The following is a 72,089-nucleotide window of genomic DNA, read 5'->3' as shown; positions in this document are numbered from 1 at the left end:
AAGGAGCCTCTGGGACAGCTTCAAGCGTACCAACATCCGAATTATAGGGGTGCCAGAAGATGAGAGAGAGCAAGACATTGAAAACCTATTTGAAGAAATAATGACAGAAAACTTCTTCCACCTGGTGAAAGAAATAGACTTACAGGTCCAAGAAGCGCGGAGAACCCCAAACAAAAGGAATCCAAAGAGGACCACACCAAGACACATCATAATTAAAATGCCAAGAGCAAAAGACAAAGAGAGAATCTTAAAAGCAGCAAGAGAAAGAAACTCAGTTACCTACAAGGGAATACCCATACGACTGTCAGCGGATTTCTCAGCAGAAACTTTGCAGGCCAGAAGGGAGTGGCAAGAAATATTCAAAGTGATGAATGCCAAGAACCTACAACCAAGATTACTTTATCCAGCAAAGCTATCATTCAGAATTGAAGGTCAGATAAAGAGCTTCACAGATAAGGAAAAGCTAAAGGAGTTCATCACCACCAAACCAGTATTATATGAAATGCTGAAAGGTATCCTTTAAGAAGAGGAAGAAGAGAAAGGTAAAGATACAAATTATGAACAACAAATATGCATCTATTAACAAGTGAATAAATAATCTGATGAACAGAATAAACTGGTGATTATAATGAAAAAAAAAGAAATTGACTCTTGTGTAAATACAACTGAAGGCAGGCAGAGAAATAAAGTGAGCAGAGAGATCCTGCCTGCTTGAAAACAAGGTTGTGGCTTATGAGACAGAAGAGTGGTGGACCACAGGGAACTTCAACACTGTGCTGACTACCTGACAGGAAACAGACATTCCAGGCAGAAGAGTAGAGGAAGTGAACGTCCTTCACTAGTTCACTTTTGTATTTTTTTTCTTTTATTTAAGAAACTAAAATTTTTTCTCACTTGATTTTACTTTTTTTATTATATTTTTATTTTTAATTATTATTATTACTACTATTATTTTACCTCTTTTTAAAGTTTTTTCCCCCTCTATTTTACTTTATTTTGGGATTAGTGTTCTATATTCTATTTTTTTTTCTTTTGGCATTATTTTACTCTATCTCAATTTTTTCTTTATGCCAACACTCTCTTCCTCATTTTTTCCATTTTTTGTCCTATTTCTCTTACCCTGTTCCTGCTTTAGTTTTTCTCTATCCTTTCTTTTTTTCTTCCTATTAAAAATTGATCTTACTCATACATCTAATTTCCTCTCCCCTCCTCCAAGTCCATGCACACTTCTCTCTTCTCTTTCTTCACTAGCCATTTTTTCCTTTTTCTTTGTTTCTGTCTTGTTGCTATTTGTTTGATTTTTGGTTAGTTTGTTTTTGTTCTTTTTTTTGCTTCAGTTTTTCCTCTCCTCGCTTGTTCTCTTCTTCTACTAATAGCTTAATTAATTCCAACCACCAACTCAGGCCTGTCTACTCTCTACTCTCCTTTTCCAATAATAGATGAATACATACATAGATAGATTAAAGAAACGGAAAAATTATATATATATATATATAATTTCCTCTTTTTAAATTTTTTTTTATTTTAATAAATCTTTATTGTTCAGATTATTACATTTGTTCCTCTTTTTTCCCCCCATAGCTCCCCTTCACCCAGTTCCCACCCCACCCTCTGCCCTTACCCCCCCCCCACTGTCCTCATCCCTAGGTGCACAATTTTTGTCCAGTCTCTTCCCGCATCTCCCACACCCCTTTCCCAATCAAGAATAGTGAGTCCATGCCCTTTCTATGTCCCTGATTCTATTATAATCACCAGTTCATTCTGTTCATCAGATTATTTATTCACTTGATTCTTAGATTCACTTGTTGATAGATGCATATTTGTTGTTCATAATTAGTATCTTTACCTTGTTCTTCTTCTTCCTCTTCTTAAAGGATACCTTTCAGCATTTCATATAATACTGGTTTGGTGGTGATGAACTCCTTTAGCTTTTCCTTATCTGTGAAGCTCTTTATCTGACCTTCAATTCTGAATGATAGCTTTGCTGGATAAAGTAATCTTGGTTGTAGGTTCTTGGTATTCATCACTTTGAATATTTCTTGCCACTCCCTTCTGGCCTGCAAAGTTTCTGCTGAGAAATCCGCTGACAGTCGTATGGGTATTCCCTTGTAGGTAACTGAGTTTCTTTCTCTTGCTGCTTTTAAGATTCTCTCTTTGTCTTTTGCTCTTGGCATTTTAATTATGATGTGTCTTGGTGTGGTCCTCTTTGGATTCCTTTTGTTTGGGGTTCTCTGTGCTTCCTGGACTTGTAAGTCTATTTCTTTCACCAGGTGGAAGAAGTTTTCTGTCATTATTTCTTCAAATAGGTTTTCAATGTCTTGCTCTCTCTCATCTTCTGGCACCCTTATAATTCTGATGTTGGTACACTTGAAGCTGTCCCAGAGGCTCCTTACACTATCTTTGTATTTTCGGATTCTTTTTTCATTTTGCTTTTCCGGTTGGGTGTTTTTTGCTTCTTCGCATTTCAAATCTTTGCCTTGATTCTTGCGCTCTTCTGGTCTGCTGTTGGGAGTCTGTATAATATTCGTTATTTCAGTCCATGCATGCTTAATTTCTATTTGGCTCTTTATCATAGCATGGAGGGTCTCATTAGATTTCTTGCGGATCTCAGTAACTTTATCGGCAGCTTCTAGACAGTTCTTGAGAGACCTTAAAAGTGTGTTTCTGAACTCAATATCCTCCATTGACAGTTTTTTCCTGTTTCTTTGTCTCCGCATTTTTTATGCTTTCTTGGTGCACCCCCTAGTGGTCTTTGTGTGCAGTCTTATTGTAGTTAAGCTTTGATTGTTGTAGCTAATACTAGGGGGATTTGACGTCCAGGCCAAGTGGCTGTGAGAATCAGCTGTGTCTGCAGTGGGAAAACTTCTGTCCTCTAGGGAGGTGCTAATCTAGCGTTTGCCTGAGGCTATCCGGCAAATGGCTCTGCGCTTGGGTGGGGCGGGTTGCACAGGATCAAACAGGGCTGGCGAAGGGAGCAATTATGGCTGCTCTCAGTCCCGTCCCCAGAGGCTCTGCCGCTCAGAGTCCCAGCAACCGCTGCAAACCTCAGAGAGAAAGCTGCCCTCGCGTTCCCACTGATGCTAGACAGTCCCGCTTCTCCCGTTTGAGTCTGGGTCCCTAGAGCCTCACCCAGAACTGAAGCTCAGAGCCTGAGACTCCCTCCCGATTGAAAACAACAACCTCGCCCTCAGCTACCAGCCCGCTCTGCGCATACCTCCGCACCTTTGTATTTTCCACACTGCGCCTCCTCTGAGTCTCATATGCTGTTCTCTTTCCTTCTAGTTGAAGAATTTCCCCTCAGCAGCTTTCCTGTGATTCTGGGTGATGTCCGTTCCGTCTTTTAGTTGTATTTGTGAAGTGGTTGTTTGAGGCAGCTAACTCCGATGTTTACCTAAGCCGCCATCTTGGTTTTCTCCCCTCTCTTATTTTGTATTTTGTTTTTCACTTTTCTTCTTATACAACTCATTCTCTTTCTACCTCCTTTATACTAAATTGTGGCCATTTCCCCATTCATTGAATTCCTTGATCTTACCTTCTGGAAATAAGCTCCACCTCCTAGGATTCATCTGGGTGTTTTTTGTTTGCATTTTTTTGATTAGTTATTTTTTTTTTTTAGTTTTCTCCCCTTATACACATATTTTTTCCCTTTCTGTTTTCTTCTCTTTCTTTTCTCTCTCACATTTTTTCCCCTTTTTAAATATCATTTTTGCACTCTTTTCTCTTCCCTAATTCTCCTTTCTCTGGTGGTCATCTTTATTTGGAGTTATTGGTGTTGTGAATACGTTTGTGTCTTGTGCCCTGTGTGTTGTGTCTTGTTGTGTTGTATTTTATGCCTTTAAGTCAACACAGAAGGGAAAGAGCCACATAACCAGACACTCTGTGAGGAGCAAAAATGGGGAGACGAAGAAACAGCCTCTATCCGAAAGAAAAGAAGGACTCACTGGAAAAGGAAGTAAATGAAACGAAGGCAAGCAATATGTCAGAGAAAGAATTCAGAACAATGGTCTTAAGGATGCTGAAAAGGATGGAAGACAAATTCAACAACGTGTAAGAACCAAGAGGAAATGAAGAAGAACTAAGAAGAAATAAAAAATGACATCACTGCAATAAAGAACACAATAGAAAGCATTGCTGGTTTCTGTAGTGTAGTGGTTATCACATTCACCTAACACAATAGAAAGCATCAACAGTAGACTAAAAGAAGTGGATGACCACATCTGTGAGCTAAAGACAAGGTGGAAAAGAATACCCAAGCAGAGTAGCAACTGGAAAATAAACTTAAAAAAACAGGAGGAGAGCCTAAGGGAACTTTGGGATAACGTGAAATGAAACAACATCAGCATAATAGGGGTGCCAGAAGGAGATGAAACTGAGCAAGGAGTAGAAAACCTGTTTGAAAAAATAATGATAGAAAACATCCCTGATATTGGGAAGAAGAAAAAAACTCACACAAGTCCAAGAAGATGACAGAGTCCCAAACAAGATGAATCCAAAAAGACCGACACCAAGACACATTATAATTAAATTGACAAACACCAATGACAAAGTTAAGAATCTTAAAGTCTGCCAGAGAGAGACAGAAAGTCACCTACAAGGGATCTCTCATCAGACTATCAACTGATTTCTCAACAGAAACACATCAGTCCAGAAGGGAATGGAATGAAATATACAAAGTCATGCAACGCAAGGGTCTGCATGTAAGAATACTGTACCTAGTAAGGCTATCAATCAAAGTTGATGGTGAAATCAGGAGCTTCACAGATAAAAAAAGGACTAAGGGAGTTTATTACCACCAAACCAGCAATGCAAGAGGGGCTAAAGGTTCTGCTACAAAAAGAAGAAATGGGAAAGGATGAAGTAACACAGGCATAAAGAATAAAAATGGTGACAAACACGTACCTATCAATAATAACTTTAAATGTAAATGGATTAAATTCCCCAATAAAAAGACATAGGGTAGCTGAATGGATAAGAAAACATGACCCATATATCTGTGGTCTAGAGGAGACCCATCTCAGAACAAAGGACTAACACAGACTGATGGTGAAGGGATGGAAAAAGGTTTTTCAGGCGAATGGAAATGAAAAAAAAGCTGGGGTAGCAATACTTACATCTGACAAACTAGACCTCAAAGTGGAGGCCATAACAAGAGATAAGGAAGGCCACTTCATAATACTAAAGGGAGCAATTCAACAAGAAGCTATAACTCTGGTAAACATATATGCACCCAATATAGGAGTACCCCAATATATAAAAAAATCTTTGGGAGGATATCAAGGGAGAAATTGAAAGCAATACAGTCATAGTAGGGGACTTTAATACACCACTAACACCAGTGGATAAAATCCTCTGAACAAAAAATCAGCAAAGAAATATCAAGCCTAAATGACTAACCAGATCAGGTAAAATTAATTGACATCTTCAGAACATTTCACCCCAAAGCCAAAGAATATACATTCTTCTCAAGTGCACATGGGTCATTTTCAAAGATAGACCACATATTGGGATACAGGAAAAGTCTTTTTAAATTCAAGAAGATAGAATGATATGTCAAGCATCTTCTCAGATCACAATGGCATAAAATAATAAATAACTACAATAAAAACAATAAAAAAATAAAGCACCTGGAGGTTAAATAGCATGCTATTGAACAATGATTGGGTTACCAAAGAGATCAAAGAAAAAATAAAAAGCATCATGGCAACAAATGACAATGAAATCACAAACTCTATAGGACTCGGTGAAAGCAGTCTTGAGAGGGAAGTTTGTAGCTCTACAGGCCTACCTCAAAAAACAAGAAAAAAAATGGTAATAAATTATCTAACCCTACAACTCAAAGAGTTGGAAAGAGAGCAATAAGAAAAGCTCAGCATAAGCAGAAGGAAGGAAATAATAAAGATCAGAGTGGAGATAAATGACACAGAATACAAGAAAAAAAAATACTAAAGATCAACAAAACCAAGAGCTAGTTCTTTGAAAGGATAAACAAGATTAATGAACCTCTAGCCAGGCTCACCAAGAAGCAAAGAGAGAGGACCCAAATAAAAAAAATCAGAAATGAAAGAGGTGAAGTGACAATTGATCTCACAGAAATACAAAGAATTATGAAAAAATACTATGAACAACTCTATTCCAATGAAATGGACAACTTAGATTAAATGGACATATTCTTAAAAATATATAAGCTCCCAAAACTCAATCAGGAAGAATAAAAAAGCCTAAATAGGCCATTCACTACCAAATAAATTGAAGCAGTGATCAAAAATCTTCCAGCAAACAAAAGCCCTGGTCCTGATGGCTTTACAGGGGATTTCTACCAAGCACTCAAAGAAGAACTAAAACCTGTCCTCCTCAGACTATCCCAAAAAATTCAAGAGGAAGGCACACTTCCAACTCTTTCTATGAAGCCAGCATTACCCTAATCCCAAAACCAGATAAAGACACCACAAAAAAAAAAAAAGAGAACTACAGGCCAATATCCTTGATGAACATAGATGCTAGAATCCTTAACAAAATTCTAGCAAATCAGATGCAGCATTACATTAGAAAGATCATACACCATCATCATGGGATTTATTCCTGGAACGCAAGAATTGTACAATATCTGCAAATCAATAAATGTGATACATCATATAAACAAACTGAAAGATAAAAATCACATAATCATATCAATTGATGCAGAAAAAGCATTTGACAAAATCCAACACCAATTCTTGATAAAAACTCTCAGCAAAGTGAGAATAGAAGGATCCTACCTCAACATAATAAAGCCTTATATGAGAAAACCTACAGCCAACATACTCAATGGTAAAAACTAAATTCATTTCCCCTAGGAACAGGAACAAGATAGCGTTGCCCACTTTCACCACTCCTCTTCGACATAGTACATAGCGATCAGACAAGAAGAAATAAAAGGCATCCAAATTGGAAAAGAAGCAAAACTGTCATTATTCACAGATGACATGATACTGTACATAGAAACCCCAAAGACTATCAAAAACTGCTAGTCTTAATAAATTGAATTCAGCAATATAGCAGGATACAAAATTAACACAAAAAATCTATGGCTTTAAATAAAACATATTTTTATTGATTTCAGATAGGAAGGGAGAGGGAGAGAGACAGAAACATCAATGATGAGAGAGAATCATTGATCGGCTGCCTCTTGCTCATCTCCTACTGGGGATCTAGACTGCAACCAGGCATGTGCCAATTGAACCTGGGATCCTCCAGTCTGCAGGCCTGCGCTCTATCCAGAGTCAAGCTGTCTAGGGCTCTATGGCTTTTTTATACAACAGCAATGAACTCACAAAAAGAGAAACTAAAAAAACAATCCCGTTTATCATTACACCAAAAAAATTAAGATACCTAGGAATAAACTTAACTACAGACTTAAAAGACCTGTACTCAGAAAACTACAGGACATTGAAAAAAGACATAGAGGAAGACATAAACAAATGGAAGAATATACCATGTTCATGGATTGGTAGGATCAACATCATTAAAATGTCCATACTAACCAAAGCAATTTTTAGATTCAATCCAATTCTCATTAAAATACCAACAGCATATTTCACAGACTTAGAAAAAACTTGCCAAAAATTCATCTGGAATAAAAACAAAACAAAACACCCAGAATAGCCACAGCAATCCTGAGAAAGAAGAATAAAGTTGGAGGGATCACAATACCAGATATCAAGCTATATTACCAAGCCATGGTTCTCAAAACTGCCTGGTACTGGCACAAGAATAGACGTATAGACCAATGGAACAGAACAGAAATCAATGAACCCAGAAATCAACCCAAGCCATTATGCTCAATTAATATTTGACAAAGGAGGCAAGAGGATACAATGGAGTCAAGACAGTCTCTTCAATAAATGGTGCTGGGAAATTTGGTCAGATACATGTAAAAATATGAAACTAGATCACCAACTTACACCATACACAAAAACAAGCTCAAGTGGATAAAGGACTTAAATATAAGACGGGAAACTATAAAAATCTTAGAAGACTTCATAAGCAGCACAATATCAGACATGTCGTAGCAATATTTTTACTGATATAGCTCCTAGGACAATGGAAACTAAGGAGAAAATATACAATTGGGACTACATCAAAATAAAAAGCTCCTGCATAGCAAAAGAAACCAACAACAAAACAACCAGAAAGCCCACTGCATGGGAGAACATATTTGCCAATGCTATTTCAGATAAGGGTTTAATCTCCAAAATTTACAGGGAACTCATATAATTTAGCAAAAAGAAGATAAATGATCCAATCAAAAAATGGGCAAAGGACCTAAATAAGCACTTTTTGAAAGAAGGCATACAGAAGGCCTAGAGACATATGAAAACATGCTCAAGGCATACAGAAGGCCTAGAGACATATGAAAACATGCTCAAGTCACTAATCATCTAAGAGATGCAAATAAAAACATCAATGAGATATCATGTCACACTTGTCAGAATGGCTATCATCAAATAGGTTTTCAATTTCTTGTTCTCTCTCTTCTCCTTCTGGCATCATGATGATGTGACTATTGGTACACTTGATATTGTCCCAGAGGCCCTTTACACTATCCTCATTTTTCTGGATTCTATTTTTCTTTTTGCTCTTCTGTTTGGGTGTTTTTTGCTTCCTTATATTACAAATTAATGATTTGAGTCTTGGCTTCACCTACTCTGCTGTTGACTTCCTGTAAATTATTCTTTATTTCAGTTAGTGTATCCTTCATCTCTGACCTGTTCTTTTTTATGGTATGAGGTCCTCACTAAGTTCCTTGAGCATCCTTATAACCAGTGTTTTGAACTCTGCATCTAGTAGATTGCTGGTCTCCATTTTGTTCGGTTCTTTTTCTGGAGTTTTGTTCTGTTCTTTCATTTGAGCCATGTTTCTCTGTTTCCTCAATTTGACTCCTTCCCTGTGTTTGTTTCTATGTATTAGGTAGAGCTGTTATGTCTCCTAGGCTTGGTAGGTGTCCTGTAGGGCCTACTGGCAGCCTCCCTGATCACCCCAGGTGGGCACCCGAGGTGCATCCCCTGTGTAGGCTGTACATCCTTCTGTTGTAAATGAGTCTTGATTTCTGTAGGCATGTCAATGGGAGGGATTTACCCAGGCTTATCAGCTACCAGGCCCGGCTGTGACAACTGGCCACCTACTTCTGACTACCTTGGAGGATCAGTTATGCAGGAGCCCACCACACAGAGCAGAACTTACTTCATTGGGGCTCTGGTATCCTCTAAGTCCATCACTTCTGTGTATTGCTTGTGGAGGTGGTTGAGTGGTGGTGCTTTGATGTGGTCTGAAATTGTCCACTGGGTGCACTGATGCTGGCACCTCTGGGGAGGTGCAGGCCAAGGTCATCCACTGCCTGTGTTCTGCCCGGGGCCATCTGACATAAGCTGCAAAGTAATCTTCAGGTGACTGCTTCTTGTCCTGGGCTTGGAGTTGCCCAGGTGAGGCCAAGCTGTGAAAAAACACCAGCTTCTGCTAGTGGTGGGCCTGGGGCCACTTAGTAAGAGATATAGGGTTTGTTGAGGCCAGATACTGCTTTTCTTGAGTTATTTTAGAAAAATCTGAAGCATGAGCCAAGAGAGGCTGTTCAAGGTAAAGGCTCTGGAAACAGCTCAGGTGGGCTCTGAAGTTGGGTGGGACAGGGCCTCAGGGAATCACCAGGGTGGAGCAAACAGTTGGAGCCAGGTGATGGAGTCTCAGATTTGGTGCCTGTCTGCTGTGAGGAAGGGCTCATCAAAAGAACAATGGCTTCTGCCAGCACTTCTATCTTAAAGAAAGTTACCCTTCCAGCTCTCTCCCTGATGCCAAACAATTTAGTTCCTCCCCATATGTCTCCAGTGCCTTTCAAGCTGATGTTCCTGTACTAAAGCTCAGAGGGAGTAAGTCCAGAGTAAGTCCATGTATAGGCCCTTTAAGAGGAACTGCCTGGGATTCCAGCAGCCTCAGCCTCCCTCAGTCACAGTCACCACTGGTTTTTACAGCCAAAAGTTATGGGGACTTCTCTTCCTGACATTGGAAACCTGGGATGGGGACCTGGTGTAGATCAAAGACTCCTCACTCCTCAGGGGGACCTCCACAGTTGAGATATCCCTTCTGATTTTTTCTGCCACATGTGGGTCTGGGACCAGCCCTTCCCCATCTCTTCCCCTTCTGCCAATCTAGATATGGCTTCTTCTTTATATCTTTAGTTGTAGGACTTCTGTTCAGCTCAATATCAGGTTCTGAATGATGGTTGTTCTCTAGTTGTAATTTTGATGTGGTTGTTTTTGAAGGTGAGTACCACATTTACCTACACCACCATCTTGGCCAGAAGTCCAGTTTCCTCATTCTTGCAAAGAAAATCCCTGGTTCCTGGTTTGGCCAATGAGCTCCTTTTACTTTGAAACTTGACCTTATTTGTTGTCAGTGGAGCCTCAGCCTCCATGGTCCTCATTGCTCCTGTAGGACCCTGGCCCTAGAGACATGGACAATTGGGACTTGGGTTTGCTCTCTTGCCCTGGCATCAGTAGGAGCCAGGGATTCTCTTTCATCTTAGAGCTGTGTGTAGTTCTATAACTGTGGTAGTACCAGGAGCTAATCACTGATATTGACTTCTCTGAATCTGGCTCTGTTCAAAAGACCTCACATTTATCCATTTTCTCAGTCCTTATGATAGCTGCTGTCATCCCATTTTACAGATAAAGAAACTGAAGCACAAAGAGACAAAGTCATTGCCGATGCTGCTTTGCTGAACTTGGACACTTTTTCTTGTTCCAGAGTTCCTGCACCCACCTGGGATGCTGATTGCCCTTCACTCATCACACTCTATTGAACTCATGCCATTGTCCTGGGGTCCTGGGGACACTGCAAGAGCCAGGAAAGCAGGTATGCATGCTTCTTTCTGCTCTAGCTCCTTCAGGATAAGGCAAGGTGGTTTCCAGCTTTGTTTTTGTGCCTGGTACACATTGGGTGTTCCATAAATGTTAGTCAAACAAGTGAGTCAATGAGTCTTAAAGTAGAATTTGTGCCTATCCAAAGAAAATGAAATTAGAATTTTGGAGAGATATCTGCGCTCCCATGTTCACTGCATCTTATTCACAATATCCAAGACATGGGAGCAACCATTAAAGAATAAAATCCTGCCATTTGTGACAACATTTATGGAAAATGAAATAAGTCAGTAAGAGAAATAACATGTAACTTCACCTATATGTGTAATCTAAAATAGTTGAACTCACAGGTACAGTTTCTGTTATATAAGATGACTAAGTTGTAGAGGTCTACTGCACAGTACAGTGCCTAAATATAATAATACTGTACTGTGTACTCACTATTTGTTGAAAGGGTAGACCAGGGGTCCTCAAACTATGGCCCGCGGGCCACATGCAAATACAAATATTGTATTTGTTCCCATTTTGTTTTTTTACTTCAAAATAAGATATGTGCAGTGTGCATAGGAATTTGTTCATAGTTTTTTTTAAACTATAGTCCAGCCCTCCAACGGTCTGAGGGACAGTGAACTGGCCCCCTGTTTAAAAAGTTTGAGGACCCCTGGGGTAGACCTTATCATCAGTGCCCTACACACATACATATATCATCATTATGTGGAAAGAAACTTTGGGAGGTAAAAACGTGTTTTTGGCATTGATGGTGATGGTGTCACAGTGTATATTTACCTTAATAAGGTGCTTAAAAATAACAGGCAATGGAGAAAAACTGCACTGTCTGCTGCTGCTTCCACAGTCTTAGAGAGCACTGGTTCTGTGGGTCACACTCTCCCTCTTGATCCCCTACTCACCAGCCCAGTGGGATCCCATCTCACTCCTGTTTGTCCTCACAACACACATCACTGCTTCTCCCTTCACCCCCACACCACCCTGGTGGCTACGTAGAGAGGCCAGACCCTGTGATGTGACTAACCGTTAGTCTCTGCCTTTGCCTGTGATGCAATCTTGTTCACTCCACACTGAGACCACATCCTTCCTGCTCCTGCTGGGCTGGGACAACTATAAATTCATCAGGTTTCCTCTTGGGCTGTTCCTGAGGTCGACATCTTTGTGAGTCCAGCTTTTGGGTGAGTCCAGCTTCATGGAACAGGGTGGCAGAATGGGCCTGGGGAGGACTGGAAAGAGTTTTTAGGACCAGAACTTGACTAGGGATTTCTTCTGCCAGCCTCCTGTGTATCTTTCAACAAAGTTTATGAAATATTCTTTTATATTTATCATTATGTGGGCTCTGTGTGTGTGTGTGTGTGTGTGTGTGTGTGTGTGTGTGTGTGTGTGTGTGTAGGGACAGGAGCAGCATCACAGCTTATCCCAGGACGCCCACTGATTTGCTAAGGTCATGGCAAGTGCACTAGGGTTAGGATTAGGGGAGCATGGAGGAGAGTTGGAGTCCTGATGTGGATGGAAAAGTTGGTGGGGTCAGTAATTTTCAATCTTTCTCATCTCATGGCCCACATACTGGTAAACTGGTTACTAAAATTCTGCAGCACACCAAAAAATATATTTTTTGCTAATCTGACAAAAAGTAGATATAATTTTGATTCATTCACACCAGATGGCTATTGTGTTGGCTGCTGTCATTATTTTTTGTTGTTGTTAATCCTCACCTGAGAATGTTTTCTCCATTGCTCTTCAGAGAGAGTAGAAGAAGGAAGGGAAGGGGAGAGAGAGAGAGAGAGAGAGAGAGAGAGAGAGAGAGAGAGAGAGAGAGAGGGAAAGAAACATCTATGTGAGAGAGACACATCGACTGGATGCCTTCTACACGTGTTCTGACTGGGGGCAGGGAGTGAAACCACAACCAAGGTATCAAACCCGTGGCCCTTGGGTGCACAGGCTGACGCTCTAACCCCTTAGAAGCACAGGCCAGGGCTGTTGCCATTTTTTAATTTGACAATCTAAGGCAGAGATGGGGGATGTTCAGCCCTCAGGCCATAGAAGGCCTGAGAAATCATTTGGTCTGGCCTTAGTAGAGGTGAGTTAATTAAATGTTTGACCAAATATAGCAGGCTAATTTTTAAGTTGATAATTTTGTATGGCCCAAGAATGATGTTATAAATATCCAAATGGCCCTTGGCAGGAAAAAGTTTCCCCACCCCTGATCTAAGGGAAAAGAGGTCAGGTATTGCATGTTTTAAAAATACTTGTGGTTCACCTGTTGGAAATCACTGGATGGGGTAGATAGGGAGGTCTGCATAGCTGATGGATCTGAAGATACCCCCCCCCCCCGCTCCCACAAATGCATAGGGGATGGACTTGGGTGGATTGTGAGGCCAGAAGTGGAGAGGCAAGGTTGGAACTAGAAGAAGAGTGTTGAGCATGTTTGAGGTCAAACATCAAACTATGGTCATCATGAATCATGATTTGGACACTTACTCTGTGATTATCATTTATGGCTTTGCCTGATTTGCTTTTCTCAACTCAGTTATATGAAGGGAAAATCCCAAACAAAACCTAGGAGAGTGAAAGAACTGATTTATAGTCTTTATGGAACTTGAAGTCTAATTAGGAAAATTGAGTTGGTGAACTCAATAATGAAAGTCTGTGTGATAAGAAGTGGGTAAAGGAGGAGAAAACGGGGACATCTGTATTAGTGTCAACAATTAATTTTTAAAAATGTAAAAAAGAAAAAGAAAGTCTATGTGTGATAAAGGCTGGAAAAGTGTCCTTGCCTTTTAACCATCTCTTTTACTGTCTTTGATCATTTCTGTTCTTATCTGGCAGAGATAACTAGTTAAGTAATGGAGCCAATGGTCTCACACCTTTTCAGGCTATAAAAAGTGCAGATTAGAGGCATGAGCTAAGAAATCTATGAGTCCAGTCTCAATTCTGGCTTTGTCCCTATCTAGCTTCATCTTCCTGACTTGGTCTCCACTTCAATCAAATGGGGTGAGGTATACATGCACCTCACAGGGCTTTGTGCAGGTGAGATGGGAGGAAGCATCAGAGCCATGCCTAGCCCATGACACACTCAATCAGTGTGAGTTACACTAATTATTATGATCACATTTTACAGGAGACATTAAAGAGATGTATGTTCATTGTTCCCCTGTGCACCCAATTTCCGTCCCTCTGAAGGTTTTCTCCATCAGTGGGTTGTCAGAAGGACAGTCTCAGACCATGCCTTCCTCCTCCCACTGTGCATTCTCTCATCTCTCCAGTATTTCCTTAATTACTCATATTTGGGTCTTCTTTTTTTTTGCTCCCCATCCATTTTTCTTTAGGTCAACAGAGAAACAAGGAACCAGAGTCCTTCTGTTAGAATGAACTTAAGAACCATTTTTTTTTTCATTCTGTCATTTTATAGATGAGGAGACTAAAGTTTGCCCAAGATTGTAGCCCAGTCATTAGTGTGACCCACACTCTCCTGGTGACCCACAGAAGTGGCACCATGATGCAGTCCTGGGCATCCACCACTGTGCTGGTGTGACTATATTTGTGGGTCTAATTATTGTTTCTCTCCACAGGGATGCTTTTCTTCTATGGCTCAGGGCACTCTTGAGTTGAGCCAGGAGTAAAATTGTCTGGTAAGTATTAGGCTTATTTTTCAAAACTTCAGATGGAATTCATTACAGTTCAGTGACATATTTTTTCTTTCAGTCTTCCTACTTTTTGATCATTTAGTTCTCTCTGAGGGTGAACTTTGAAAGAGACTCGCCTTACCCATATGCTGTTTTCACCCCTCTTTCTCAGTGTGGACCTATGCCCAAAGGTCCTGACAAGGGCTTCAGACAAGCATGGCCAGCGTCCGCTGCAAGCTGGCCCATTACCTGGAGGACCTGGAGGACATGGACTTGAAGAAGTTCAAGATGCACTTAGAAGACTATCCTCCTCAGAAGGGCTGCATTGCACTTCCTCGGGGCCAGACAGAGAAAGCAGATCCTGTGGATCTAGCCACTCTTATGATCGACTTCAATGGGGAGGAGAAGGCATGGGCCATGGCAGTCTGGATTTTTGCTGCAATCAATAGGAGAGACCTTTATGAGAAAGCCAAGAGGGATGAGCCAAAGTGGGGTGAGTAGAAGAAGACAGTAATGTTTTAATTGTGATGATATACACACAATATAAAATTTACCATCTTAACCTTCTTTAAGTGTATGTTTCTTTAGTATTCAACACATTCATGTTGCTCTACAATTAATTGACAGAATTCTTTTTCATCTTGCAAAATGCTATACCCATTAAACAATTATTCATCTGCTTCCCTCAGCTCCTGGCATCCACCACCTACTTTCTGTCTCTATGAATTTGACTCCTCTAGGTACCTTTTATAAGTGGAGAATTTGTCACCCAGGTTGTCACATAAGACAGTATTTCATTCCTTTTTAAGGCAGAGTAATATTCCATGGTATTTCTATACCTTGGGATATTGTCCTAGAAGTGGGATTACTTATCAATGGGTATTCAGATTGCTTCTAGCTTTGCATTATTGTGAATAATGCTGCTATGAATGTGGGTGTATAAATTTAAATTCTTTGGGTATATGCCCAGAAGTGGAATTACTCAATTATATGGTAATTCTATGTTTAATTTTGTTGAAGAACTGTCATACTGTTTTCCATAGTGCCTACACCACTTTATACTTCCACCAGCAGTGCATAAAGGTTAGAATTTCTCCATATCATCACCACACTTATTTTATATTTTAATAGTAGCTAACTTAGTGGGTGTGAGATGCTATCTCATTTTGGTTTTGATTTGCATTTCCCTATTAATTAGTGATATTGAGTGCATTTTCATGTGCTTGTTGGCATTTAATCTTTGAAGGAATGCCTATTCCTTTTGCCATATTTCAGTTGAGTTGCTTGGTTTGTTGTTGTTGACTTGCAGGAGTTCTTTATATATCCTGGATAGTAAGCCCCTATCTATACTAATAAAAGACAAAGATGCTAATTGACCATACCTTTGCTACGCCCATCAGCCAATCAGAAGAGTATGCAAATTAACCCAACAAAGATGGCTGTTAAATTTGCATACTGCAGGCAGGGCAGGACAGTGCAATCCACCACCTGCCCCGCCGCCATCCGCCATCTGGGCCTGGGGTGGTGGAACGGGCGGCAGCACGATCCGCTGCCCTGCCCCGGTGATCCAGCGCGGGATCCGGGCCTGCCATCTGCCACCCAGGGAGCAGGCCTAAGCCAGCAGGTGGTTATCTCCTGAGGGGTTCCAGACTGTGAGAAGGCACAGGTTGGGCTGAGGGACACCGCCCCCCTGCCAGTGCACAAATTTTTGTGCACCAGGCCTCTAGTTAGATATATGATTTGCAAATATTTTCTCCCATTTCATCCATGGGTTGCCTTTTTAAAAAAATACTTATTTATTGTCTAAAGTTTTACATATGCCTCCTTTTTCCCCAATTGACTCCCCCCCGTCCCCCCAGCCAAACCCCCACTGCCCCAGTGTCTGTATCCATTGGTTATGCTAATATGCATTCATACAAGTGCTTTGGTTGCTCTCTAACCCCCCCCCCCCATCATTTCTCTGGATCTATTCTTTTTTTTTTAAAATATATTTTATTGATTTTTCACAGAGAGGAAGGGAGAGAGATAGAGAGTTAGAAACATCGATGAGAGAGAAACATCGATCAGCTGCCTCCTGCACACCTCCCACTGGGGATGTGCCAGCAACCAAGGTACATGCCCTTGACCAGAATCGAACCTGGGACCTTTGAGTCCGCAGGCCGACGCTCTATCCACTGAGCCAAGCCAGTTACGGCTGGATCTATTCTTGTTCATCAGATTATGTTGATCATTATATCCCACATATGCGTGAGATCATGCTATATTTGTCTTTCTCCAACTGGCTTATTTTGCTTAGCATAATGCTCTCCAGTTCCATCCATGCTGTTGCTAATGGTAAAAGTTCCTTCTTTTTTATAGCGGCATAGTATTCCATTGTGTAGATGTACCACAGTTTTTTAATCCACTCATCTGCTGATGGGCACTTAGGTTGTTTCCAAATCTTAGCTATTATAAATTGTGCTGCTATGAACATAGGGGTGCATAAATCCTTTCTAATTGGTGTTTCCAGTTTCTTAGGCTATAGTCCTAGAAGTGGGATTACTGGGTCAAATGGGAGTCCCATTTTTAGTTTTTGAGGAAACTCCATACTGTCTTCCATAGTGGCTGCACCAGTCTGCATTCCCACCAGCAAAGCAGGAGGGTTTCTTTTTCTCCACATACTCTCCAGCACTTGTTGTTTGTTGCTTTGTTGATGATAGCCATTCTGACAGGTGTGAGATGGTACTGCATTGTCATTTTGATTTGCATCTCTCAGATGATTAGTGACTCTGAGCATGTTTTCATATGTCTCTGGGCCTTTTGTATGTCCTTTTTTGAAAAGTGTCTATTAAGATCCTTTGCCCATTTTTTGATTGGATCATTCATCTTCCTTTTGTTAAGTTGTATGTGTTCTCTGTAAATTTTGGAGATTAAACCCTTATTGGAAATATCATTGGCAAATATGTTCTCCCATGCAGTGGGCTTTCTTGTTGTTTTTTTTTTTTTTTTTTTTTTTATTGCTTAAAGTATTACAAAGGGTATTACATATGTGTCCATTTTATCCCCCCGCCCTAGACAGTCCCCTAGCCTCCCCTATCCCCCAATGTCTTATGTCCACTGGTTATGCTTCTATGCATGCATACAAGTCCTTTAGTTGATCTCTTACCCCCCTACCTCCTGCCCCGCAACCCTCCCCGGCCTTCCTGCTGCAGTTTGACAATCTGTTTGAGGCAGCTCTGCCTCTGTATCTATTATTGTTCAAAAGTTTATAATGGTCTCTATTATCCATGAATGAGTGAGATCATGTGGTATTTTTCCTTCATTGACTGGCTTATTTCACTTAGCATAATGCTCTCCAGTTCCATCCATGACGTTGCAAATGGTAAGAGTTCCTTCCTTTTTAGAGCAGCATAGTATTCCATCGTGTAGATGTACCACAGTTTTCTAATCCATTCATCTACTGATGGGCACTTAGGCTGTTTCCAGATCTTAGCTATGGTGAATTGTGCTGCTATGAACATAGGGGTGCATATATCCTTTCTGATTGGTGTTTCTGGTTTCTTGGGATATATTCCTAGAAGTGGGATCACAGGGTCAAATGGGAGTTCCATTTTCAGTTTTTTGAGGAAACTCCATACTGTCTTCCATAGTGGCTGCACCAGTCTGCATTCCCACCAGCAGTGCACAAGTGTTCCTTTTTCTCCACATCCTCTCCAGCACTTGTCGTTTGTTGATTTGTTGATGATAGCCAGTCTGACAGGTGTGAGATGGTACCTCATTGTTGTTTTGATTTGCATCTCTCGGATGATTAGTGACTTTGAGCATGTTTTCATATGTCTCTTGGCTTTCTGAATGTCCTCTTTTGAAAGGTGTCTATTTAGGTCCTTTGCCCATTTTTTGATTGGATTGTTTATCTTCCTTTTGTTAAGTTGTATGAGTTCCCTATAAATTTTGGAGATTAGGCCCTTATCGGATATGACATTGGCAAATATGTTTTCCCACACAGTGGGTTTTCTCGTTGTTTTGTTGATGGTTTCTTTTGCTGTGCAGAAGCTTTTTATTTTGATGTAGTCCCATTTGTTCATTTTCTCTTTAGTTTCAAGTGCCCTAGGAGCTGTATCAGTGAAGAAATTGCTTCGGCATATGTCTGAGATTTTGTTGCCTTTGGATTCTTCTAGAATTTTTATAGTTTCCTGTCGTACATTTAAGTCCTTTATCCATTTTGAGTTTATTTTTGTGTATGGTGTAAGTTGGTGGTCTAGTTTCATTTTCTTGCATATATCTGTCCAATTTTCCCAGCACCATTTATTGAAGAGACTATCTTGGCTCCATTGTATGTTCTTGCCTCCTTTGTCAAATATTAATTGAGCATATTGGTTTGGGCCAATTTCTGGGCTCTCTATTCTATTCCATTGATCTATATGCCTATTCTTGTGCCAGTACCAGGCAGTTTTGAGAACAGTGGCTTTGTAATACATCTTGATATCTGGTATTGAGATCCCACCTACTTTGGTCTTTTTCAGGATTGCTGCAGCTATTCGAGGTCTTTTTTTATTCCAGATGAATTTTTGGAGAGTTCGTTCTAGATCTCTGAAGTATGCCATTGGTATTTTAATGGGAAGTGCGTTGAATTTATAGTCTTGTTGTTTTGTTGATGGTTTCTTTTGCTGTGCAGAAGCTTTTTATTTTGATGTAGTCCCATTTGTTTATTTTTTCCTTAGTCTCCATTGCCCTAGGAGCTGTGTCTGTAAAGATATTGCTACGACATATGTCTGCGATTTTGCTGCCTATGGAGTCTTATAGGATTTTTATGGTTTCCCATGGTACATTCAAGTCCTTTAGCCATTTTGAGTTTGTTTTTGTGTATTGTGTAAGTTGGTGGTCTAGTTTCATTTTTTTGCATGTATCTGACCAAATTTCTCAGCACCATTTATTGAAGAGACTATCTTGACTCCATTGTATGCTCTTGCCTCCTTTGTCAAATATTAATTGAGCATAATGGCTTGGGTTGATTTCTGGGTTCTCTGTTCTGTTCCATTCGTCTATATGTCTGTTCTTGTGCCAGTACCAGGCAGTTTTGAGAGCTGTGGCTTGGTAATATAGCTTGATATCTGGTATTGTGATCCTCCAACTTTATTCTTCTTTCTCAGGATTACTGTGGCTATGCTGGGTGTTGTTGTTTTTATTTATTTTTATTCTAGATGAACTTTTGGTGAGTTTTTACTAAGTCTGTGAAATATTCTGTTGGTATTTTAATGGGGATTGCATTGAATTGCTATGGTTAGTATGGACATTTTAATGATATTGATCCTACCAATCCACGGACATGGCATGTTCATCCATTTGTTTATGTCTTCCTCTGTCTCTTTTTTCAATGTCCTGTAGTTTTCTGAGTACAGGTCATTTACGTCTGTAGTTAAGTTTATTCCCAGGTATCTTAATTTTTTTGGTGTAATGGTAAATGGAATTTTTTTTTCATTTCTCTTTCTGTGAGTTCATTATTGGGGTATAAAAAGGCCATAGATATCTGGGTGTTAATTTTGTATCCTGCTACATTGCCAAATTTATTTATTAGGTCTAGTAGTTTTTTGATGGAGTCTTTGGGGCTTCCAATGTATAGTATCATGTCATCTGCGAATAAGGACAATTTTACTTCTTCTTGTCCAATTTGGATGCTTTTAATTTCTTCTTCTTGTCTGATCACTATGGCTAGCACTTCCAGTACTATGTTGAACAGAACTGGTTAAAGTGGGCATCCCTGTCTTTTTCCTGTTGTTAGGGGAAATGAGTTTAGTTTTTCTCCATTGAGTATGATGTTGGTTGTAGGTTTGTCATATAGGCTTTTTATTATGTTGAGGTATGATCCCTCTATTCCCACTTTTCTAAGAGTTTTTATTAAGAAATGGTGTTGGAGTTTGTCAAATGCTTTTTCTGCATCAATTGATATGATTATGTGATTTTTATCTCTCAGTTTGTTTATATGATGTATCACATTTATTGATTTGCAGATATTGTATAATTCTTGCATTCCAGGAATAAATCCCAGTTCATCATGGTGTATGATCTTTCTAATGTAATGCTGCATCCGATTTGCTAGAATTCTGTTGAGGATTTTAGCATCTATGTTCATTAAGAATATTGGCCTGTAGTTCTCTTTTTTTGTGGTGTCTTTATCTGGTTTTGGGATTAGGGTAATGCTGGCTTCATAGAAAGAGTTGGAAGTGTGCCTTCCTCTTGAATTTTTTGGGATAGTCTGAGGAGGACAGGTTTTAGTTCTTCTTTGAGTGCTTGGTAGAACTCTCCTGTAAAGCCATCAGGACCAGGGCTTTTGTTTGCTGGGAGATTTTTGATCACTGTTTCAATTTCTTTGGTAGTTAATGGCCTATTAAGGTTTTTTGATTCTTCTTGATTGAGTTTTGGGAGCTTGTATTTTTCTAAGCATATGTCCATTTCATCTAGGTTGTCCATTTTGTTGGAATAGAGTTGTTCATAGTATTTTTTTCATAATCATTTGTATTTCTGTGGGGTCGGTTGTTACTTCACCTCTTTCATTTCTGATTTTGTTTATTTGGGTCCTCTTTCTTTGCTTCTTGGTGAGCCTAGCTAGAGGTTCATTAATCTTGTTTATCCTTTCAAAGAACCAGCTCTTGGTGTTGTTGATCTTTTGTATTATTTTTTTGGTCTCTACATTGGTTGCCTTTTTACTCTGTTAATGATATCCTTTGATGCATCAAAGTTGATAAGTTTGTTTTTTAAATCATTTCATTTATGTTTCCTGGCTTCCTCCTCTTTTGATATGCTAGGAGAAGGTGGAAGAAAGCAGTTTTCTTTTTTCTAACTCCTTTAGAAACCCAAGTCAGGGCTTATGTACCCCTAAGAAACTTCCCTGATTAGTTCCACTTTATCCAAATCTTTTCCGTGTCTGAAACTTCCTCCAGGTCTCCATCAAATTCTTTGTCTGTTTGCATGGCTAACAGGCTCTGGCTCAGGGGCAACCTCTCACCTTACAGAGCTATGTGATGTGTTGAGAAAAGCCTCTTTTATAACCATTACTTTGGGCATGTGAAGGGCAAAATATTGTCTTCCTTTTTGTGGACAGGGTAGGGGTGAGGTTCTTCCTTTGACTTGGTGTTCTGAGCAAGGGAAGACAACAGGGAAGGCTCAGAGGAATCTAGAAAATCATAGGATGATGATTTTGAGCTAGTGAAAAGGAAAGATATAAATGAACCCGCAGATCAGAGGAAGCATGGCAAGGCAGGGCACCAATGTGGGTGTGATAAGGAAGAGAAAATGACATAGGGGCATCAGGAGGGGTGCATAGCTGTGGGTGTTCACATAACACAATTATAATTGTGTCAGTACTTACATACTCAGTAACCAAAGTTAAATCATAGTTGCAGAAGTAGTTCATTAAGTAGTTTTTATAGATTTTGTTCATTTTTCACAAGAACCCCATGAGGCCAGCACTTTCAAATGAACTTTCAATTTCATTATACTAAGGGCAATAAGCCAGTCACTAAAAGAGAAATACTATAAGAGTAGGCACAGAAAATGGTGGTTGCCGGGGGCTACAGGGAGAGGGGAATGGAAAATTATTTAATGGGCATAGATTCTCAGTTTTTGCAAGACTTCTGGAATTGATGCCCAACAATGTGAAGAGAGCCTGTAAGAAGTTCTGATTGTCTGTGGCGGTGTCCTCATCAGGACCAAGGCCAGGATTCAACGCCAGGTGTGTCTTTGGTTCAAGCCTGGCTCATAACCACTACGACATCTTAGCTTCCACATCTGGGTTTTGAGGTAGAAAAATTATTACTAGAGTTAGAATTTCTTTTGGGGGTGGGGGTGGGATGAGTGGCTAGAGCAAGCATGTCAAACCTGCGGCTGGCAGGACCCACTGGCTGTGAATTTGACATACTTGGGCTAGAGTTAGGCTTTAAGTAAGAGTTAAATTGTGGTTTTGGTTTGAGTTAATGTTTGGATTTTATTTTGTGATCAAGTTACCAATAGCATTTGCATTAGGGGAAGCAGAGGCCTATTAGGAATCCTTCCTGTCCCTCTTGGGCTCCTGCCCACTTAAAGTTATCCATACTGTCTATTTCCCCTGAATTTCTCCTAGGACATACCTCTTTGAAATGTGTCATTTAGTGACTGTTTATATCTGTAGTTCTCAACTGTGGATGCAGGTTGGAACTTTATAAATGTAATGGCGCCAGACCCCACCTCACATGGGTTGAAAATCAGTACTTTTTTTTTCCAGAGGACATTCATTCTTTTACTCACTTGTTTGTGTGTTTTTTTGAAAATTAGTATTTTTAAAGCTTTGTAGGTGAATCTAAAGTCAGCCAGGATTCTGCACCACTGAGTTAGACATAAACCAGATAGGTAATTCTCCCTCTTGAAGACCTAGAATGAGGGTAAGATGAATTCCAGGCACTTGGGGTCAGGCAGGGATGATCCTGCTGGCCCATGGCCATCTTGGGGATATTGGGGAGCATGGAGATGGCCTCAACACCAGAGCATTGTGGTGGTGGTGAGAGGGTTTGGCTGCCAAATACATATGAAGAACAGAGAAACCTGCCTGCCCCACATGTTTGCCAGGTGTTTTCTAGGCCTGGGAGAGAGATTCTGAGACTGGATTCTGTGGATACACAATGCTCAGAGGGTGGATCAGTGCCATTACTTTGAAATTAGGACCAGGAGAACACCCCTGACTGGACCTTTGGCTGCACACCTGTCATTTGCAACTCTGAGCTGTGTTTTGGGTTGGCAGATGTCCAGGCAAGTGCCTTTGACCTGTGCCTAGTGCTGAGTCTCAATTATATCACCATAGGCAGGAGTCCTAGTTTTTGACACTTTGTGTATTTTTCTTTATAATTTCAGATAATGCACATGTTTCTGTGGTATGCCGGGAAGAAAGCCTCGAAGAAGAGTGGATGGGTTTATTGGGGTTCCTTTCCAGAATCTCTATTTGTAAAAAAAAAGAAGGTAATCATGGGGGTGGTGTTTTCATTTGGGTTTGGAGACATAGTCTGGGAGGCACTGGAAAGCTGGTCATCCTCCTAAGTGATCCTGCTCCTTGTAGCTGAAGACATGGATACATGTTCACCTGGCTCCTTGCTGGCCCCAAACCAAGGAGAGCCATTGAGTGTTTCAGATTTTAAAAAGCATGGCCTGCAGGGAGTAAGACTGACTAAAAAGGATTTTTGGCTGGGGGCAGCACAAAGGCACTTTTCTGTTCTTCTGATCAACTCTGTATAGGAAGATTTATAACCAAGTAGTGGAGAGGAACTGCACCCCATCTCTTAGCTCCAGTCACCACAGGCTCCTGTTGAGAGCTCAATTTAGGTGGATATGCTCAGGCTTCTCCCAGAGTCTAACTTTCTGTCTCTGCCATAGATTACTGTAAGAAATACAGAAATCATGTAAGAAGCAGATTCCAGTATATCAAAGACAGGAATGCCCGTCTGGGTGAAAGCGTGAACCTCAACAAACGTTACACCAGGCTGCGTCTCATCAAGGAACATCAGAGCCAGCAGGAGAGGGAGCATGAACTCCTGGCAATTGGTAGGACCTTGGCCAAGATGCAAGATAGCCCTATGAGTTCCATGAACTTGGAATTGCTGTTTGATCCTGAGGATCAACACACTGAACCTGTGCACACGGTGGTGTTCCAGGGATCGGCAGGCATTGGGAAAACAATACTGGCCAGGAAGATCATGTTGGACTGGGCATCAGAGAAACTTTACCAGGGAAGGTTTGACTATTTGTTCTACATCCACTGTCGGGAGGTAAGCCTGGGGATACGAAGGAGCCTGGGGGACCTGATGGTCAGCTGCTGCCCTGACCCAAACCCACCCATAAGCAAGATTGTGAGGAAGCCTTCCAGGATCCTCTTCCTCATGGATGGCTTTGATGAGCTGCAAGGAGCATTTGATGAGCACACAGAGGCGCTCTGCACAGACTGGCAGAAGGTGGAGCGGGGAGACATTCTCCTGAGCAGCCTCATCAAAAAGAGGCTGTTTCCTGAGGCCTCGCTGATCATCACCACGAGGCCCGTGGCCCTGGAGAAACTGCACCACTTGCTGGACCGTCCACGGCATGTGGAAATCCTGGGTTTCTCAGAGGCCAAGAAGAAGGAATATTTTTTCAAGTATTTCTCAGATGAACAGCAAGCTCAGGAAGCCTTTAGGTTGATTCAGGAGAATGAGGTCCTCTTCACCATGTGCTTTATTCCTCTGGTCTGCTGGATCGTGTGCACTGGACTGAAACAGCAGATGGACAGTGGCAAGAATCTTGCTCAGACATCCAAGACCACCACTGCAGTGTACATCTTCTTCCTCTCCAGTTTGTTGCAATCACAAGCAGGAAGCCAGAAGCACCATGTTTCTGCCAACCTTCGGGGCCTCTGCTCATTGGCTGCAGATGGAATCTGGAACCAGAAAATCTTGTTTGAGGAGGGTGACCTAAGGAACCATGGCCTGCAGAAGGCGGATGTGTCTGCTTTCCTGAGGGTGAATCTATTCCAAAAGGAAGTGGAATGTGAGAAATTCTACAGCTTCATCCACATGACTTTCCAGGAGTTCTTTGCTGCCATGTACTACTTGCTGGAAGAGGAGGAACAGCAGGATGCAAAGAACATGCCACAGAGTCATTCGGAGCTCCCCAACAGAGACATGACAGTTCTTCTTGAAAACTATGGCAAATTTGAAAAAGGGTATCTGATTTTTGTTGTCCGTTTCCTCTTTGGTCTTATAAACCAGGAGAGAACTTCCTACTTGGAGAGAAAACTGAGTTGTAAGATTTCTCAGCAAATCAGGCTGGAGCTGCTGAAGTGGATTGAAGCAAAAGCCAAGGCCAAGACCCTGAAGATGCAGCCCAGCCAGCTGGAGTTGTTCTACTGCTTGTATGAGATGCAGGAAGAGGATTTTGTGCAAAAGGCCATGGACTACTTCCCCAAAATTGAGATCAATCTCTCCACCAGAATGGACCATGTGGTTTCCTCTTTCTGTATCAAGAACTGTCACAATGTGCAATCCCTTTCCCTGAGGTTGCTCCATAACTCGCCCAAGGAGGAGGAGGAAGAGGAGGAGGAGGAGGAAGAGGAAGAGGAAGAGGAAGAGGAAGCTCAACACTCTGATGTGGACCAGTGTGTTGTCCCAGGTCCTCATATGGCCTCTTCTGATCGGTAAGGAAACCAATTTCAGGCAGGTGGTAGAACATGCCCTCTGCTTTTTAGCCACCTTTTTCTTTGCTCTTGCTCCCTCTCCCCTCTTATCAACTGTCTTTCAAATGCAGTTGCCACAACAATGCAATGCAACCACCATTTCTAGTAGATACCTTCACTGGTAGAGACTGAGCAATAGAAGAAGGGTAGCTCGACAAATGGGATGAGAAAAAGCCAATGAAACAATAGAGTACTGAGTAAAAGTGTTTGTAAATTCAAATTGCTTATAATCCATTTGGGGATTCTAGTTCATATTAGCCAGTCAATACCAAAGGGGCAAAATAAGCCAAGTGACTTTGTTCCAGGATCACAGAGAACAGAGGGCCCTTAGCACTGAGCACCAAATGAAGTTTTCTCAGAGTGAAGCCTGAGCTGCCTTGATAGAGTGGTGGAGATGTGGGTGAGAGGAGTAAAAGGTAAAGGGATTTGGGCAGTGGAGTCCGGTAAGAACAAGATGTGAATGTGGTCTGAGGAAGAGTGTGTGTAGGAGACAATGGGGAGGGACACAGCTTCATTGGAACAAATGCAATACGGCAAAATTGAGGAAAATAGGGCTAGAAAGAGAGAACATTCCTAGGCCTCACTGTGCTTGCAATCAGGTTATCACCAACAGCACTACATCACAGTCTGTTCACCCATGTGCTGGGGGGTTGGAAGCCCGTGGCTGGTTGGTACAGTGAAGCAGTTGTTACCCAACTCCTGAAATCCTTGCATGGAACTGCCACAACCACAATAGCTGTGGGAAGGTGCATGGGTGTGACCTCTGTAGAAGACACTAGACATCAGACAAAATTAAGGAGAAAGTAGGCTGGACTCTTCCATCAGCAGCAATGAATTTTCAATAGATTTTCTCTGTCTCTCCAGCACCTTTATTGTGCCATCATCAAGGACCATCCTCTGGTCCTAATCCCAGTGACTTAAAGTTCAGTTGTGGGGACAGTTGGGAAATGCAGGTAGACTGAGGAAGATGGGCGATGGAAAGAACACTTGAAGAATGCACCTGAGGCACCCAGAAGGGGAACTCCCAATCTGCCAGATCCTAAAGGATGGGGAATGAGAGAGTTGAGTTGGGCAGAGGCAGCCCAGACAAAAGAGCAGAGGCTCAGGGGGTGGGAGGTGGGAAAGTGGGATATGCTTCTATAGTGGCAAATAGTTTCAAATAGCTAGAAAGAAGATGGGGTAGGTGGAGAGAGAAGGAGGCAGACCTGCTCATTAAAGCCCTAAAAGACCTGACCAAGAATCCACAGATGTGAGGAAGACTCACAGAGACTCTTAAACACCTAATGAAAAGCCTGATGCAGTCTCTCCAGATCTCAGATCCCTTCTTCTGAGGGCAGGTGCTTGCTTCATGTGTTCTAGAACCTTCTTGGGACCAGTGGCAGGGGCATCCACTCAGTGCCAGTTAGAGGTGCAGGCCAATGCCTGGTCGGTATGGCTCATTGGTTGAGCATTAACCCATGGACTAGGAGATCACAGTTCGATTCCCAGTCAAGGCACATGCCCAGGTTGGGGACTCGATCCCTGGCAGGAGGCAACCGGTCAATTATTCTCTCTCATCATTGATGTTTCTATCCCTCTCTCTCTCCCCTTCCTCTCTCTGAAATCAATAGAAAACATGTAAAATATTTTTAAAAAAGAAGTGCAGGCCCAACCCAAGACCTGTGGAGTCAGAATCTGCATTTGAACAAGAGCTGCACATTGGAATCACCTGAAAATCTTTAAAATATTGATGTATCTGGTCCCATCACTGAGAGTCTGATGTTATTTCCAAGGTGTGGCTTGGCCTAGGGCAGGGGTGGGCAACCCCTGGCACGCGTGCCAAACATGGCACGCCAATAATTTTTGCTGGCACACGAAACCCTCTCTTATAATCTTCCATTTACAATTGTGAATCTTTGTTCTCAGTGATAAATTCTGTTAAGTCTCGCAATAGGAGTAGCCCGACAGATGAAAGTAGTAGCTCGTGCATATCTCTGAAGGTCACGAAATATAAACCTGATGTAAAATCTCTGTCATCAGTGATGCAGCAGCAAAAGTCCCACCGATAATATCAAACGGAGTCATAAAGTTTTCTGTCGGACTATCAGTGTACGTGTATACATTTAAAAATAAATGTATTTTTCATCATCATATACTGTGTTTTTGTCGCTCGAATGAATTTTATTATTTCTTCAAGGTTCTTCACATACGTACACTTTAAGAGATATCAAGTAGGCGTAACATGTTCTCAAAAAATTAGGGTTGGCACCGCAGAAGAATTTTGAGTCGGAGATTTTGCTGGTTTTGGCACGCACTCACAAAATGGTTGCCCACCCCTGGCCTAGGGACTTTTGAGAGTACTGCTGATGCCACTGTGCAGCCAGGGTGAGAACTGGTCTCTGCATCACTTAGTAGAGTGACAGCTGACCAATGCGGGGGAGAGAGAGGGATAGAAACATCAAGGATGAAAGAGAATTACCAAGGCTCCCTGCCTTCTTCACTCCTTGGTGGGCAACCTTTGATTTGGTGATTTATTTCTTCATCTCTGGGGGGCCATTGTCTCAATTGGTACCAGGCACTCCTGGTTCCTTAGCTTGTTTGCTGTTCTTAAAGACTGATTTTCTTCTGCTTTTTCCTTCCTTTCTAGATGGGTGAACTGCTATCTCACTTCCAGCATTTGTCGGAGCCTCTTCTCTGTCCTGGGTGCTAACCAGAACCTCACTGAATTGAACCTCAGTGGCAATCCTTTGGGGGATGCAGGGATGAAGGTGTTATGTGAAATGCTCCAGAATCCTGGCTGTAATATTCAGAGATTGTGGTAAGAATCTCTCTGTGGGGTGTGTGTGTGTGTGTGTGTGTGTGTGTGTGTGTGTGTGTGTAGAGAGAGAGAGAAAGAAAGAAAGAGAGAGAGAGAGAGAGAGAGAGAGAGAGAAAGAGAGAGAGCTGGAGGAATATCTCAGGGGCCAGATCAGTGGTTTTAGTTTCTCAGGGATGCCATGGCAATGTACCACAGATTGAGGGGCTTAAAAAACAGAAATATATATTTTTCACAGTCCCAGAGGCTGGAAGTTTAATATGAAGTTCTGGGCAGGGTTTGTTTCTACTGTGGATTGTTTCCTTGGGTGTAAATGGCATCTTCTCCCCGTGTGCTCACATGGTCTTTTTCTGCATGTCTGATCTCCACTTCTTACAAGGATGATGAGACCTGCTCTAATGACCTCATTTTAGCATAATGACCTATTTAAAAAGTCCATCTCCAAATACAGTCACACTCTGAGGTCCTAGTGGTTAAACCTTCAATGCATGAATTTTTTTGTGGGGAGCACAATTCAACCCATGACAAGTGAGAAGGCAGAATAGGTAAGAGTCCAGTTATTTGGGAAGTATTGGATAGAGAAGGATGAAGGGGAACGGAAAACAAGTCATTTGCTGGTGGTGGGTCAAAAGAGATATGACCTTCAAAAGCTTCCATTTCCTCATTGGCCATGCTCATAGATGTGAATCTGAGAGTTTCATCACATACAATGATGGCTACTGGGCTGGAACCCATCAGGACATTTTGTACAGATTGAATTGTCACAGGGAATTTCTGGTAGCTTTATTCTAAAGTGCTTGTTTTGAGTCCACACATGAATCAGACTCATGTGCCCTGAGTTGAGCACAGGGTGTATGGGTTATCCCTGCAGCCTTGTTCCATAGCACAGCTGCATTCTTGACAGCCCACCACTCTGAGATGCCTTACCTTTGTCTCTTGCTCATCATACCCACCCCATCCCCAATCTTATCAGTTTTTCCTACTTTACAAGCCATGGTCCAACTTTCCTCATCTTCACTCCACCAGCCCAGATCCAACAACCACAATCACTTTTTTTGGATATTGCAATGGCTTCCAAGATCATCAACTTCCAAGGGCAGGATTTGTGTTTGTCTTGACATTGCCTTAAGAAGTGTCTTAGCACTGCAATGCCTTAAGAAGTGTCTTAGCACTGCAATGCCTTAAGAAGTGTCTTAGCACACATTAGTGCTCAAAAATACACACTGGCCCTGACCGGTGGGCTAAGTGGTTAGAGCCCCCCCCCCCTCTCTCTTTCTCTCTCTCTCTCTCTCTCTCTCTCACACACACACACACACACACACACACACACACACACACCCCTTACACTTAAGGGTTGCAGGTTTAATTTCTGATCAAGGGCACGTACATGGGTTGCAGGTTCCATCCTCTGGCCCTGATTGGGTCACATGGGGAGGGGGAAGGCAATCAATCCATGTGTCTCTCTCACATCGATGTTTCTCTCTCTCTTGTCTCTCTCCCTCTCCCTCCCTCCCTCCTTTCCACTCCTTGAAAAGCAATGCAAAAATTATCCTCAGGTGAGGTCTTACAACCACCACAACAAAATACATACCTGAAGGAATAGCATGGCTGTTTATTCTCCCTGCATCCACTTTTGCTACACTCCAACCCCTTGTTCATACAGAAGTCAGAGGGTTATTTTAAAAATTCTACCTTAATCATGACATTCCACTTGCTTAAGTGCTATCTCTTCACTTTTAAAAAATGGAATACAGTCTTTTTAAATTGATTTTATTGGGGTAAAGTTGGTTAATAAAATTATCTAGGCTTCTGGTGTACAATTCTGTAATATATCATCTGTATATTGTATTGTGTGTTCACCACCCCAAGTTAAGTCTCCTTTCATAACCATTTATCTCCCCTATACCCTCTTTTACTTTCTCCAACCCTCTTTCCCTCTGGTAATAACCATAATGTTGTCTGTGTCCATATTTTGGGGGGGTTTTTGCTTAATCCCTTCATCTCTTTCACCTAGGCCTGCAACCTCCCACCCCTCTGATAGTTGTCAATCTGCTCTCTATCTATGCGAGTGTTTCTATTTTGTTTGTTAGTTTATTTTGTTCATTAGATTCCACATATAAATCATATGGTACTTGTCTTTCTCTGACTGGCTTATTTCATTTAGCATAAAAATCTCCAGGTCCACCCTAACCAGTTTGGCTCAGTGGATAGAGCGTTGGCCTGCGGAATGAAAGGTCCCAGGTTCAATTCTGGGCAAGGGCATGTATCTTGGTTGCAGGCACATCCCCAGTGGTGGTGGGGGGTGTGCAGGAGGCAGCTGGATTCCCTTCTTTTTTGACAGCCACACAGTATTCCATTGTGCAAATGTACCACAACTTTTTAAAATATATTTTATTATTTTTTTTTAATAGAGAGGAAGGGAGAGGGATAGAGTGTTAGAAATATCGACGAGAGAGAAACATCGATCTGCTGCCTCCTGCACACCTCCTACCGGGGATGTACTCGCAACCAAGGTACATATCCTTGACCGAATCGAACCTGGGACCCTTCAGTCTGCAGGCCGATGCTCTATCCACTGAGCCAAACCGGTTACGGCATACCACAACTTTTTTAACCAATCATTTACTCATGGGAATTTGGACTACTTCCAAATCTTGGCAACTGTAAATAATACTACAATGAACATAGGGGTATATCTCATTGTTCTCTTGATAAATTACAAATCCTTTCTAATTTTTGCCATGAAGACTCCTTCTTTCCTTGAAGGCTCTGGCTGGGTTTGGCACTTCACCTGCCTCTCTGCCCTCATCCCACACTACTATCCCCATTGCCCCTCTGGATGCCCCTGTGTGATCCTAGGGAGTGAAACATAAATAGGGAGGTGTGGGTGATAATGAGTTGCTTTGCAGATAAATACATATTTAGTGGTTCATTTGCTTCTAATTGGTGTGAAGATGGAGACAGAAAGATAGGGTGGTCCAGAAATCTCTAGGATATCTGAACTATTGGCCTGGAAAGGAAATAGGTTATTGTTCTTTTTCCTATGACAGAGACAAATCATTATTTTTAGTAATGTGTATTTTTGAGCATATGTGTGTTTGTGTGTGTGTAAAACAAATCAAGAATCAGAACTGCTTGCCCCTCCAGTATGGTTGGGGATCTGGGATTAAATCACTGAGCAGAATAGCAGGAATGGGGCTGGCAAAGTAAAGTAGATGGGTACAACCCTAGAGAGCCCGGCATCTGTCTGAGGGAATTTCAACTGTTAAGAGCATGTGGTAAAGAAGTGGAACCCACAGCTTCACTACCCTTTTTATTTACAGAACAGGAACATGCCATTTATATATTGGAGAGTTGACCATTATTTACAAAGGGAGTTCACTGCCTGGTGCTCAGCAGTTGTGGTCTCAGGCTGAGAGAGCTAACTTCCCTATATGACTTGGGCTGTATTCAGGAGTTCTGATAGCTTTTCAAAAACTTCATTATGCGCATGAAGGCATGTGTGGGGGGGTGGGGGCCGTAGGGGAGACCCGGCGAAGGTCAATGGGGAAAACAAGGAAACATATGTACTACTATTTGTAATACTTTAAACAATAAAATAAAATTAAAAAAAAACTTCATTATGATTTTTCCTTTGTAATGTGAGAATACAAGTGTCCCTGTTTAGGCTAAAAACATGTGCAAACCAGAGGCAATATGAGGCAGCTGTGTTCTGACACTTTCTGTTTCTGTGCTTGGCATCAAGGTTGAGACAGTGTTGCCTTTCCCATCAGTGCTGTTTCCACATCTCCTCGGTCCTGAGTAGCACCTATATGCTGGTGGAACTGGATCTGAGCCACAATGCTCTGGCAGACTGCGGAGTCAAACGTGTGTGTGTGGGACTGAGGCATGCATTCTGCACTCTGAAGAAGCTGTGGTGAGTGTGAACTCATTTCCTCCTTGAAGCATGAACAGTGGCTCAATGAGCTCCCACAGGCTGGAGTGTTAGTGAGGGGATGGCCTTGGCTGCTCAGATGTCCCCTGTGTTACCTCAGGTGTTAGTCAGTAATTCCATCAGTTAGTGTTTGCTGTGGAAAAAGCCACATGCTAAGCACTGGAGGGGGAACTCAGTCAAAGTACTATGTTGCCTTTAAGGTGTTCACTGCCTCGCTGAAGAAATACAACCAGTATAATGCAGTGGTCTGGAAGAGTCTTGGGACTTCATGACAGGCCCTTGGTTTCAACATTGAATAGGAAAAATGGTGCTAAAGCATTGCACACACTTAATATTCTGTGCAGCCCTTTACCAAATGCTTCTGAGACACTTGAATTTTGAAGAAGAGAAGAAAGCACTTGAAAATGGTACAGTTAATGTACACCTATTAGGATGGTTATTATAAAACAGTGATGGCGAACCTATGACACATGTGTCAGAGGTGACACCCAAACTCTTTTTTTGGTTGATTTTTCTTTGTTAAATGGCATTTAAATATATAAAATAAATATCAAAAATATAAATCTTTGTTTTACTATGGTTGTAAATATAAAAAAATTTCTATATGTGACACAGCACCAGAGTTGTTAGGGTTTTTCAAAATGCTGACACGCCGAGCTCAAAAGGTTCGCCATCACTGTTATAAAACAACACAAAACAGAAAACATCAAGTGTTGGTGAGAATGTGGAGAAATGCCGGGAGCCGGTCCATGCTTGCTGTTTCAAGGGACCTGGCATATATGGCATACTGTTCTTAATATGTTTGCTCACCTTCTTGGCACTATGTGTTTTAACCAAGGTCTCTGAGAAAGGTTGTTTCCCCAGGTAGGGATTTTCCCCTGAAGTTAGGGAGGGAATAAAAACCTCTTAACTAAGTGCCAGGTGGGTAATTAATCACTTTAACTATGAACAATCATGCTTAAGCTACATAATCTTTACTCCCTGGAATGGAGATAAGAAATGCCCTAACCTTTGAAATAGAGATTGATAGGATTGGAATCAACTGGTATAAATACAGATGTAAGAAGACAGAACGAGGAGAGACGGAACCTAGGCACAGAACCTACACAGAACATTCTCTACAGACAGAAGAACTTCGCTGGAGAGAACATGGCAAAAGATCCTGGATGGAACCTAACTACAGAAATTGGCAAGAGAACCTGACTAGAACTTAGTGACTGAACCTGGCTGGAGAACCTGGACAGAACCTGGCTGGAGATCTGAAGCAGAACCTCTCTGGAGATCCAGACCAGAACTTGGCTGGAGAACCTGGCTGGAGAACCTAGCAAGATAACATGGACACAGAACCTGGCTGGAGATCCTGGCTAGAGATCCTGGCTAGGCTGCTGATCAACTGAACACTGTCTCCATGTCATTCCTTCTTCGCCGACTCCGTCCACACCTTTGGGGACCCCTGGACCCGCTGGGGTTGGACCCCAGCAGAGAAAGTGGAAATCTCATACTTTGTTGGTGGGAATGTTAAATGGTGCAGCTGCTGGGGAAAACTGTGTCAGTTCCTAAAAACATTAAACAGAATTACCATACGAGTTGAATTACCAAAGAGTTGAAATGAGGCACTCAAACATGTCCTCAGCAGCGTTATTCACAATAGCCCCAAGGGGGAAACAACCCAAGTGTCCACCAATGGATAGATTTAAAAAATGTGGCATATTCACAAATAGAGCCATAAAAGGAATTCTAACACATGCTGAAACACGGGTAAACCTTGGACATTATACTAAGTAAAATAAGCCAGACACAAAGGCCAAATTCTATATGGTCCTCTTATGTAAATGAGGTTCCTAGAATGGTCAAAGTCATAGAGACAGGAAGTAGAAGGGTGGTTGTCAGGGATTGGGGGAGGAGAATTGGGAATTATTATTTAATGGAGACACAGTTTTAGTTTGGGATGATGAGAAAGTTCTGGAGATGGAGGGTGGTGATGGTTGCACAACAATGTAAATATACTTAATGCTACTGAATTGTACACTTACAAATGGTAACAGCCCTGACCAGTTTGATTGGAGCATCAGCTCATGAACCAACAGGTCTGAGGTTTGATTCCTGGTCAAGGCACATACCTTAGTTGCAGGCTCAATCCCCAGCCCTGGTCGGGGTGCATGTGGGAGGCAACTATTCTGTGTGTCTCTCTAACATCGATGTCTCTCTTTCTCTTTGTCTCTCTCCCTCCACCTTCCCCTCCATTCTCTTTAAAAAATGGTTACAATGGTAAATTGTATATTGTGTATATTCAACACAATCCTAATATATAAAAACCCAGGGTCGGTAATGACCAACTGAAGGCTCCACCGAACACCAGAAGTCAGTCCTGCAGTCAGTGCTGGGCTGCCGTGGGGACCCAGCACTGACTGCCGCTGGTGTGGGCACAGCGACCCAGCACTGACTGTTGAGGGGGCTGCAGATCAGGCCCAGAGAGAGAGGCAGGGTCTGATCTGCAGCATCTGTGGCAGTTGTTGATCAGCCATTGCCTCTCTCTTTCTCTCTTGGCTTCACCAGCAGCTGAGCCTCTGTTTCTCTCCAGGCCTCTGTGGGGGCTGCTGATAAGCCCCAACTCTCTGATCAGGCCCGGAGATAGGCCCGGAGTCACTGACTGCCATAGAAACTGACCAATCAGAACCAAATCTGGGTCAACTGTGAGAAACCAATGGCTGCCTAGGAGGTGGAGCTTTTGACGCTGACTGGCATAGAAACCGACCAATCCCAGGTTGGCCGGCAGGGGAGGGCAGTTAGGTGTGATCAGGCAGGCAGGCAGAGAGGTTAGGGACGATCAGGCAGGCAGGCAGAGGCAGTTAGGGGCAATCAGGCAGGCAGGCAGGTGAGTGGTTAGGAGCCAGCAGTCCCAGATTGGGAGAGGGTGCAGGCTGGGCTGAGGGAACCTCCTTTCTGTGCACGAATTTCATGCACTGGGCCACTAGTAATAAACATAGGGAGCTGGGAAGATGCAGTATCAGCATAGATTTAGAAGGTGTTTACTTGCTATTACACAAAGAAAAGGAAATAAAAAGTTAATATAGAGCTTGGATGCACTCTTCCATGTGTGGATTGGGCTAGATGCAGTGACAGGACAACTGCTTCCTTGATTCATAGCAGAGTGGGTGAAAGGTGTATTGAATTTCTGTCATTTCTGTGGAAGGTTGGTCAACTGCAGTCTCACATTGGCATGTTGTGTGGATCTCGCATCCGTCCTGAACACCAACCAGTCCCTGACCAGACTCTACTTGGGAGAAAATGCCCTGGGAGACTCAGGAGTTGGAATTTTATGTGAAAAAGCAAAGCATCCACAATGTAAGCTGCAGAAGCTAGGGTAAGTATTCATGGTGTCTCAGCAGAAAAGCAACTTCTTTTCAAGGATGCATTATTGGGAATATGTGGAGGTTATGCTCGATGGAGTGATGGTGAAGAACAAAGGAGACAATTTCTGGAGGGGTTTGAAGATACTACCTACTGCTAGTAAGGTATTTATGACTATAGAGTTGGCGACTCTCAGAGTAAAAATAAACACCCCAGAGAGATTGTTCCTCTCAATTCTCCACTTGCTTCTAAGACATTCAATTTTTTATTGGATGCAGGCACTAGGGTAGTTGGATTCAGGACTGTGCAATTTGCTGTTTTCACTTGAAGGTTTTCAATCAAGGTGACCTGATATTGTAACATGCAATTGTAAGTAAGCCAATGGGGCCCTTTGGTATTTAATAAAGGTCCTATTTGATGAGAGGCATACAGAGTAATTTCTTGTCCTAAGGATAATTTAAAAGCAAACTCTAAGAGAAGGGCAGCTGCTGTGACTACCCTGAGACATTGGCCCAGGCCTGGGCTACTCTATCCAGTTCTTTTGAGAAGTAGCCAATTGGTCTCTTGGTAGGTCCCAAGGCCTGTGTTAAAACCCCTAATGTAATCCCCTGCCATCATTTTAATTAGAAGGGGTTTTCAAAGTCCTGCAAACTCAAAGCAAGAGTTTTGAGTCAAAACCTTCTTTAGGCCTTTGATGGCCCTTTGTTGATCTTTTCCACGTTGTAAACTAGTTGTTTCCTGCTGATTGCTTTCTTTTAGGGTCTCATATAGGTGTCAGGCTTTTCCTTCATATGTTGGGATCCAGAATCTACTGTATTTGGTTAGCCCTGGAAAAGCTCATAGCTGTCTTTGGGTAATCGGCTCCGGAATACCTAGGATAGCCTGAATTCTTTCTGAAGACAGCATTCCTTTTCCAGGAGTTAGCATAAAGCCTAGATACTCTACTCTTTGTTGAAGGATTTAAACCTTATTTTTAGAGACCTTAAAGCCTCTCTTGGCTAGGAAATTTAGGATTTGTAAGATATGTTTGCACCCCAATTCTTCAGTAGGAGAACAGATTTGTAGGTCATCCATATATGAGATGACCTGTCCACACTCCTCAAATGATAAGTCTCTTAAATTCTCTGCCATGGCCTGTCCAAATAATGTGGGCTATCTCTGAATCCTTGGAAGAGAATTGTCCATGTAAGCTGTTTTTTTTTTGTCACTGGGCATCTGTCCATTCAAAGGCAAACAAGAATTGGCAATTTGGGTCTAATGGGACACAAAAGAAAGTATCTTTCAAGTCTAATGCTAAGAATCATTGAGTTTGAGAGGGAAAATTTCCCCAAATTGTATATGGATTTCGTATTATGAGGTGTATAAGAATTACTGCCTCAATAGTTCATAAATCTTGGACCAACCTATATATTCCTTCTTTTTCCCTAATAGGTAGGATAGGGGTGTTGCAAGGGGGGAATTACAAGGAATCAGCAGTCCGTGACCAAGGAATATTGTAATAACCTTTTGTGGGCCCCTCCCTTCTTCTGGATTTATAAGATATTGCCATGTATTTGGAAATTTGCTAAGATCCGTCAGTCTGATCATGGCCAGGTTGGCCCTCTGGGCTCAGCCTGGAGTTCTCATGGCCCAGACCTGGAGGTTAAGCTCCTGGTTTATGTCTGTATCTATTTCAGCTCTCCTCTTTTTACAAGTAAAGTTATAATTGGAATAGGATTTGAAATATCTGTTGAAAAAAATCACTAAGGTTTTCACTTTATTTAAAATATCTTTCCCTAACAATGGAATGGGACATTCTGTCAAAATTAAGAATTGGTGCACAAAAGTAGTTGCTCCCTCCCTGGCTCAGTTGTTTAGGCATTGTCTGGTGCACCGAAAGATTGCTAATTCAATTTCTGGTCAGGGCACATGCCTCCAGTAGGGGGTGTGCTGGAGGCAGCCAATGGATGTTTCTCTCCCTTTCCCTTCCTCTCTCTCTCTCTCTCAAAAAAAAAAAAAAAAAAAAAAAAAAAAAAAAAAAAAAAATCATCAATGCAAATATTTCTTTAAAAGCTAGGGCTTAAAAATAAAAGGTAGTTGCTCCCCATAGGCAATTTAAAGGTAGTGTAAAGTATTTTGCTTGGCATTTTCCATCTACTCCTTGTATAATGCTGCTGAAGGAAGAGAAAGAGAGCCCTACAGGAGGTTGGCACAGAGAAGGTGACTCCATGTCCAAAAGGAAATTAATGTACCTTCCTGCCACTTTGAGGGTTACCATTGCCTCTGTTGCTTCAATGATGGTGTTCCTAGCAGGAGCCAACTGGGACACAGGGCCCCTTGATTTCAAGGCCATTGTGTGGGTAGGTTTTGGTCTAGGGACCTTCTGGGTCCCGGGATAGTTCGTCTTCCAGTGGCTGAATTTGAGGCAGAGGGGGCACATTTTTTGAGTAGGCAACTTCCTAGGGCACTCCCTTTTCCATCTGGGCTGCCCGAATTTATGGCAATTGCTGGGAGGAGAACTTTTGGGTTTTCCCTTCTGTGGCATCATCAGCCTCTGTTCTTTTAGGGTGGAAAGAAGCTGTGCCTGACTTTTCTCTTTGTGCTTTTCATTTTCTAAAGCCCCTCTCTTCATCCTCTTGGATCACTGTTGTAAAATACCAAAGATGCTACTTTTAACATCCCTTCTGTGGGAGTAGCTGGTCCTATTTTTAATATCTGTCTTTCCTCCTAATATCTGGGGCTGATTGGGTCATGAATTTGTCTTTCAGGACAATAGTTCCAACTGGATCATTGGGATCTAGTTTGGTGCACTTAATTAAAGCTTTCCTTATCCTTTCTATGAAGGTGGTGGAATTTTCTTGGGGACCTTGGTCAATGGTTGCCAGTTCATTATTATTAGAAGATTTCTTTTGGGAAGCTTTTTATTCCCTGCAGGAGGCAAAAAAAGCATGTGATCTGTGGTCTATCTCACATCCTCTGAATTATAGTCCCAATTAGGATTAGAAGATAGGATGGCCTCTGTTCCTGGTGGAGTTATCATTTTCTGTATGGACCTCATTTGCATAAGCAGGGCTTCTTGGAGGATTCAGTTAATATCCTCCAAGATAAATCATACATTAAAGTGAGCCTTTTCCATTCTTGGATAAATTTGCTGAGGCATTCTGTAAAACTTTCCAACTTATTCTTTATGCCTATTAAGTCTTGCACGTTAAATGGAACCTGAGTTCTTAATATTCCCTCCTGTCCTAGGCTTTCATCGAAGGGAAATGTTGAGATTGTATTCTTTGTTTTTCTTTGAAATTTGTTGTTTAATCTTTGCTCTGACTGGTTGATTCAGTATAGGGTGATGCTAGTTCTGGGGAAATTGGTTGTTGAGGCACCACGGGTGGATTCGGGCATTCACTCTCAAGATTTAGTTCTTTCTTTGCTATGGCTGCTAAGAGCACAGGCTCTACCTTATAGTATTTGTACATTTTTTAGTTACTTCTCAGGGCCATGAAGACCTGCACATATGGTATTTCAGTCCACTTGCCCTGCCTTTGACAAAATAAGTCTAGCTGCAAGATTGCATTATAATTTAGGCTTCAATTTCCTGGCCAAACTTCCCCATCTCCTAATTTATATTGAGGCCAAGCTATATTACAAAAGAAAAATAAAGTTTTTCCTTTTAAGGTTTGAGAGTCAAATTTTCCCAGTTCTTTAAGCTGTATCTCAGAAGTGAATCTTATGGTATTGGATTTTGGTTTTCCATCTAAATACTGCCTGGAGAAGGCATCCCTTCTCAGGCATGGGTTTCCAAAATTAATTAGTTTTACTGTGTAACCAAAATTTCTGGCTGCAGTTACCCATAGATGTGTTTATCCCATGCCCTGAGGGTGACCTTACTAATGAGCAGGGCACTAATCAGATTTCCTGGGAATGGATTATACCTGACTCAGACAGGGAGCTCAACTCCATGCCAGTCTCCTGAGCCCCTATTGACATCTTTATTCCCATTTAATTTAAAGAGAAAGAATTTAGACCAGTGACAGAAAGCAGTGTTAAAAGCAAAGCAAGAAAATTTGTAAGGAAACAAAGCAAGAAGGTTTTTTAGCAATACACTTGGCTTAAAGCACAAATGGACAACTCAGCAAGGGAACATCCCCAAAAGGAGTCTCTCACACATATTTGTATCTTTCCACAATGCCAGATTTATTAGGGGAGACATCCCCAATAAGCCAATAAAGTCTCATGCAGATTACATACAGAGAGGGGGAGTTTATAGAATGAGCATCCATTGTAAAGTTCTAATCACTGGAGGCTAGAGTGGTGGCATGCATGCATTGGAGTGGAAGTCCAGTAGGGCTCTGAGCATGACCCATGGTACAGCTGAGCTCAAGAATTGGGTGGTTGGAGCTTTGAATTCTCACAGCCCACAAGTGTTGGAGATCCCACTCATACCAGTGTCGAGTTTGAGTACTTATCCAAAGGTTTAGACTTGTCGTTTGGGGCATTCTGGGGTCCTCCTAAGGGCATTGCCATTACACCCCCTTACCTCCGTCTTGACATAGCACTTGACATAACAGTCATAGCTGACAGTGATTTCATATTTGATTGTCAAATGATTCTAAAAAGTCTGTTCTGCTCTTGCTCTATACAGGAAGGCACAGATATTTCCCACTTACTCTCTGCCCCCAGACATGCATAGGCTACCCCACTATCAACATCTCTCACCAGCTGATACTTTGTTATTATTGATGAACCTACACTGACACATCATTATCACCCAAAGTCCATAGGGTACATTACAGTTCACTGTTGGTGTTGTGCATTCTACTATTTGGATAAATGAGTAATGACATGTACATACTATTGCAGTATCATACAGAGTGGTTTCAGTGCCCCTAAATCCTGTGCTTGGCCTATTTTGTCCCTCCTCCCCCTAATCCCAGGCATTTATTTATTTATTTATATTTTGGGTAACAATCTCTTATCAAATATTTTCTCCCTATGTGACTTGTCAAGAGAATGAACAGATATATAAGAGAAAATATTTGCAAGGACATATTTGATAAGAGATTGTTACCCAAAATATACAAAAAATCTTTTAAAACAAAACAAAACAAAACAAAACAAAACAAAGAACCTGATTTAAAATGGGCCAAATACCTTAACAGACACCTTACCAAAGAAAATATAAACAGAAGGCAAAAAAAGCATCTGTGAACATGCTCCATATTATATGTGAACAAGGAAATGTAAATTAAAACAAATAAATGACATCAATGGATAAATCCTCTAGACAAAAAAATCAGCAAAGAAACAGCTATTCTAAATGACTAACTAGATCAGATAGACATAATTGACATCTTCAGAACATTTCACCCCAAAGCTACAGAATATACATTCTTCTCAAGTGTACATGGGACATTTTCAAAGCTGGACCACATATTGGGTCACAGGCGACGTCTCTCCAAATTAAAGAAGATTGAATTCATATCAAGCATCTTCTCAGACCACAATGGCATAATATTAGAAATCAACTATAATAAAAACAATAAAAAATATTCAAACAATTGGAGTCTGAATACCATGCTATTAAAAAATGATTGGGTTACCAAAGAGATCACAGAAGAAATTAAAAACATCCTGGAAATGAATGACAATGAAAACAACAATCCAGAAGCTATGGGACACAATGAAAGCAGTCCTAAGAGGGAAGTCCATAGCATTACAGACCTACCTCAAAACCAAGAAAAACCGATAACAAATTATCTAACTCCACAACTTAAAGAATTAGAAAGAGAGCAACAAGAAAAGCCCAGAGTGAGCAGGAGGAAGGAGATAAAAAAGATCAGAGCAGAAACAAATGACATAGAGGCCAAAACAAACAAACAAACAAAAGATCAATGAAACCAAGAGCTGGTTATTTGAAAGTAAAAACAAGATTGATGAGCCTCTAGCCATGCTTACCAAGAAGCAAAGAGAGAAGACCAAAATAAAATCAGAAAAGCAAGAGGTGAAATAACAACAGATCCTACAGAAATACATAGGATTGTAAAAAAATACTATGAACAACTCTATTCCATCATCACACTAGAGGAAATGGACATATTCCTAGAAAAATACAAACTTCCAAAACTCAATCAAGAAGAATAAAAATATCTGAATAGGCTGATTACGAAGGAGGAAACTGAAGCAGTCATCAAAAAATTTCCAGCAAACAAAAGCCCGGGGCCAGAAGTCTTCACAGGGGAGTTTTACTAAACATTCAAAGGAGAACTAAAACCTGTGCTTCTCAGACTATCCCAAAAATTTTAAGAGGAAGGCACACTTCCAACCTCTTTCTATGAAGCCAGTATTGCCCTAATTCAAAAATCAGGTTGATCTCTTACCCCCTCATTCTCCCCACCCCCAACCCCACCTTCCCTCATGGGTTGGACAGTCTGTTCAATGCTTCTATGACTCTGGTTCTGTTTTTATTCATTACTTTATGTTGTTCATTATAGTCCACAAATAAGTGAGATAATGTGATATTTCTCTTTCCCTGACTGGCTTATTTTGCTTAGCATAATGCTCTGCAGTTCCATCCATGCTATTGGAAATGGTAAGAATTTCTTCTTTTTTACAGCAGCATAGTATTCCATTGTGTGGATGTATCACAGTTTTCTAACCACTCATCTGCTGATGGGCACTTAGGCTGTTTCCAAATCTTAGCTATTGTAAATGGTGCTGCTATGAACATAGAGGTGCATATATCCTTTCTGATTGGTGTTTCTGTTTACTTGGGATATATTCCTAGAAGTGGGATTACTGGGTCAAAAGGAAGTTCTATTTTTAATTTTTTAAGGAAACGCCATACTGTTTTCCACAGTGGCTGCACTAGTCTGCATTCCCATCAGCAGTGCAAGAGGGTTCCTTTTTCTCCACATCTTCGCCAGCACTTGTCATTCATTGATTTGTTGATGATAGCCATTCTGACAGGTGTGAGATGGTACTGCATTGTCATTTTGATTTGCATCTCTCAGATGATTAGTGACTTTGAGCATGTTTTCATATGTTCCTTCACCTTCTGTATGTCTTCTTTCAAAAAGTGTCTATTGAGGTCCTTTGCCCATTTTTTGATTGGATTGTTTATCTTCCTTTTGTTAAGTTGTATGAGTTTCATATAAATTTTGAAGATTAAAACCTTATCGGGGTTAACATTGGCAAATATGTTCTCCCATGCAGTGGACTTTCTTGTTTTGTTGATGGTTCCTTTTGCTGTGCAGAGCTTTCTATTTTGATGTAGTCCCATTTGTTTATTAGCTCCTTAGTTTTCATTGCCCTAGCTGTATCAGTAAAGATATTGCTGTGACAAAAGTTTGCTATTTTGCTGTCTATAGGTTCTTCTAAGATTTTTATGGTTTCCTGCCTTATGTTTAAGTCCTTTATTCATTTTTAGTTTATTTTTGTGTATGGTTTAAGTTGGTCTAGTTTCAAATTTTTGCATGTATCTGACCAAATTTCCCAATATCACTTATTAAAGAAACTGTCTTGACTCCATTGTATGCTCTTGCCTCCTCTGTCAAATATTAATTGAGCATAATGGTTTGAGTTGATTTCTGGGTTTCAATGTTCTCTTCCATTGGTCTATATGTCTGTTCTTGTTCCGGTACCAGGCAGTTTTGAGAACAGTGGCTTTGTAGTATACCTTGCTATCTGGTAGTGTGATCCTTCTAACATTGTTCTTCTTTCTCAAGATTGCTGCAGCTATTTGGGGTCTTTTTTAAATCCAGATGAATTTTTGGAGAGTTTGATCTAGGTATTTAAAGTATGCCATTGGTATTTTAATGTGCATTGCATTGAATCGATAGATTGCTTTGGGTAGTATGGACATTTTAATGATGTTGATTCTACCAATGCATGAACCAGGTATATTCATCCATTTGTTTATATATTCCTCTCTCTCTTCTTTCAGTGTCCTGAAATTTTCTGAATACAGATCCTTTGTCTCCTTGGTTAAATTTTTTCCTAGTTATATTAATTTTTTGTTGCAATGGTAAATGGTTTTTTTTTTTTTAGTTTCTATTTCTGTGAGCTCATTATAATAATAAAAGCATAATATGCTAATTAGACTGGAAAGCCAAATGACCTTCCGGACATCCTTCCAAACATCTTTCTGGACAACCTTCCAGAGGAAGCAAGGGCTGTGAGGGCCAAAGCAAGCCACTGCAGCTGTGAGGGCTGAGGCAAACCAAAGTGACTGTGAGGGCCAAGCTCCTTGCATGAATTTCATGCATTGGGCCTCTAGTCTATTAAAAAGCCATAGGTTTCTGGGTGTTAATTTTGTATCCTGCTATGTTTCAGAATTCATTTATGAAATCTAGTAGTTTTTGGATGGAGTCTTTAGGGTTTTCTATGTACATTATCATGTCATCTGCGAATAATGACAATTTTACTTCTCCTTTTCCAATTTAAATGCCTTTTATTTCTTCTTGTTGTCTGATTGCAATGGCTAAGTGGTGAAAGTGGGCATCCCTGTCCTGTTCCTGTTCTTAGGGGAAATGGTTTTAGTTTTTTCCCATTTAGTATGATGTTTGCTGTAGGATGGTCATATAAGGCTTTTATTATGTTGAGGCATGATTCCTCTATTTCCTCTTTGCTGAGAATTTTTATTAGGAAAGGGAGTTGGGTTTTGTCAAATGCCTTTTCTGCATCAATTGATATGATTATGTGATGTTTGTCTCTCAATTTGTTTATGTGGTGTATCAAATTTGCTAATTTGCGGATATTGTACCAGCCTTGCATCCCTGGAACAAATCCCACTTGGTCATGGTGTATGACCTTTCTAATGTAATGCTGGATCTGATTTGCTAGAATTTTGTTGAGGATTTTAGCATCTATGTACATCAGGGATATTGGCCTGTAATTCTCTTTCTTTATAGTGTCTTTATCTGATTTTTGAAGTAGGGCAATACTGGCTTCATAGAAAACGGTTGGAAGTGTGCCTTCCTCTTGAATTTTTTGGAATAGTCTGAGAAGGATAGGTTTTAGTTCTTCTTTGAATGTGAAGCTGTCTGGCCTAGGCTTCACAGGGGAGTTTTATCAGTCTATTCAGATTTTTTAAATTAAATCTTTATTGTTCAGATTATTATATTTGTTCCTCTTTTCCCTCCCCATAACTCCCCTCCTCCCAGTTCCCACACCACCCTCTGCCCTCACTCTCCACCCACTATCCTCATCCATAGATGCATGATTTTTGTCCAGTTTCTTCCCACATCCACCACACCCCTTCCCCCCCCAAGAATAGTCAGTCCATTCCCTTTCTATGTCCCTGATTCTATTATAATCACCAGTTCATTCTGTTCATCAGATTATTTATTCACTTGATTCTTAGATTCACTTGTTGATAGATGCGCATTTCTTGTTCAAAATTTGTATCTTTACCTTTTTTTTCTTCTTCCTCTTCTTAAAGGATACCTTTCAGCATTTCATATAATACTAGTTTGGTGGTGATGAACTCCTTTAGCTTTTCCTTATCTGTGAAGCTCTTTATCTGACCTTCAATTCTGAATGATAGCTTTGCTGGATAAAGTAATCTTGGTTGTAGGTTCTTCGTCTTCATCACTTTGAATATTTCTTGCCACTCCCTTCTCGCCTGCAGTTTCTGTTGAGAGATCAGCTGACAGTCGTATGGGTACTTCCTTGTAGGTAACTGAGTTTCTTTCTCTTGCTGTTTTTAAGATTCTCTGTCTTTTGCTCTTGGCATTTTAATTATGATGTGTCTTGATGTGGTCCTCTTTGGATTCCTTTTGTTTGGTGTTCTCTGCGCTTCCTGGACTTGTAAGTCTATTTCTTTCACCAGGTAGGGGAAGTTTTCTGTCATTATTTCTTCAAATAGGTTTTCAATATCTTGCTCTCTCTCTTCTTCTGGCACCCCTATAATTCGGATGTTGGTACGCTTGAAGTTGTCCCAGAGGCTCCTTGCACTATCTTCGTATTTTTGGATTCTTTTTTATTTTGCGTTTCTGGTTGGGTGTTTTTTGCTTCTTCGCATTTCAAATCTTTGACTTGATTCTTGCGATCCTCCAGTCTGCTGTTGCGAGTCTGTATAATATTCTTTATTTCAGTCAGTGTATGCTTAATTTCTAGTTGGTCCTTTATCACAACATCGAGGGTCTCACTAGATTTCTTGAGGATCTCACTACATTTATCGGCGGTTTCTAGAAAGATCTTGAAAAACCTTAAAAGTGTGGTTTTGAATTCTATATCCAGTAGTTTGCTTTCCTTCATTTCTGTCATTTGTGTCCTGTTTCTTTGTCTCGGCATTTTTTATACTTTGCTGTGTCGATAGAGTGGCTTTCTGTGCTCTGTGTCCTCTAGGACCCAGTGGTTCAGCCTCCCCAATTACCTAAGGAGGACACTCTTGGTGCACCCCCTTGTGGGCTTTGTGCACAGTCTTGTTGTATTAAAGCCTTGATTGTTGTAGGTAACACTGGGAGGATTTGACCTCAGGCCAATTGGCTGTGAGAATCAGCTGTGTCTATGGTGGGAGAACTTCTGTGCTGAAGATACCCTTTTGGGGCAAGACTTGCTTCAGTGGGGCTTTGGTGCTCACTGAGGCTTCCCCCTGAGTGTGTTCCTTATGGATCTGTGGAGTTATAATTGGATGGTCCCACTCTGACCACTGGGTACACTGGCTTTTGGATCTAAGGAGGTGCTATTCTAGCCTCTGCCTGAGGCTACCCTGCAGAAGCCAGCTGTAAAGCAATGCAAGTTGCCCTGGGGCCTTGGGAAGCTGCAGTTTGTTAAGTAAATTTCAGATTACAAAGGGCGGGGCCTTTCACATGCAAAAGCCGCCTTGCAGGGCTTGGGCAGGGTGGAGCCCCAGGGGATCAACTGGGCAGGTATAGTGAGCAGTATGGCTGCTCTCAGTCCTGTCCTCAGTGTCCCGGCAATTGCTGCAAGCACCTCCGAGAGAAAGCTGCCCTTGAATTCTGATCAATGCCAGACAGTCCCGTTTCTCCTGGAACTGGAGCTCAGAGCCTGAGACTCCCTCCTAATTGAAAAAGACAATCATGACCTCAGCCTCCAGCCCTGTCCGCATGCACCTCCGCACCTTTGTATTTTACTTCTGCACCGCACGTCCTCTGAGTCTTGGTATGCTTTTCTCTTTCCTTCTAGTTGTAGAATTTCCACTCAGCCAGCCTTCCTGTGGTTCTGGATGATGTCAGTTCCGTCTTTTAGTTATATTTTTGAAGTGGTTGTGAGAGGCAGCAAACTCCGGTGTTTACCTATGCCGCCATCTTGTTTTCTCCCTATTCAGATTTTTTGATTCTTCTTGATTGAGTGTTAGAAGGTCATATCTTGCTAGGAATATGGCCATTTCCTCTAGGTTGTTTAGTTTTTTGGAATAGAGATGTTCATAGTTTTTTTTACAATCCTTTGTATTTCTGTGGGGTCTGTTGTTATTTTGCCTCTTTCATTTCTGATTTTGATTATTTGGGTCCTCTCTCCTTGCTTCTTGGTGAGCGTGTCTAGAAGTTCATCAATCTTGTTTATCCTTTCAAAGAACCATCCCTTGGTTTTATTGATCTTTTGTATTGTGGTTTGTTTGTTTGTTTTTTTTTATTTTTGGTCTCTATGTCATTTATTTATGCTCTGATCTTTATTATCTCCTTCCTTCTTCTCACTCTTGGCTTTATTTTGTTGCTCTCTTTCTAATTCTTTAAGTTGTGTAGAGTTAGATAATTTATTACCAGCTTTTCTTGTTTGTGTGTGTGTGTGTGTGTGTGTGTGTTTTAGGTAGGCCTATAATGCTATGAACTTCCCTCTCAGGACTGCTTTCACCGTGTCCCATAGGTTTTGCATTGTTATGTTTTCATTGTCATTTGTTTCCAGGATCTTTTTAATTTCTTCTGTGATCCCTTTGGTAACCCATATTTTTAAAAATATATTTTATTGATTTTTTTCTTTTTAACAGAGAGGAAGGGAGAAGGATAGAGAGTTAGAAACATCAATGAGAGAGAAACATCGACCAGCTGCCTCCTGCACACCTCCTACTGGGGATGTGCCTGCAACCAAGGTACATGGCCTTGACCGGAATCGAACCTGGGACCTTTGAGTCCGCAGGCCGACGCTCTATCCACTGAGCCAAACCAGTTTGGCCCCAATCATTTTTTAATAGCATGCTTTTCAGTCTCCAAGTGTTTGAATATTTTTTATTGTTTTTATTATAGCTGATTTCTAATATTATGCCATTGTGGTCTGAGAAGATGCTTGATATGATTTAAAACTTCTTTAATTTGGAGAGACTTTGCCTGTGACCCAATATGTGGTCCAGCTTTGAAAATGTCCCATGTACACTTGAGAAGAATGTATATCCTGTAGCTTTAGGGTGAAATGTTCTGAAGATGTCAATTAAATCCATCTGATCTAGTGAGCCATTTAGGATAGCTGTTTCTTTGCTGATATTTTGTCTAGAGAATTTATCCAGTGATGTCAGTGGGGTAGTAAAGCGTCATACTATGATCGTATTGCTGTCGATCTCTCCCTTGCTATCTTCCAGAAGTTTTTGTAATACATTTGGGTGCTCCTGCATTGTGTGCATATATGTTTACCAGAGTTATAAACTCTTATTGTATCTATCACTTTAGTATTATGAAGTGGCCTTCCTTATGTCTTGTGATTACCTTCACTTTGAGGTCTATTTTGTCCGATATAAGTATTGCTACCCCAGCTTTTTTTTTAATTTCCATTTGCCTGAAAGATATTTTTCCATCCCTTCACTTTTAGTCTGTGTTAGTTTTTTGTTCTAAGGTGGGTGTCTTATAGACAGCATATATATGGTCATCTTTTGTTACCAATTCAGCCACTCACTGTCTTTTGATTGGAGCATTTAGGTCATTTACTTTAAAAGTTATTATTGATAGGTACTTGTTTATAGCCATTTTATTTTTTGTGCCTGTTTTTCTTCTCCCCCCCCCTTTCTTCTTCTTCTTTTTACAACAGTCCCTTTAGAATTTCTTGCATTGGTGGCTTGGTAGTGATAAACTCCCCCAGCCTTTCTTTGTCTGTAAATATCCTGATTTCCCCTTCAATTTTGAATGATAGACTTGCTGGATAGAATATTCTTGGTTTCAGTCCCTTGCTTTGCATCACTTTGTATATTTGCTTCCATTCCTTTCTGGCCTGATGTATATCTGTTGAGAAATCATTTGCTAATCTAATGGGAGATCTCTTGTAGGTAACTTTCTGTCTCTCTCTTGCAGCCTTTAAGATTCTCTCTTTGTTGTTAACGTTTGCCATTGTAATTATGATGTGTCTTGGTGTGGATATTTTTGGGTGTATCTTGTTTGGGATTCTCTGTGCTTGTATGATTTTTTTCTTCCCCAAATCAGGAAAGTTTTCTGACATTTCTTCAACTAGGGTTTCTAGCCCTTGTTGAAGGGCTAGAACCCCCATTCATTTCATTCCGGAACCCCCATTATACTTATGTTGATTTGTTTCATGTTTTACCAAAGCTCCCTCAGGCTCTCCTCCTATCTTTTGATTTTTTTCTCCAATTGCAGTTCAGATTGGATGTGTTTTGCTGCTCTGTCTTCTAATTTGCTAATTCAGTCCTCCGCTTCTCCTAGTCTACTGTTGAAAGCTTCCATAGTGTTTAATTGTAGTTATATCTGTCTTTATTTCTTCTTTTTTCCTACATAGGTTGTTGATTTTCTCATCCATCCAGTTTATGAACGGTTTTACCCTTATTCTGAATTCTTTTTCTGATATATTGCATGCCTCCGTTTCATTTAGTTCCTTTCTTGGCGCTTCCTCCTTTTTTTTTTCTTTTGTAAGTTGTTCTTCTATCTCCCCATTTTTGCTCTCACTGAAGGATCTAGGTATCAAATCATGTGGTGCCTGTGGCTGCAGCAGAGGGCCTGGTGTTGGGTCATGAGGTCTCAGGCGGTGGCTGCTCCTCTCGTGGTCACAGGGTGGCAGCTGCTCCTTGGGTGGTCACAGACTGCTCCCTGGGGGTTGTGTGATGGCTGCTGGCTCCCCATGTGGTCATGGGCAGCAGCTGCTGGATCCCCTCGCATGTGCTATAATGGGTGGTAGCTGCTGTCTCCCCTCATGCACACTTTTGTGGGCAGCTGCTGCTGGCTCCCCACATGGTTGCAGATGGTGGGTACTCCTCTCATGGTCATGGGGCAGCAGCTACTCCTCGTGTGGTCACCCGCTGCTCTCTGGGGATTGTGGGGTGGCTGCTGGTTCCCCGTGCTTTTGCGGGTGGTGGCTGCTGTCTCCCCCACGCGCGCTGTTGCAGGCAGTGGCTTCTGGCTCCCCTTGTGCATGCTATGGTGAGCAGTGGCTGCTGGATCTGCTTGTGTGCGCTGACATATGTGTTGGCTGCTGGCTCGCAGTGCTATTGTGGGTGGCGGCTGCTGGCTCCCTGTTCAATCCTGGGTGGTAGCTGTTCATGCAAGTGGTCTCTGTGCCTGGGGCTAAAGTGTCTGGCTGGCAGCTGGGGAGTGCTCTCCAGAACTCACTGTAGCTCTTATCCGGGGAGGCTAAAGTCTGGGTGTTTGTGGTTCACAGCCAAGGCAGCAGTTCCCTAGCCTGTGTGACTGTAGGTTCCCAGGTGATGTTGGAGAGCACCCTCAGTGGAGATAGGCTGGGCTCACAGCAGCTCTCCCCTTTGAGATGGTGTGGCCTCTGTGGCAGCACCAGTGCTCCTGGAGAGATTATAACAGTAGCAGCAGCTGCCCGGCTGTGCAAGCTTGGTCTGACAGCCCCCGAAGATCCTGAAAAATCTAGCTATTCCTCCCTCAGACACACACACACATCACATGTCCACACACTCCCTTTTTGCTCCCTCTTTCACTTACACTCTTCCTCACTACCATCCTCCTGGCCCTCATCTTGGAATCTCCTATAACTAAAAGTTTGTGCCTTTTGACAAATATCTCCCTTTTCCTCACCCACCCAGCCTCTGGTAACCACCACTTGACTCTGTTACTATGAGTTTCACTTATTTTTTTTTAGATTCTACATATATGTGGGATCATGCAATATTTGTCTTTTTCTATCTGACTTATTTCATTTAGCATAACATTCTCTAGATTCATCTATGTTGTTACAGATGGCAGGATTTCCTTTTTAAAAGGCTGAATAATATTCCTAATATTTTACTCTCTCTCTCTCTCTCTCTCTCTCTCTCTCCCCTCCACACATTCTTTGTGTTCTTTTGATTAGTCTTAGCATGGTCTATTTTTCTCCATTCCTTTATTTTTATTTTTTCCATCTCTTTTAATCTGTATGTGTCTTTATATTTAAAGTGGGTTTCCTGTAGACAGCATATAGTTGAGCCTTGTTTTTGTTCATTCTAGAGTACTTGTGTTCTAATTGGTTTGTTTGCACCTTTGATGCTCAAAGTAATTATTGATATAGTTGACTTAATATCTATTATATTATGCCTATTTTCTTTGATTCTATTTTTCTTCTCTCTTTTTTGGTGTGGTTTTAATTGAGCCAATTCATCAGAGACAGGGTTGAATCATATATGAGCATTTATTCCAATACTGCTGGCAGTATGAGAGAGCAATAGGTCACCCACAAAAATTTGCTCTCTACCCCCTCATCCCCCGTCATAAGCCAGCTACTTATATTGGGTAGGATAAAGATTACACGGGGAAGTAGGAATTACAGGCATGGGGAAGTAGGCAATGCAGGCTGGGGTGGAACTCCATTGTTTAGACAACAAGGTTGTTAATCTTTCCATGATAATAGGCAGTTCTTGAATGAGAATGGACACATTCCAAAGTTGACTCCCAGGTCCAAGATTGACTGGCAGGTCCAAAATTGACTCCCGGGACCCAGGGTCATACAACTCCCAGTCAGATTAGAATGTCCTTTCTTTAATCAGAATAAGGCAATCTCAGTTAACAGAGCATGATTAATATTTCTTATAACTATAGCTAGTCCCAGTATTCTATTTTTGTTCCTAACAAAAGCATATTTGTATATACAACTTTATGCATGTTTATATTTTGTTAGATATAGTCAAATTTTCTATTCTTGAACTTTAGGCCACTGTCTCTTTACCTCAATATTATACCTCATACATTGAGCTTTTACAAGATTCTTTAACTTTTGTAACTCACTCCCCACCCTACCCTTTGTCCTGTTCTTGCCCACTACTTACTGCCTTTTTTAATAGTGGGACTTTCCAGGAGGCTGATTAGCCAGTAAAGAGAGAACAATTCTAATTTTTAAAAACACTTTCAGTTCCCCCTACCTCTTATCTATCTTTTACATAACAACAGAGGGCTCTTTCAAATGAAAATTTCATAACATTGAGTTATTGCTTAAAGTATCTTCAAAAGTTCTTTTTTGAAGTCAGAGTAAAGTTGGTATATCTTACCTTGGCACACCTTACCTTGACCACCTCTAGATTGTTGCTTCTGCCCTCTTGCCTATCACACCTTCCATTCTATTTTGAGTTATATTGGATTCATTTTTAGTTCTAAGAGCCTGGCCTACTCTTCCATCCTTCCTCACCCCTGCATACTATTTTCCTTTTGCTTGGAGGGTTACCCTTACTCTTCCACCACCACCATCCTTCTAGGAATCTCTATCTTATTCTTTAAGTACTTTCAGCTTCTGTTTTTTCTCCATTTAAAAATACAGATAAAAACAACACCTGTGACTTGGTTTAGTAATAATTCAATGAGATAATCTTGTTAAGTCATCATCAGAGCCAAGTACATAGTAAATATTCAACAAATGTAAAAATCTTCTTCAGTTTTCTTTGTGAGTCATTTTTGTGACACCAAGATATATCATTATTAAAATTAAAACACACACGATGATTTAACTTAATATGGTAGATGACAAGATATCTGTGCTGTGGATGAAAAGGGGCCATATGCTAACCCGACAAGCTCAGGAAAGGCCTGTGTGGTGGCCTTACAAACTCAGAGACCTAAAGTCAACACAAAGGATGATCTGCAATTAACTTTTTAACTGAAAGCAGTTATAGCAGGTAGTCATGTCCTAGTCTAGAAGCTTCCCTGACAAAAGTCAGCCTTTATCTTTTAAAAATATATATTTTTTATTGATTTCAGAGAGGAAGGGAGAGGGAGAGAGAGATAGAAACATCAATGATAAGAGAGAATAATTGATTGGCTGTCTCCTGAACACCCCACACTGGGGATTGAGCCTTCAACCCAGGCATATGTCCTGACCTGGCATTGAACTGTGACATCACAGTTCATAGGTCAATGCTCAGCCACTGAGCCAAGCTTAACTAAATCTATCCCATTATCTTTTGCATCTAAGATAACATTCCTTTGGTTTGTCAGGGTAACTCCCCTTTTCCCAGACCCCTCAGATAACCAATGCACCAGGGCAGACCATAAATCCTCTCATGTTATTTTTATTATGTTAATAGTTAACTGCTAACTATCCTATACCCACCTATGTAAAAGGTGTATGTGTCTATAATTTTACTTTTCATCCAATCCTAGAGGTTTCTCCTCTCCCCTCCCACTTGGCTTTCTCCCACTTCTCTAATTTATCACCAATGAATTTCATTGTAACCCACTTTGTCTTTGCTTTTGATTGTAATGTATAAAATAAGGTGCAAAACTGCAATTCTCTGGAGCATTATCTCAATCCATTGAGATTTTGCTTCCTGCAATTGTTGACAGTTTGGCTCAAATAAACTCACAAAAATTCTCTATAGGTTTGAATGTTTTTTACATTGACAGTGTTCAGTAAATGTGGCACTGAGTTGAATGGATTGGTTGAAACCAAAATACACAATGTTAGTTACATTCTTCTAATCTAGTACTAATATATTGGTTGGTAGGTCTCGATTGTTTGATTGTCTAAGCATTTTGTTACATGATATGCACCCATCACTCAGTCTCAGTGCTTACTAACATTTTGATCATTCAGATGTGACTTATTCTTAGCAGAACATCACCATCTGATGGTGACTGCTGCCACTTCACTGTGCTCCTCAAACATCTGTTTCAAATCCCTTCTAGTCTTTTTCTGGATATACTGATAATATTTGCCATTCTATAACTTTCAAAATATTCTTTTCTTTTCTTTTTTGATGTCTGCCTCCAGTCTTCTGGCATGTTCTTCATCTTTGCCAACATATTAGACTGTTTGAGCTGTGATACAAAAATACCATAGCCCTGTCCAGTGTGGCTCAATTGGTTAGAGTGTCATCCCATGCACCAAAAGGTCATGGGTTTGATTCCTGGTCAAGCACATATCTAGATTGCAGGTTCAATTCCAGATTGGGAAGCAACCGATCGATATCTCTCTTACATCAACGTTTCTCTTTCCTCTCCCTGTCTCCCTCTCTCTAAAAAAAAAAATACCATAGATTTGGTGACTTAAACAACAAATATTTATTTTTTCACAGTTACAGAGGCCAGGAGCACAAGATCAAGGCTCTTATAGATCTGGTTCCTGGTGAAGACTCTTACTGGCTTGCAGTCACCTTCTCACTGTGTCATCATGTAGCATAGGAGTGAAAGTGCTCAGGGATCTCTATTATAAGGGCACTAATCCCATCATGAGGGCTCCACTCTCAAGACCTAATCAAATCTCTCAAAGACTCCACCTCATAATGCCATCACATTGGGAGCTACAAATTTCACATGAATTTTGGAGGATACAAACATTAGGTCTATAATAGGCAGCAATCCTGCAAATCCCTTCTGCATATTCACTGAGGATCCTGAAATGAAATTTTTAACTAGAGATAAAATGTACCAGAAGCTACTTGAAACTTGCCTTGTTTCTACTTGTCCCTCTTGGGCTTTGTTTCCCCTCTTCATCTTGCTTACTCTGTCTTTTTCATTCTGATTCATGGGAAGATGAAGACAGTGGGTAGGTAAGTACTTATGTTTCCTTTAGGTCATCTGTTCATGCTACACTATCTGAATTACTTCTTTCTGTGTTTCTATTTTTCCTGATTCTAAGACTCTTTAGAGCTTAAAAACATGTGATGGTTAAGAATTCTAGCAGAAATAAATATGATTGCATGATATGCTCTTTAATCAAGGACTTGTTGAAGGCCTAGTATCTGTGCCTTCCTATATACTGTATATCACCCTCTGAAATTCTATGCAGGAGAGATCGAGCTCTCTATTCAGAGGCCCCTGCTCTTGTTGGGTAAGAAAGTAAGCTCACTTGACCCAAAAGTAGTACAAAGAAAACATTAATTCCACTGAATGTAATGCATGGCTAGGGCTTTATGTTCCAAGGAGTGCCTTATAGTGCAGCGTGACATGGACAGATGGGGCAACAGATAGGGGAAGACTCCAGAAGGCTTAAGTCTGGGTTTCCTCTCCATCATACACTTGTTCTTGAACCTTAAGAGAAACACATAATTTGATGACACTCAAATTTCTAATCTGTAAAAAAAATATATAATACAGTTGCAGTGCCACCTTTCCTGGTTGATATAAGAATCAAATAGACAGCTGACTCTCACAGCCACTTGGCCTGGAGGTCAAATCCCCCCTAGTATTAGCTACAACAATCAAGGCTTAACTACAAGACTGCCCACAAAGACCACTAGGGGGTGCACCAAGAAAGCATAACAAAATGTGGAGACAAAGAAACAGGACAAAATTGTCAATGGAAGATATAGAGTTCAGAACCACACTTTTAAGGTCTCTCAAAAACTGTCTAGAAGCCGCCGATAAACTTAACGAGATCCTCGAGAAATCTAATGAGACCCTCGATGTTGTGATAAAGAACCAACTAGAAATTAAGCATACACCGACTGAAATAAAGAATACTATACAGACTCCCAACAGCAGACCAGAGGAGCGCAAGAATCAAGTCAAAGATTTGAAATGCGAAGAAGCAAAAAACACCCAACCGGAAAAGCAAAATGAAAAAAGAATCCGAAAATACGAAGATAGTGTAAGGAGCCTCTGGGACAGCTTCAAGCGTACCAACATCCGAATTATAGGGGTGCCAGAAGATGAGAGAGACCAAGATATTGAAAACCTATTTGAAGAAATAATGACAGAAAACTTCTTCCACCTGGTGAAAGAAGTAGACTTACAGGTCCAAGAAGCGCAGAAAACCCCAAACAAAAGGAATCCAAAGAGGTCCACACCAAGACACATCATAATTAAAATGCCAAGAGCAAAAGACAAAGAGAGAATCTTAAAAGCAGCAAGAGAAAGAAACTCAGTTGCCTACAAGGGAATACCCATATGACTGTCAGCTGATTTCTCAACAGAAACTTTGCAGGCCAGAAGGGAGTGGCAAGAAATATTCAAAGTGATGAAGACGAAGAACCTACAACCAAGATTACTTTATCCAGCAAAGCTATCATTCAGAATTGAAGGTCAGATAAAGAGCTTCACAGATAAGGAAAAGCTAAAGGAGTTCATCACCACCAAACCAGGATTATATGAAATGCTGAAAGGTATCCTTTAAGAAGAGGAAGAGGAAGAAAAAGGTAAAGATACAAATTATGAACAACAAATATGCATCTATCAACAAGTGAATCTAAGAATCAAGTGAATAAATAATCTGATGAACAGAATGAACTGGTGATTATAATAGAATCAGGGACATAGAAAGGGAATGGACTGACTATTCTTGGGGGGGAAAGGGGTGTGGGAGATGCAGGAAGAGACTGGACAAAAGTCGTGCACCTATGGATGAGGACAGTGGGTGGGGAGTGAGGGCGGAGGGTGGGGCGGGAATTGGGAGGAGGGGAGTTATGGGGGGGAAAAAGAGGAACAAATGTAATAATCTGAACAATAAAGATTTAATTAAAAAAAAAAAGAATCAAATAAGGCAGATTTCTGCAATGTTGTGGGATGTCCTGAGATGTCTTTATGAGGAGCATGCATGGCCAGAGGGAATATATGTAAGAAGGAGGAGGACTGTGAAGTAAATCTGGCTCAGTTTATTTTCACTCTGACTTTTCCACTGATCCCAGCAAGATATCTGCTGAGACCATAATTTGTCTCTTTTATGGGGCCAGAAACAGGGATTTGTGCTTTCCTCGGGTTATATCTGTGATTCTAGCTCCTGGCCTTTATGTTGGAGGATGCAGCTCTTCAGATAAGATGAGGTTCCTGTGGTGAGATAGTTGTGCAAATGTCCAAGGAAGGCTGGACATTGAGGAGTTTTCTTCCCATTTCTTCTACAGGTTGGTGAAGTCAGGCCTTACATCAGTTTGTTGTCCAGCTCTATCCTCAGTGCTCAGTGGCAACCAGAATCTCACACACCTTTACCTACGGGGTAATGCTCTTGGAGATATGGGGGTGAAGCTACTGTGTAAGGGACTCTTGCACCCCAACTGCAAGCTTCAGATGTTGGAGTAAGTGCCTTAGCTTATTAAAGTGATATTGTGGAACAACCTGAGATGTCAGAATACATAGTGGGTAAGAGGAAGGGTGTATAGAGAAGTGATGATGAGATAATCTGTATCTAAGAAGTGATGTCCTCTGAAGGTTTGGCTTATTACAGAATCAAGGGACTGGGAAGAATTCTACTTCTAGATGATATAAAGGTAAAGATGAGTTCCTTTCACCACAAATCTTTCCACAACAAAAGAATGGGGGTGGTATGGCTCTTGTATTTTAAGGAATTTTGGGAGGAGACAGAATTTAGGAAACATCAATTCAGAAAGTGCTATTGCTAATTGGATCTGGATAATCCAGTAGACTGGAAAAATACTCTTATCTGAAAAGAAGAGAAGAATAGTCATGACACACATAATTATTCCAAGCTTGTTTATCCTGCACTTTTTCTTTGTTTGAAATATTACAGGCTAAGATCTGGGAGACCTGGAGGAAGGGAAAGGAATATTTTCTTTGAATCATTCTCTTTCTTGCAGACTAGACAATTGCAGTCTCTCCTCACACTGCTGCTGGGATCTTTCCACACTTCTGACCTCCAACCAGAGCCTGCGGCAGCTGAACCTGGGCAACAATGACTTGGGTGATCTGGGGGTCATGCTGTTTTGTGAAGTGCTGAAACAACAAGGCTGCCTCCTAAAAAGACTTCAGTAAGTGCTCTCCTCAGACATGTGAGGGGCAGGGATCCAAGTTCTAAGGAAAAGTTGGCTAGTTACCAAAATCCAAGATGGTTCTTTTGCACTCAGGGTGAAGTTGGGCCTGGTCCAGGTATTACAGATATGTTTGTTGTTGGTGGTTTTTGTTGTTGTTAATCCTTACCCAAGGATATTTTTCCAGTGATCTTTTAGAGAGAGTGGAAGAGAGAGGGAAAAACAGAGAGAAATATCAATGTGAAAGAAATTGATTGTTTGCCTCCTGCATGAGCCCTGACTAGGGACCGGGGAGGAGCCAGAATCAAACCCGGGATCTTTTGGTCCACAGGCCAACACTCTATCCACTGAGCCAAACCAGCTAAGGCAAAGATATTTTAAAAATAGGGTAGATGAGTCATGACCTACACATTCAACTTCATTCAGATATTTAGAATATTTAAAGTTCAGTTGGGTATGAAAATACTTTCTATCCATATTCCTAAAAGAAATGTACAGTCTAATGGAAGCAGCCAAATGGAATTATATTTCTATGCAGGGGCTTGGACTTAATAGAACTAGACCTATCTATGGTTCAGCCTTATTGCAAAGGTATTAGTATAGAGGGATGCTGTTGATCTTGTTTTTGGGTATTTATAAATGAGAAGAGCATGATCCAGAAACATGAAGATGAGAAATACCATAAAATCCAGCCAATGAAGTATATTGAAACAATTGACTCCCTTCCATCACCAGGATACTACTGAGATACTCATTACTTTTGTAGTAAGAGCTTCCTGTTAGTGTTAGACTTCAGTCATCCCAGAGGATCATACTCCCCAAAGAAGATGTTTCCCTCACTTGGCTTTAGAGGCACCATACTCTCCTCTGGGTTTTCTCCTACTTTATTGGTTATTTCTGCTCAGTCTTCTTTTTTGCTTCTCATTGCTCTGACCTTTACATGCTGAATCTCTGGGACTCACCCATTGCCTAATTTTCCTTCTCTACATTTTCTCCCTTGTTCATATCATTTAGTCTTCTGGTTTTACTACATATGTGTTATACCCCCAATTTATATCTCCATGAATACCATGTCCAAATGCTTATCTGACATTTACACTTGGGTGTCTAATAAGGCTCCCAAATTTCACATGTTTAAATCCAAGTCTGTGCTATTCCACTCTGTCTGAAACTTGCTTCTTCCCTCTCTCAACCAATGGTAACTGTCATCCAGATGTCACCATTGATGCTTCTTCTTCCTTATGCATATCCACTCCATCGGCATGTCCTGTATGCTCTTCTTCCACAGCATGCCCACTCATTGTCCACCTCTTGCCAGCTTTATGGTTCTTACCTTGGTTCAAGCCACCATCATTTCTTGTATGGATTGCTATGGTGGCATTCTGCCAGACTACTCTGCATTTATTTTGATTACCATAGAAGATGGAGGGTACAACTAAAACAGGACTCACTCCTATCAACATGCTCCAGTGACTGCCTATCATATTCAAAGTGAGAGCTATAAACTCATGGCAGAGCCTAAGACCCTCTGTGATCTCAGCCTGCTGCTTCTGCAAATTCATCTTCTCCTAACCCTGTTCCTTCCGCTCCTTTCACACTGTTTCACTTAAAGACTGTATTCTCTGGAATTTTGCACTTGGTGTTTCCTCTGCCTGGAACTCTCTCATTTTTTGATATACACATGCCTTGTTCTCATACATCCTTAAATTATCTTCTTAAAGATCTTCCTCTGTGTGTTTCTTGCCATACTATTGAAAGCATCAGGCCAGCATGCTATTTCCTGTTCTCTTCATATTTCCCTCCATAATGTTGACCACCATCATATATGTTATTTTCTTGTTTATTTATTGTCTACTAGAAGCCTGGTGCATGAAATTCATGCATGGGGGGGGGGCGTCCCTCAGCCCGGCCTGCTCCCTTTCCAATATGGGACCTCTGCAGGGATCGGGCCTACATTGGCAGTCAGACATCCCTCTCACAATCTGGGACCACTGGCTCCTAACCGCTTGTCTATCTGCCAGCCTGATCGCCACCTAATTGTTCCCCTGCTGGCCCAATTGTCCCAACTGTGCTCCCCTGCCAGCCCGATGGCCCCCAACTGCCCTCACCTGTTGGCCTGGTCACCCCCAACTGCCCTTCCTTGCCAGCCTGGTCACCCCCAACTGCTCTCTCCTGCAGGCCTGGTTGCCCCAACTGCCTTCCCTTTCTGGTCATCTTGTGGTGGCCATCTTGTGACAACATGAGGGTGGCCATCTTGTGATGATGCGAGGGCGTCACATGAGGGCACGAGGGCTACCTAGGCTTTTATTAGTATAGATACCCTCCCCCAAGAATATGAATTCTATTAGCTAGGGATTTCTGCCCTTTTCTATTACCTCAAGGCTGAGAATTGAACTGGAATGCAGATTTGAATAAATAAAAGTTTGAATCAGCATTGCATCCTTGTGCCAACACAGGAAAAGCCAAAATTCTCAGAGCTAAGAAAATAGAGCAACAAAAGAAGAAATTGGTCAGGATGAGCTGGGACATTGCTGTATGTGGGATCACTGAGCAAGTTCTGAAGGGCATTCTGGGACAAAGGACAGGCTCAAAACAGACTTGAGAGTCTATAGATGCACTCAACCTCTCTTGTCAGCTTGGCTGCCATAAAAGAAAAAATAGCATAGATTGGGTGCCTTAAAGAACAGACATTTATTTCTCACAGTTCTGGAGGAAGGAAAGTCCAAGATCTGCTGATTCAGTTTCTGGTGAAAGCTCTCTTCTGAGCTGTCAGATGGCACCCTTGTGCTGCCATCACATGACAGAGAGAGAGAACACTCTGGTAGCTCTTCCTATAAGAACACTAATCCTATTGTGAGGACCTAGCCCAGTGAACTCATCTAACCCTAATTAGATTCTAAAGGCATCATATCCAAATACCATAACACTGAGGGTTAGGGCTTCAACATACAAATTTTGGAGGAACATATACATTCAATTCACAACACAATCAAATCAAGATTCTTAAAAATGATGCAGGACAAATGGTATGATTTTTCATTTGAGTGGCAAGGAAAAGAGGAGAAAGAATTCAAATCAAAGAAGAAATGAGAGGCCTACCAAGCAATTGCAATATGTGGACTTTATATGGCTTTTGATTAAATAAACATAATGTAAAAATTATCAGACAGTTGAGGAAATTTAAACATATTAGACATATGTTAATATTAAGGAATTATTGTTAACTTTTTAAACTGTAATTATGGCATTATATTATGTTTTTAAAAATCTTCTTCAGTTAGTGTTATACCATGAAATATTTATACATGTGTGACATGCTGTGTTTAATTGAAACAAGACTGGCCATGAGCTATTAATTGTCAAACCTGCTGAACGGCTACATGGGAATTTATTATACAATTCTCTTTATGTTTATTATATGTTTAAACATTTTCAAACTTTAAGGTTACAAATATAACATAAACTATGTTAGGTATGAAGTGCAGAACTGGAGAGCTTAGAAGTGTGTGAGAATAAGGGAAGTGAGGTGATATATTTTAAGGCCAAAAATTCTGAGTGTTCATTTGAAGAGCATAACTCAAGGCTCTCTGTTTGCTTTTATAGGTTGTGTAAAATGTATTTTAATTATGATACAATCTGCGCGTTAAAAACACTTCAAGAAGAAAAGCCCGATTTGACCATTGTCTTTGAACCTTCTCAGTAGTGATGGAGGCAGTGCTGCCAGATTCCAGCCATCCAAGTGTGGACAAGTATGAGTAAGCACTCCTCCAGCATGGTTAAGACCACTGGTCCTTGGGTCTTTTGGTTCCGTGTGGGAGAGCAAAGTTTGCCAGTAGTGCCTTTACAGAGAGAATGTGAGCATCTCCTTTACCCTTGGGACAATGAAATCATTCATATAATATGGTTCTCATCATAGCATTTTAGTCAGAGGATGTGTTCCTCTTGGTGACTTTATATAACTAACTCATTACTAAACCATTTTTTCTGTCTTTTCGTCCTCTTTCTAAATCTCTTTCCTTTTTTTGTTCTTTTCACTTTTGTCATCTTTCTCTCAACTGACCATAACAGAATGAGCCAACTATATATTATGTTGTAATTTTGTGACAGCAACTTATTTATTTTTTGTAACAGTGATATTTTCTAATAAAAAATTCATGTTTATTGTATTTGGTTGAAAATTCATAAAATATAGAAACGGTTGTATTTATTGAGTTAAACTGCTTTCTTTCTTTAATTTTAAAATGGGGTGCCTAGAGATCTTTTTACTTATTTATTTAAACAACAAAAGGTAAATTGCTTTATGTATTTAAAAAAATCTCTTTGCCAAATGATTCAATTGTAATGAATGTAAAAGAAAATCGCTTCACACAATCTCTGAAGATTGAAATGCCAGCTCTGGTTGGAGAGGAGGTTGAAAATCATTTAAAGTTTTAAGAGTAGATGAATCCTATACTCATAAATAGAATGTAAAAAATGTGTTTTGCCTTTAATTATAAGAAATCATCTGGGATTTATTTCATACCAAGAGCACTTAATCTACCACACTTTACATAGCATTAAATCTTTAATAAATATTGATAATTGCTTCTCTATACAAGGGTCAACTCTGAACCACATAGAATTATTCAGGATGGAAATACTACTTCCTCTGTCAAATGAGCCATCCAGACCTCTACTACCCAAAGTGTGGCCTATGGACTGTTGATATAAGGAACTTGGCAAAATTGTTAGTCAATGACATTATCAAGTATGCTTTTTAGATAAGCTGACTTTTTTTTCCATGGTGAGACTCTCTCTATAAAGGAAGCTATATGTGATTTATAGTCAGGTGCAAACACTTAATCTTGTCTAGGGCCAGCACTTTAAGTAACTTTGAACAAGATATTGGTTTTTGTATCTCTTCAAAGTGATCTATTGCAGACTGCCTCCCTGGTACAAACACCTTGACATGGAAGATGAAATGTAGTTAAAAACACTTAGATACCAGGGATTCCAAAATGGTGGTGGAGTGAGTGGAAGCTACACTGACACTCTCCCAGGACCAAACTGGAAATACAATTAAAATAAAGAAGAACTGCCCAGAAAATTCAACTGAAGACTAGTTGGACTGAACCCTGTTACCCAAGAATGGAAAGTGGAGGGCAACCTTTTTGTGAGTGCATGCCAACACCAGCAAAATCTCTGGCTCAAAATTCTTCTGTGTGCCAACCCTAATTTTTTGAGAACATGTTACGCCTACTTGATATCTCTTAAAATGTACGTATGTGAAGAACCTTGAAGAAATAATAAAATTCATTCGAGTGACAAAAACACAGGATATGATGATGAAAAATACGTTTATTTTTTAATGTATACATGTACACTGATAGTCCAACAGAAAACTTTATGACTCTGTTTGATATTATCAGTGGGATTTTTGCTGCTGCATCACTGATGACAGAGATTTTACATCAAGTTTATATTTCATGACCTTCAGAGACTGTACGAGCTACTACTTTCATCCGTCAGGCTACTCCTATTGTGAGACTTAACAAAATTCATCACTGAGAACAAAGATTCACAATTGTAAATGGAAGATTATAAGAGAGGGTTTCGTGTGACAGCAAAAGTTACTGGCATGCCATGTTTGGCACGCGTGCCAGGGGTTGCCCACCCCTGACCTAGAGACTGGTCTGAGGTGTGAAAGTGCTGGCTGGGCTCTCATAGACAGCAGCTGAAGATCCATAGGGCTATCGCAGCTGTGGGAGGTTCCCACTGAAAACTCTGAGTCTAAACCCCAAGCTGGGTTCCCCAGTCCAGAATACCAGACTGAAAAAAGTGCCCTTATAACATCTGGCTGTGAAAAGCAAGATTGCTATCTGCCATGGAAAGACTGCTGGAAATGCAGGCACAATCACAAAATTTTGTGTGCAGCCACTCACCTTGGGCTCCAGCAGAGGTAGGGCAGAGTGGACTGTAGCTAAATGAGCAGAAACCAGGATTGGGGGCTTTGGGGATTGAACTTGGAGGGCAGACACCCAGGTTTACTGTGTTGAGTCATTCCTTCATGCTGCAGATGAACTCTTTCTCTGGTGGTGGAACTTTGCTATTCAGGCAATTTTTTTGCTCCAGCAAGCTTGTGTGTGTGTGTGTGGGGGGGGGGGGGGGGGGGTGGGGGGTGGAGGAGGAGTTGCTCCAGCCTGTTAGAAGACTCTCACCCCACCCTGTGGTCAATATCCTGAGGCTAATCAAGGCTAATGACAATCAGACTGCAGGCAGAGGAAGAGCTCTGGAGGTTTTGGATCTTTGCCTGACTAATCCTGGGATGAGGGCTAGGTAAAGCAGACCCTAGTGCACATCTTGGTCATTTCCAAAGGTACCCAGCCCCAGCAGTGGGAGCCACAGCTGTGAATTGCTGATAGCTCCAAACAGGGTACTCAAGGCCAGACAGAAACAGCATTTGACACTGTTCAGCACTAGAGATTGGGAGGAATAGCAAATCTACCTAATACATAGACACAAATGCAAATAGGCAGCCAAAACGGGGAGACAAAAACAAAAATACCCCACAAATGAAAGAACAAGAGGATTCTCTAGACAAAGAGCTAAATGAAATGGAGTTGAGAAATTTATCAGACATAGAGCTCAGAGTAATGATGGCAAAGATGCTCAAACAGCATGAGAAAATACATAGTAACTATGAAGAATGGCATAGCACTAATAAAGAACACAGTGGAAGAAATGCACAGGAGATTAAGGAAAGCCAAAGATCAGATCAGTGAATTAGAAGACAGGCCAAAAACCCCACTCAACCAGAGAACCAAAAAGAAAAAACAATTACAAAAGAGGTGAACACCAAGAACACATGAAAAAATGCTCAAAGTCACTAATTATCAGAGAAATGCAAATGAAAAGCACAATAAGATGTCACCTCACACCTGTCAGAATGGCTATCATCCCAAAATCAACAAACAAGTGCTGGCAAGTATGTGGAGAAAAGGGAACACTAGTTCACTACTGGTAGGAATGCAGATTGGTGCAGCCTCTATGGAAAACAGTGTGGAGTTTCCTCAAAAACTTAAAAATAGAACTTCAGTTTGACCCAGCGGTTAGTTCCACTTCTGGGAATATATAATCAAAAGCCCCAAGACATCAATCAGAAAGAATATATACACCCTATGTTTGTATTTTACAATAGCTAAGATTTAGAAACAGCCCAAGTGCTCATTAGTAGATGAATGGATAAAAAAGCTGTGGACAGAGGAGATCCAAGATGGCGGCCGATGGGACGGCAGTCAGCAAGATAGTGTGAGTGACCGAGAGAGCAGAAGGAGAGTGCATGGATGTTCAGGGAGTGTGTGTATTTAAGAGTGAGGGACAGTTATATTCCACAGGACTGTCGGGGACTGGCAGACCAAGCTCCCCTGGCCAGGCAGCCTCTACTACCACTGAAATCTCTCCTGGAGTGGCCAGCTCTGCCACAGAGACCACACCATCTTCAAGGGAAGAGTGGCTGTGATTGGAAGCCCAGCCTTACCTTCATCCCGGGAGACCTTGGATACCTCCTGGGACCCTAAAGCCACAATGCCCAGGGACAAGCATTGAACCCACAGCTGTGAACCCACAAACACTGAGACTCAAGTCTACCTGACTGCATGTGCCTAAAAAGTTTGTCCAGGGGGAGAAAGGTGGCGGCCAAATACACAAACTGGTCCTGTGCCTTCTCACAGAGAAGATAAAAGAAACAGCTGAATCAAATAACATCCACCCAGAATTGGTGAATCAAACACAGCTGGTGAGGCAATCCATGGACAGAAAGGTCAGAGATCACCTGGAGAGAGGAGGGATCTGGGATCCAGGCTGGAGGGAGAACATGTGCAGCCGGGACTAGAATCTCAGAGGGAGACTGCACTGCACCAAATCCGAGGCCCTTGGGGTCAGTATAGCCCTGAAATGTGGAAAGGTGTCCACAGGGCTGCTGGTAGTGGGGGACTCTAGATCTAAACCCACAGCCATGGGAGACTGTGCCCAGAAAAGCAGCCTGAAGTTCTATACCGGCTGCGCAGTGCCGGGTGGAGAAAGACATGAGGCAGCACGGTTGCTTTGTCTTTATAACTTCCTTGATTTTAATTGCTAAACCCAGTGCATAGGATCTTTCAATTAAAAACACTCACCAAGATTGCAGGGGAAGGTGGTTTTTGTGGAAACTGGGGAGCAGAATAGGGAGAGATGAGAAGGAAACCAGCTCTGGGACTCCATCCATCCAACCCAGCCTTGAATGCAGCAGGGAAAGGATGAATCTACACATCCTGAGGAAACCCTGGGGGACTGGATTGAAGGGCCATTTGGTCCTGGAAACTAATACAGAAACACTGCCACCCAGGGGCTATGTCATACATCAACACTTGTGTAAATACAATTGAAGGCAGGCAGAGAAACAAAATGAGCAGAGTGATCCCGCATACTTGAAACCAAGGTTGTGGCCTATGACACAGAGGAGCAGTGGATCACTAGGAATTTCAACACTGTGCTGACTACTTAACAGGAAACAGACGTCCTAGGCAGAACAGTAGAGAGGGGTCTTAAGCCAGCCCCCACGGGTCATTGAAGCTTCACTGAAGCAAACAAACTTCACTACTTCTCTTTTTTATTTTTTTATCTTTTACTTAAGAAACTATTTTTTTCTCACTTTATTTTACTTTTTTAATTTTTTTTATTGATTAAGATATTACATATGTGTCCTTATCCCCACGTTACCCCCTAGCCCTCCCACCACCCCGCTCATGCCCTCACCCCCCCATTGTCCGTGTCCATTGGTTAGGCCTATATGCTTGCATATAAGTCCTTTGGTTGATCTTTCCTCCTTACCCCCACCCTCCCCTACCTTCCCTCCAAGGCCCGAAAGTCCATTCAATGCCTCTCCGTCTCTGGATCAGTCCTTGTTCATCAGTTTATCTTGTTCATTATATTCCACAAATGAGTGAGATCATGTGGTATTTATCCTTCTCTGACTGGCTTATTTCACTTAGCATAATGCTCTCCAGTTCCATCCATGCTGTGGCGAGTGGTAAGAGTTCCTTTTTCTTCTTCCTCTTCTTAAAGAATACCTTTCAGCATTTCATATAATGCTGGTTTGGTGGTGATGAACTCCTTTAGCTTTTCCTTATCTGTGAAGCTCTTTATCTGACCTTCTATTCTGAATGATAGCTTTGCTGGATAAAGTAATCTTGGTTGTAGGTTCTTGGCATTCATCACTTTGAATATTTCTTGCCACTCCTTTCTGGCCTGCAAACTTTCTGTTGAGAAATCAGCTGACAGTCGTATGGGTACTCCCTTGTAGGCAACTGAGTTTCTTTCTCTTGCTGCTTTTAAGATTCTCTCTTTGTCTTTTGCTTTTGGCATTTTAATTATGATGTGTCTTGGTGTGGTGCTCTTTGGATTCCTTTTGTTTGGGGTTCTCTGAGCTTTCTGGACTTGTAAGTCTATTTCTTTCACCAGGTAGGGGAAGTTTTTTGTCATTATTTCTTCAAATAGCTTTTCAATATCTTGCTCTCTCTCTTCTTCTGGCACCCCTATAATTCTGATGTTGTTATGCTTGAAGTTTTCCCTGAGGCTCCTTACACTATCTTCATATTTTTGGATTCTTTTTTCATTTTGCTTTTCTAGTTGGGGTTTTTCCTTCTTTGTATTTCAAATCTTTGACTTGATTCTTGCAATCCTCTAGTCTGCTGTTGGGAGTCTGTATAATATTTTTTATTTCAGTCAGTGTATGCTTAATTTCTAGTTGGTCTTTTATCACAACCTTGAAGGTCTCATTAGATTTCTTGAGGGTCTCATTAAGTTTATCGGCAGTTTCTAGAAAATTCTTGAAAAACCTTAAAAGTGTGGTTTTGAACTCTATATCCAGTAGTTTTCTTTCCTCCATTTCTGTCATTTGTGTCCTGTTTCTTTGTCTCCACATTTATTATGCTTCGCTGTGTCGATAGAGTGGCTTTCTGTACTAGGTGTCCTATAGGGCCCAGTGGTTCAGCCTCCCCAATTACCTGAGGTGGACACGCTTGGTGCATCCCCTTGTGGACTTTGTGCACAGTCTTGTTGTAGTTAAGCCTTGATTGTTGTAGGTAACACTGGGAGGGATTGACCTCCAGGCCAATTGGCTGTGAGAATCAGCTGTGTCTGCAGTGGGAGAACTTCTGTGCTGGAGTCCCCGCTCCGGGGCAAGACGTGCTTCAATGAGGCTTTGGTGGTCACTGTGTCTGCCCCCTGAGTGTGTCCTTTATGAATCTGAGGAGCTGCAATCTGGATGGTCCCACTCTGACCACTGGGCATACTGGCTCCTGGATATCTAAGGAGGTGCTAATCTAGCCTTTGCCTGAGGCTATCCAGCAGGAGACAGCTGTGACACAATGCAAGTTGCCCTGGGTCCTTGGGCCAGCTGTAGTTTGTTAGGTAGTTATCAGATTGCAAAGGGCCAGGCCTTTCATATGCAAAAGCCTCCGTGCACAGTTTGGGCGGGGCGGGGTTTCAGGGGATCAACAGGGCAGAGTGAGCAGCTATGGTTGCTCTCAGTCCTTCCCTCAGAGGCCCTGCTTCTCAGTGTCCCAGCAATCGCTGCAAGCACCCCCGAGAGAAAGCTACCCTCGAGTTCTGACTGATGCCAGATAGTCCAGTTTCTCCCGTATGAGTCTGGGTCCCCAGAGACTTGCCCGGAACTGGAGCTCAGAGCCTGAGACTCCCTCCCGATTGAAAAAGACAACCGTGTCCTCAGCCGCCAACCCTCTCCACATGCGCCTCTGTACCTCTGTATTTTACTTCTGCACTGCACCTCCTCTGAGTCTCTGTATGCTTTTCTCTTTCCTTCTAGTTGTAGAATTTCCACTCAGCCAGCCTTCCTGTGGTTCTGGATGATGTCCTTTCCGTCTTTTAGTTGTATTTTTTGAAGTGGTTGTGCGAGGCAGCAATCTCAGATGTTTTATTATGCCGCCATCTTGGTTTCTCCTCTCTTTCTTTTCTTTCTTTCTCTCTCTCTTTCTTTTTCTTTCTTTCTTTCTTTCTGTCTGTCTTTCTTTCTTTCTTTCTTTCTTTCTTTCTTTCTTTCTTTCTTTCTTGTTGTTTGTTTTTTTCTGTTTTTTTATTTTCATTTTTTTATGCTTCTGTTTTTCTTCTTTTCACTTGTTCTCTTCTTCTAATAATAGCTTAATTAGTTTTAATCACCAACTCAGGCCTATCTGCTCTCTATTCTCCTTTTTCAAAAATAGATAGATAAAGAAAAGAAAAAATTTATATATATAAATTTTTAATATATATTTGCAATAATTTTTTTCTTTCTTTCTTTGTTTCCTTATTATTTTTTAGTATTTTGTTTTTTACTTTTCTTCTTGTACACTCATTCTCTTTCTACCTCCTCTATACTGAATCATGACCATTTCACATTCATTCAATTACTTGACCTTACCTTCTGGAAATAAGCTGTGCCTCTTCAGTCAGCTTCCCTCCTTGTTTTCTGGGTGTTTGTTGTTTCCATATTTTGAATACTTTGTTGGTTTTCTTTCTCCCCATAAACATATATTTCCCTCCTTCTTCTTTCTTCTCTTTCTTTCCTCTCTAACCTTTTTTCCTTTCCTCAATATAATTTTTGCACCCTTTTCTCTCCCCTAATTCTCTTTTCTCTGTTGGTCACCTTTATTTGGGACTAGAGGCCTGTGCATGAATTCGTGCACAGGGGTGTGTGTCCCTCAGCCCAGCTTGCACCCTTTCCAATCTGGGACCCTTCGAGGGATGTCTGACTGCCCATTTAGGCCTGGTCCCAGTGGGGTTGGGCCTAATCTAGCAGTTGGACACCCCTCTCAAAATCCAGGACTAGTGGCTCCCAACTGCTCATCTGCCTGCCTGCCTGCCTACCTGATTGCCTTTAACTGCTTCTGCCTGCAAGACTGATCACCCCCTAAACACTTCCCTGCAACCCTGATTGCCTCTAAATTACCTCCCCTGCCAGCCTGATAACCCCCAACTGCCCTCCCCTGTAGGCCTGGTACCCCCAACTGCCCTCCTCTGCAGGCCTGGTCACCCCCAACTACCCTCCCCTGCTGGCCTGATCACCTCTAACTGCCCTCCCCTGCAGGCCTGGTCCCCCCTGACAGCTCTCCCCTGCAGGTCTGGTCCCTCACAACTGCTCTTCCCTGTAGGCCTGGTTGCCCCAACTGTCCTCCCCTTCAGGCCTGGTAACCCCCAACTGCCCTCCCCTGCTGGCCTGATCACCTCCAACTGCCCTCCCCTGCAGGCCTGGTCCCCCCTGACAGCTCTCCCCTGCAGGCCTGGTCCCTCACAACTGCTCTTCCCTGCAGGCCTGGTTGCCCACAACTGTCCTCCCCTTCAGGCCTGGTAACCCCCAACTTCCCTCCCCTGCAGGCCTGGTACCCCCAACTGCACTCCCCTTCAGGCCTGGTCCCCCCAGACAGCTCTCCCCTGCAGGCCTGGTCCCTCACAACTGCTCTTCCCTGCAGGCCTGGTTGCCCCCAACTGTCCTCCCCTTCAGGCCTGGTCACCCCCAAGTGCCCTCCTCTGCCAGCTCTGTCACCCCTAACTGCCCTCCCCTGCAAGCCTGATTGCCCCAACAGCACTCCATTTCAGGCCTGGTCCCTCCCAACTGCCCTCTCCTGCAGGCCTGATTGCCCACAACTGCCGTCCCCTGCCTGCCATCTTGTGGTGGCCATCTTGTGTCCACATGGTGGTGGCCATCTTTGACCACATGGGGGCGGCCATCTTGTGTGTTGGAGTGATGGCCAATTTGCGTATTACTTCTTTATTCGATAGGATAATTGGTATCATGAATACATTCATGTTTGGTGCCTTCTGTGTTGTGTCTTGTCATGTATTTTGTGCCTTTAAGTGAACATGGTAGAGAGTGAGCTACATAACCAGACACCCTGAGAGGAGTGAAAATGGGGAGACAAAAAAACAGCCCCCCTATGAAAGAAAAGGAGAAATCACTGGAAAAGGAAGTAAATGAAATGGAGGCAGGCAAGCAGTTTGTCAGAGAAAGAATTCAGAGCAATGGTCATAAGGACACTGAAAAGGATGGAAGACAAATTCAACAACATGAGTAAGAACCAAGAGGAAATGAAGAAGAACCAAGAAGAAATGAAGAATGACATCACTGCAATAAAGAACACAATAGAAATAATCAACAGTAGACTAGAAGAAGTGAACTACCACATCAGTGAGCTAGAGACAAGGTAGGAAAAAATACCCAAACAGAGCAGCAACTGGAAAAAAAACTTAAAAAACAGGAGGAGAGCTTAAGGGAGCTTTGGAACAACATGAAAAGAAACAACATCTGCAAATAGGGGTGCCAGAAGAAGAGGAAACTGAACAAGGAATAGAAAACCTGTTTGAAGAAATAATGACAGAATACTTTCCTGATATTGGGAAGAAGGAAAAACTCACACAAGTCCAAGAAGCTCACAGAGTCTGAAACAAGATGAACCCAAAAAGACCAATACCCAGACACATTATAATTAAATTGACAAGCACCAATGGCAAAGTAAAAACCTTAAAGGCTACCAGAGAGATAGAGACAGAAGGTTACCTACAAGGGATCTCTCATCAGACTATCAACTTCTTTCTCAACAGAAACACATCAGGCCAGAAGGGAATGGAATGAAATATACAAAGTCATGCAAAGCAATGGTCTGAATCCAAGAATACTGTACCCAGCAAGGTTATCATTCAAAATTGAAGGTGAAATCAGGAGCTTCACAGACAAAAAAGGACTAGGGAAGTTTATTACCACCAATCCAGCAATACAAGAAATGCTAAAGGGACTGCTTGAAAAAAGAAGAAACAGGAATGGAGAAGGAACACAGGCATAAAGAATAAAATGGTGACAAACACGTACCTATCAATAATAACTTTAAGTGTAAATAGATTAAATGTCCCAATCAAAAGACATAGGGTAGCTGAATGGATAAGAAAACGTGACCCATATATCTATGGTCTAGAGGAGACCCTCCTCAGAACAAAGGACTAACACAGACTGATGGTGAAGGGATGGAAAAAAGGTTTTTCAGGTGAATGGAAATGAAAAAAAAGCTGGGGTAGCAATACTTCTATCTGACAAAATAGACCTCAAAGTGGAGTCCATAACAAGAGATAAGGAAGGCCACTTCATAATACTAAAAGGAGCAATTCAACAAGAAGATATAACTCTGGTAAACATATATGCAATATAGGAGTACCCAAATACATAAAAAAACTTCAGGGGGATATCAAGGGAGAAATTGAAAGCAATACAGTCATAGTAGGGGGCTATAATAC

General features: G+C 41.5%; 1 protein-coding gene across 1 annotated transcript; it reads left to right on the top strand.

Annotated features, from left to right (window-relative positions):
• The first annotated feature begins 14,721 nt into the window (after nucleotides 1-14,721).
• Nucleotides 14,722-61,806, top strand: NLRP3 (NLR family pyrin domain containing 3). The gene is made up of 10 exons (XM_036314176.1): nucleotides 14,722-15,011; nucleotides 16,179-16,184; nucleotides 23,378-23,482; nucleotides 23,894-25,682; nucleotides 28,348-28,518; nucleotides 32,261-32,431; nucleotides 35,643-35,813; nucleotides 56,934-57,104; nucleotides 57,624-57,794; nucleotides 61,398-61,806. The coding sequence occupies exons 1-10, from the start codon at nucleotides 14,735-14,737 to the stop codon at nucleotides 61,495-61,497; spliced, it is 3,132 nt and encodes a 1,043-aa protein (XP_036170069.1). The 5' UTR covers nucleotides 14,722-14,734; the 3' UTR covers nucleotides 61,498-61,806.
• Nucleotides 61,807-72,089: the final 10,283 nt, after the last annotated feature.

Source organism: Myotis myotis, unplaced genomic scaffold, assembly GCF_014108235.1.
Source record: "Myotis myotis isolate mMyoMyo1 unplaced genomic scaffold, mMyoMyo1.p scaffold_m19_p_6, whole genome shotgun sequence".
In the NCBI taxonomy this organism is placed as follows: Eukaryota; Metazoa; Chordata; class Mammalia; order Chiroptera; family Vespertilionidae; genus Myotis; species Myotis myotis.
This window is presented reverse-complemented; position numbering and strand designations above follow the sequence as displayed.

What these genes read in the sequence shown, in the direction of transcription:
- NLRP3 (XM_036314176.1), top strand. Translation starts at nt 14,735, where the DNA reads ATGGCCAGCGTCCGCTGCAAGCTGGCCCATTACCTGGAGGACCTGGAG. An exon ending in CATATGGCCTCTTCTGATCG is followed by an intron (nt 25,683 to 28,347) that starts GTAAGGAAACCA and finishes CTTCCTTTCTAG; the next exon opens with ATGGGTGAACTGCTATCTCA. An exon ending in TGCACTCTGAAGAAGCTGTG is followed by an intron (nt 32,432 to 35,642) that starts GTGAGTGTGAAC and finishes TTTCTGTGGAAG; the next exon opens with GTTGGTCAACTGCAGTCTCA.